The sequence below is a fragment of the Procambarus clarkii genome, unplaced genomic scaffold (genome assembly GCF_040958095.1).
Source record: "Procambarus clarkii isolate CNS0578487 unplaced genomic scaffold, FALCON_Pclarkii_2.0 HiC_scaffold_505, whole genome shotgun sequence".
Taxonomy (NCBI): Eukaryota; Metazoa; Arthropoda; class Malacostraca; order Decapoda; family Cambaridae; genus Procambarus; species Procambarus clarkii.
In genome coordinates, this window is record NW_027189538.1 from 73,039 (window position 1) to 145,127 (window position 72,089).

Below are 72,089 nucleotides of genomic sequence, written 5' to 3' on the forward strand. Positions count from 1 at the left end.
TGGCTCTCTGCACGTATTCGCAGTTTGAAATTACGACTTTTTATACCTAACATATGAGAAGTACCGAAAGCGGCATTTGGTCACATTTGTCCCAAACACCCCTGATGTTTTCAAAATATCCCAAACATCCCAATTTCGAGGCCTGAGCCATATTTTGGAGCCAAATTCAGGCCCTCTGAACGTATTCGCAGTTTGAAATTACTACTTTTTTATACCCAACATATGCAAAGTACTGAAAGTGGCGTTTGTCCCAAACCTCCCTGCAGTTTTCAAAATATCCCAAACATTCCAATATCGAGGCCTGAGCCATATTTTGGAGCCAAATTCAGGCTCTCTGCACGTATTCTCAGTTTGAAATTACGACTTTTTATACCCAACCAATGCCAAGTATTGAAAGCGGCAGTGAGTCACATTTTCCACAAACTCCCCTGCAGTTTTCAAAATATCCCAAATACCCATATTTCGAGGCCTGAGCCATATTTTGGAGCCAAATTCTGGCTCTCTGCACGCATTCGCAGTTTGATATTATGACTTTTTTTTACCCAACAAATGCCAAGTTCTGAAAGTGGAGTTTGGCCACATTTGTCCCAAACCTCCCTGCAGTCTTCAAAATATCCCAAACATCCCAATTTCGAGGCCTGAGCCATATTTTGGAGCCAAATTCTGGCCCTCTGAACGTATTCGCAGTTTGAAATTACGACTTTTTTATACCCAACATATGCCAAGTCCTGAAAGCGGCAGTGAGTCACATTTTGCATAAACTCCCCTGCAGTTGTCAAAATATCCCAAACATCCCAATTTCGAGGCCTGAGCCATATTTTGGAGCCAAATTCATGCTCTCTGCACGTATTCGCACTTTGAAATTATAATTTTTTATACCCAACATATGCGAAGTACTGAAAGCAGCGTTTGGTCACATTTGTCCCAAACCTCCCTGCAGTTTACAAAATATCCCAACCATCTTAATATCGAGGCCTGAAATATATTTTGGAGCCAAATTTTGGCTCTCTGCACGTTTTCGCAGTTTAATATTACGAATTTTTATACCCAACATATGCCAAGTACTGAAAGCGGCGTTTGGTCATATTTGTCCCAAACCCCTCTGCAGTTTTCAAAATATCCCAAACATCCCAATTTCGATGCCTGAGCCATATTTTGGAGCCGAATTCTGGCTCTCTGCACGTATTCGCTGTTTGAAATTGCGACTTTTTATACGGAACATATGCCAAGTACTGAAAGCGGCGTTTGGTCACATATGTCCCAATCCCCCCTGCAGTTTTCAAAATATCCCAAACATCCCAATTTCGAGGCCTGAGCCATATTTTGGAGCCAAATTCTGGCTCTATGCACGTATTCGCAGTTTCAAATTACGACCTTTATACCCAACATATGCCTAGTCCTGAGAGCGGCAATGAGTCATATTTCGTACAAACTCCCCTGCAGTTTTCGAAATATCCCAAATATCCCAATTTCGAGGCCTGAGCCATATTTTGGAGCCGAATTCTGGCTCTCTGCACGTATTCGCAGTTTGAAATTGCGACTTTTTTAAACACAACATATGCCAAATACTGAAAGCGGCGTTTGGTCACATTTGTCCCAAACCTCCCTGCAGTTTTCAAAATATCCCAAACATTCCAATATCGAGGCCTGAGCCATATTTTGGAGCCAAATTCAGGCTCTCTGCACGTATTCTCAGTTTGAAATTACGAATTTTATACCGAACATATGCCAAGTACTGAAAGCGGCAGTGAGTCACATTTTGCACAAACTCCCCTGCAGTTTTCAAAATATCCCAATTTCGAGGCCTGAGCCATATTTTGGAGCCAAATTCTGGCTCTCTGCACGTATTCACAGTTTGAAATTACAACTTTTTATCCCAAACATATGCCAAGTACTGAACGCGGCATTTGGTCACATATGTCCCAAACTTCCCTGCAGTTTTCAAAATATCCCAAACATCCCAATTTCGAGGCCTGAGCCACATTTTAGAGCCTAATTTAGCCTCTCTGCACGTATTCGCAGCTTGAAATAACGACTTTTTATACCCAACATATGCCAAGTCCTGAGAGCGGCAGTGAGTCACATTTTGCACAAACTCCCCTGCAGTTTTCGAAATATCCCAATTTCTAGGCCTGTGCCATATTTTGGAGTCAAATTCAGGCTCTCTGCATGTATTCGCAGTTTGAAATTATGACTTTTTATACCCAACATATGCGAAGTACCAAAAGCGGCATTTGGTCACATTTGTCCCAAACCCCCCTTTAGTTACCCAAATATCCCAAATATCCCAATTTCGAGGCCTGAGCCATATTTTGGAGCCAAATTCCGGCTCTCTGCACGTATCTGCAGTTTGAAATTACGACTTTTTATACCCAACAAATGCCAAGTACTGAAAGCGGCAGTGAGTAACATTTTGCACAAACTCCCCTGCAGTTTTCAAAATATCCCAAATATCCCAATTTCGAGGCCTGAGCCATATTTTGGAGTCAAATTCTGGCTCTCAGCACGTATTGGCAGTTTGAAATTGCGAATTTTTATACCCAACATATGCCGAGTACTGAAAGCTGCAGTGAGTCACATTTTGCACAAACTCCCCTGCAGGTTTCAAAATATCCCAAATACCCAAATTTCTAGGCCTGAGCCATATTTTGGAGCCAAATTCTGGCTCTCTGCACGTATTCGCAGTTTGATATTATGACTTTTCTATACCCAACAAATGCCAAGTTTTGAAAGCGGCGTTTGGCCACATTTGTCCCAAACCTCCCTGCAGTCTTCAAAATATCCCAAACATCCCAATTTCGAGGCCTGAGCCATATTTTGGAGCCAAATTCTGGCTCTCTGCACGTATTCGCAGTTTGAAATTACTACTTTTTTATACCCAACATATGCGAAGTACTGAAAGCGGCGTTTGGTCACATTTGTCCCAAACCTCCCTGCAGTGTTCAAAATATCCCAAACATCCCAATTTCGAGGCCTGAGCCATATTTTGGAGCCAAATTCTGGCTCTCTGCACGTATTCGCAGTTTGAAATTACTACTTTTTTATACCCAACATATGCGAAGTACTGAAAGCGGCGTTTGGTCACATTTGTCCCAAACCTCCCTGCAGTGTTCAAAATATCCCAAACATTCCAATATCGAGGCCTGAGCCATATTTTGGAGCCAAATTCAGGCTCTCTGCACGTATTCTCAGTTTGAAATTACGACTTTTTATACCCAACATATGCCAAGTTCTGAAAGCGGCAGTGAGTCACATTTTGCACAAACTCCCCTGCATGTTTCAAAATATCCCAAATACCCATATTTCGAGGCCTGAGCCATATTTTGGAGCCAAATTCTGGCTCTCTGCACGCATTCGCAGTTTGATATTATGACTTTTTTTTACCCAACAAATGCCAAGTTCTGAAAGCGGAGTTTGGCCCCATTTGTCCCAAACCTCCCTGCAGTCTTCAAAATATCCCAAACATCCCAATTTCGAGGCCTGAGCCATATTTTGGAGCCAAATTCTGGCCCTCTGAACGTATTCGCAGTTTGAAATTACGACTTTTTTATACCCAACATATGCCAAGTCCTGAAAGCGGCAGTGAGTAACATTTTGCATAAACTCCCCTGCAGTTGTCAAAATATCCCAAACATCCCAATTTCGAGGCCTGAGCCATATTTTGGAGCCAAATTCTGGCTCTCAGCACGTATTCGCAGTTTGAAATTACAATTTTTTATACCCAACATATGCGAAGTACTGAAAGCAGCGTTTGGTCACATTTGTCCCAAACCTCCCTGCAGTTTACAAAATATCCCAACCATCTTAATATCGAGGCCTGAAATATATTTTGGAGCCAAATTTTGGCTCTCTGCACGTTTTCGCAGTTTAATATTACGACTTTTTATACCCAACATATGCCAAGTACTGAAAGCGTACATTTCTTTTCACTGTTGGAGGTAAATCAAAAATCAATTCTCCAAAATTCATTTTTATTTCTGGTCTTACGCATCTCCGATTTTATATCTACATTTGAGTGAGGTGGATGGGGTGAGGTGGCATTAATAGGGTATTAATTTCATCAACACAAGACAGAACACGAAACAATGGGTATTGAATAGAAGTGTTTGTAGAAAGCCTATTGGTCCATATTTCTTGATGCTTCTATATTGGAGCGGAGTCTTGAGGTGGGTAGAATATAGTTGTGCATTAATTGGCTGTTGATTGCTGGTGTTGACTTCTTGATGTGTAGTGCCTCGCAAACGTCAAGCCGCCTGCTATCGCTGTATCTATCGATGATTTCTGTGTTGTTTACTAGGATTTCTCTGGCGATGGTTTGGTTGTGGGAAGAGATTATATGTTCCTTAATGGAGCCCTGTTGCTTATGCATCGTTAAACGCCTATAAAGAGAAGGCTCTCTATCTAGGCGTTTAACGAAGCATAAGCAACAGGGCTCCATTAAGGAACATATAATCTCTTCCCACAACCAAACCATCGCCAGAGAAATCCTAGTAAACAACACAGAAATCATCGATAGATACAGCGATAGCAGGCGGCTTGACGTTTGCGAGGCACTACACATCAAGAAGTCAACAGGCACTCAATCGTTCCTGGTACGAGAGTCTACTTTGCTTTGGAATGATTTTTGTCGCTTAGTGCTGTACTTTCTCCAGAGTAGCCATGTCCTTCTGAAGATGAGGTCTCCATGCTTGGATGCAATAATCCAAGTTGAGGGCACACCAGAGATTCATGCAGTTGAATCAACACCAACTGTTACTTGAAGTCCTAGGGATTGGTTAGGTCTTTTTGGTACTGCTGCTCCCACCTGTTGTGCAACTTAAAGTGAATTGTGGATATTGACTCCAGTGTATTTTTCTTTATCTATCTACTGCAAGGTAATGTTATTAATTTGGTAGTTGTGACGTAGGTTGTTATGCCCCACATGCAAAGTCTTGCATTTCTTGAGATTAAAAAAGCATGATGCCAAGCTGATAGGACAGTAGTTGTCAGCTGATTTTTTTTAATAGGGGTGACATTTGCATATTTCCAAGTTATGGTTACTATCCCTTGGTCCAGAGATTTTCTGATAAGCAGTTTCAGTGGTAGGCATAGTTCATCTGTTGGTTCCTTTATGATTTTGGATTGAATTCCATCCACACCTGGGGCTTTTGAGCCTTTTAATTTGTCAATGCTCTTGCAGATTATGTCACACATTGTGGGTATATTTCTTAATTCATTCTCTTCACCTCCTTCAAACATTTGTGTGGGTGTTGGGATGTCATCTAACCTTTCTAGTGTGCACACTGATGTAAAGTATTCATTCTATGAGTTTGCTGCCCCTTTATCGTCCATTATAACTTGGTTAGTCTCATCTTTTATCTGTTCTACCAAGTACTCTGTTTTGGTTTTACTTCTTATACAGTTCAGTATAGGCATAGAACGACTTGGGAAAATACTTTCTTATGGGAAAGTTTTCTTTCATTGTTTCTTTTGTTTGATCTGATTACCTGTGTTGCTGAGTTTAGGGCCCTTATATACATATATCATAATCAATGATGTTCATAGATTTTGACCTTCTCCAGAGGGTTTGCTTAGTTATCAATGCTCATTTTACTACATGTTTCGTCCATCTAGTTCCCTTTTTTATCTATTTCTCCTTTTTAGCCCATATATTTTAAACGAGTTCAGGAATGACCCATTATATATTTCCACTTAGGCTTATATCAAGGTCCGCTGGTGTTGGTAGAGGATTGTAAGTGTTTGCTGGGGGCATGTTGGATGACAAGTGTTCGCTGTCGTTGTGTTGGACAGAAAGTGTTCGCTGTCGTCGTGTTGGACAGTTAGTATTCGCTGTCGTCGTGTTGGACAGTAAGTGTTCGCTGTCGTCGTATTGGACAGTTAGTGTTCGCTGTCGTCGTGTTGGACAGTTAGTGTTCGCTGTCGTCGTGTTGGACAGTAAGTGTTCACTGTCGTCGTGTTGGGCAGTAACTGTTCGCTGTCGTTGTGTTGGACAGTAAGTGTTCGCTGTCGTCGTGTTGGACAGTAATTGTTCGCTGTCGTTGTGTTGGACAGTAAGTGTTCACTGTCGTCGTGTTGGACAGTAACTGTTCACTGTCGTAGTGTTGGACAGTAAGTGTTCGCTGTCGTCGTGTTGGACAGTAACTGTTCACTGTCGTCGTGTTGGACAGTAAGTGTTCACTGTCGTTGTGTTGGACAGTAAGTGTTCGCTGTCGTTGTGTTGGACAGCAAGTGTTCGGTGTCGTCGTGTTTGACAGTAAGTGTTCACTGTCGTTGTGTTGGACAGTAAGTGGTCGCTGTCGTTGTGTTGGACAGCAAGTGTTCGCTGTCGTTGTGTTGGACAGTAAGTGGTCGCTGTCGTTGTGTTGGACAGCAAGTGTTCGCTGTCGTTGTGTTGGACAGTAAGTGTTCGCTGTCGTTGTGTTGGACAGTAATTGTTCGCTGTCGTTGTGTTGGACAGTAAGTGTTCACTGTCGTCGTGTTGGACAGTAACTGTTCACTGTCGTCGTGTTGGACAGTAATTGTTCGCTGTCGTTGTGTTGGACAGTAAGTGTTCACTGTCGTCGTGTTGGACAGTAACTGTTCACTGTCGTCGTGTTGGAGAGTAAGTGTTCGCTGTCGTCGTGTTGGACAGTAATTGTTCACTGTCGTCGTGTTGGACAGTAAGTGTTCACTGGGATGTATCGTGCAAACAGAGAGGTCCCAGGACAGAGCCCCGAGGCACTCCACCCACAACACCCATTAGTGGTAGGACGGTGTTATGGCAGGTAAATTTAAACGGTCAATTTAAAGCGGTCTCTCCTAACCTGCCAGAGGACCCAAAACAGAAAACGGGACAGTAAGTCATCTTCGCCAGCCGCTTCCATTTTCTAGTACGACAATTTTTGGCCATATGTAACGCCTACGATCGAAATGCGACGTTCTTTGTAGGAGGACAGGTTGGCCTACTCAATAAATGTGTAAGTGTATTACACATTATCTGACGTAACCTACAACCTTTCTCAAGGTGGTGTATACAATGTTGTGATTATACAGTGTTGTAGTGTGTATACAGTACCTCAGGATGCCTCCCACAACAGTTAACTAACTCCCGGGTACCTACCTACCTCCACTCTTTCTTTACACCACTAAACACGACTACAGGAAGGATTGGGCTACAGGAAGGATTAGGGTACAGGAAGGATTGGGCTACAGGAAGGACTGGGCTACAGGAAGGATGAGGGTACAGGAAGGATTGGGCTTCAGGAAAGATTGGGCTACAGGAAGGATTGGGCTACAGGAAGGATTGGGCTACAGGAAGGATTGGGCTACATGAAGGATTGGGCTACAGGAAGGATTGGGCTACAGGAAGGATTGGGCTACAGGAAGGATTGGGCTACAGGAAGTATTGTGCTACAGGAAGGATTGGGCTACAGGAAGGATTGGGTCACAGGAAGGATTAGGGTACAGGAAGGATTGGGCTACAGGAAGGATTGGGCTACAGGAAAGATTGGGCTACAGGAAGGCTTGGGCTACAGGAAGGATTGGGCTACAGGAAGGATTGGGCTACAGGAAAGATTGGGCTACAGGAAGGATTGGGCTACAGGAAGGATTAGACTATAGGAAAGATTGGGCTACAGGCAGGATTGGGCTACAGGAAGGATTGGGCTACAGGCAGGATTGGGCTACATCTCCAAATGTATATTTGCCAGATAATTTGGCACTAAAAGCAAAACTCATATATTATTATTTAGACTTAATCCGCTACTCATAACTTTACTGAAGTTGTCGTATATACACTACAAAATCTGAGTGTAAATCACGACAATTAACACGTGATGAAAAATGTGAGTGTCAGACCACCAAGGAAGGAAGAATTGAAACAGGAATTTCCTTAAGTACTTTCGTATTTAATAATAGATCTTCAGAAGGGTGTTTCAATTCTTCCTTCGAGGTCTGACATTGTCACTACAGAACATGAATGTATTTCAAATCAAATCAAATCAAATGTTTATTTAGGTAAGGTACATACATACAAGAGATTTTACAAAGAGTGATGGATTTATAGATAGGGCTAATACATACAATGCCTAAAGCCACTATTACGCAAAGCGTTTCGGGCAGGAAACGATGCAACAATGAATAATGAGAACAATCATTATATGGATGGCGTAATAACAGGGGAGCATTAGCGCCTCTGGTGGTCAGATGCTTAACTGTATTAGAGGTTGACACTTTAGATATTATGGTGAAGTAAGGGTGAGTGGCGCGTCTGGGAGTCCCGCTTCTTAACGTGTGGCTCAGTTGTCGACCAGCGGCCGCCTGGCAAGGGTCACGTTGATTACCAGTGTGCAAAGAAATTTGTGTTGCAGATATCTTTATATAGAAAGGATTGTTCGGGGTATGTTTTATGTTGTTATTCCTTATTATTTTGTATATTTTATGTATTTAGACAAAATATAGAGGTGATTGTCAGGTGGCAGCCATAGGTGTACCCGCTAGTTAAGTCATTAGGGTGCTTGTGGTGGCCTTAATAGCCATGCCAGTAGCTAGCCATCAATCTTGAAGTTATCTTTAGATGATTTCGGGACTTAGCATCCCCGCGGCCCGGTCCTCGACCAGGCCTTCTTTTTGTTATACATCCCCGGGAAGCAGCCCGTAGCAGCTGTCTAACTCCCAGGTACTTATTTACTGATAGGTAAACAGGTTCATCAGGGTGAAAGAAAGTGGCCATTTATTTCAGCCTCCACCGGGGATCGAACCCGGAACCTTAGGATTACGAATCCGAAGCGCTGTCCACTCGGCTGTCAGGCCCCTTAAAACAACCCAAAGAGAAATCTTCGACATATTTTGATGAAAATCTGAATGAAACTAGAAATTTTGGCCACAGATTGTGTGAAGATGGTGGGGGTGGATTAGGGGGGTGCAGGTTAGTACGATGAGCATGATTCAGAATGATGGAAGGAGAAGGGCTCGTATGATGAATTGACCTAAGGGCCACCATCTACAGTGGCCTCGGGGACAGGACGGCGGCGCCTTGTCAAAGGTCAGCCTTCCTACTCCCCCCCCCCCCTTATTTTATTGAGGATTTGTCTTGTGTATATTGTGAACAAGAGGAATGACTCGGCATTTACGACTTGAGTGGTTGAGCGGGTTCATGGGTTAATGACCCTATGGGGGGAACAACACATCTGTTTTCAGTGTTACATTGTGGCTTGTTGAGCTTGAAGCAGTTGTCCAGCCTGTATGTGTCATATATGACATTTTAGAGAAGTGGTCTGTATGAATGACCTCCAACTTTGTCAGTATTACAAAGGCCTCGGCTGTTATTTATTTATTTATTTATATATCTACCATAAGTTACGTTGGGTTTCTGAGAGTACACAACATGATGTGTTTTCATTCTTGTAAAGCCACTAGTACGCATAGCGCTTCGGGCAGGGCCTTAATCTAACAGATAATATTAAGTAGGTAATTTCAAGGAAAATTTATAGGCTAATCTATCAAAATCTATAACAATTTAAACATTTATAGTGTTAGTCCTTCAAAGATTCGAGGTAGTGACAGTTGAACAAGTTCTGGCATGATTGTTGTTGCTGTCTTGAACTTTATACAATGCGGAAAATCATTGATAACTTTTTGAAGTGAGGTTTCCATATTAGGCCTACACAGTAGGCCAGATGGGACCACAACAGAGACTCGTACAGTTGAATATTCAATGTTGTTCGTTTAAGTCAAAGATTCGTTTAACTATTCTTAAGGATTGTTTTCATATTAACTGAGTCCCAGATGTTTAATGGATGGTACATCATAACTCCTAGGTAATATTGGCTTAAATTTACCAGAGAGCCACCATTTGTCCATAGTGCCTTCTACGGCAACAGGAAGCCGGCGGCTTGTCAAAGGTTCCCCTACGGTTCCTGAGGAGTTTGTCTATCTGTATTTTGAGCGCGCAAACTGCTGCATTATGACATTAAAGGTAGTTTGATAATATGCACACGGTGTCTTGTAGCTAAGCTAAAGGTGAAATGTAATGTTTAGCAACAGCCTAGATTGTTTAGTGTTAACGACTAGGGCGATGGAGTGGTCATATCAGGATAGCAATTGTGCAGATAAATGGGGAAGATTATTGCATACGAGGAGTCACAATAACGGGGGCTGAAATATGTTGACCAAACCACACACTAGAAAGTGAAGGGACGACTAGATAATTGTTTATCTAATAGATGGAAGATGTTAATTGTTTGCATCTTGTTTACTCTGCGATGTAAAATGAATTCACCTGTAAATGGTCATTTTTAACAATGTAACCACTAGGCTTCTAACGTTGGTTTAGTGCTCAGAGACCATATACTGTACTTAAGAGGTTTTAAACATATTATTTATATAATTTAGGCCAATAGACAGCTAAATAAATTTATAATACACAGTACTTTTAACTAAGGTTAGCTAAAGGTTTGTTTTAGTGGAAGACCGTAATAAGGTAATGTGTTTCTATGTAACTTTAAAAGAACATTGATGCTTTACCATAGCCTCATGAGTCCAAGACAAAACTGTACCCCGTTAGGCTATTGCAGTCTTATCAGTCTTGCCTACTCACTATTGTTGATACAATCTGTAATTAATCTCCATTGCAATTACACCTTTTCCAGTGATTGGTTCTATTGTTCTTGAAATTCAAAATTATATTTTCCTACTCGATTGTATTTGAAATAAACTGTTTATACTTACCCTGGTGCTACATAGCCTTGCTGGTTTGGTGCCTTCTTTTGATAATTACTTACTTATACTTGTTCTTAATATATGTAAAAAATATTTTTTTCAGGAGTGTGGCACGTGTGGACAAGTGTTGGATCAGAGGAGTCAAGGTAAAGTGCTTATTTAACAACTAGTTCTGGGGAGGAGCGGGTGGAACTAGATGGACGTAGAAAACTTCACATTCTTGTTACACTAACACTGGTTTGTGCCTCGGAGAGGCTGCAGGATCCAGTAAGTTCAGTAGAACTTCGGTTTCAACTCCTTTTGACCATGTCGTAGCTCAGTCGATTACGGCAGCGTCTGGGATGCTCTCGGATGCAGGTTTGAATCCTCGTTCCGGCCCTTGTGGATTTGTACACTCTTGTTAACAGGCTGAGAGCTTTTCTTTCCCATAGATTTATTTATAGAAGAGTTAGCAATAAGTCGGCTGGGTTTATTAACGTATTGTTTTTAGGCCTCATTTAGATTATGCAGTTCAGTTTTGATCGCCATGCTAAACAATGGACATAATTCACTAGAACACGTCAGTTAGGATGACAAAGTTAATCCCGCAAGTTATAAAGCTTCCGTATGAAGAGATGTTGGAAAAACCTTAACGTGACATGATTGAAGTGTACAAGTGGATGAATGGGCATAACAAGGGAGTTATTGAAAAGGCTTTAAATGAAGATAAGTTTAGATTTAGGAAATACCTGGGTAAATACTGGTTTGGTAACTGGGTTGTGGATTTGTGGAACAAATTACTGGATCATGTGCAGACGACGAGTCACAATAACGTGGCTGAAGTATGTTGACCAGACCACACACTAGAAGGTGAAAGGACGACGACGTTTCGGTCCGTCCTGGACCATTCTCCTGTCTATTGTGGATCATACTACTGAATCACTGGATCCATATTACTGGATCATAATAGGCATAGGAATCTTTGATTGGTTGAAGCTTAGGTTAGACGTATATGAATGAGTGTGGGTGGATATAAATAGGTGGTGATACGTGCAGGCCAATAGGCTATCTGCAGTTTCTTGACTTACGTTCTACTAGTTTACAATCAGAACGCGACTATCCAATCAACTTACATCTGTATCCTAAATTGCTGCTAGGTGATCAAGGGCGAACATTTAACCTTGAATGTTTAATACAAACCAAATGATGGGTAGCAAAGATGTGTGGTAAGGTAAAAGCTGGGTGGCGAGGCAAGTTTTGGAGTAGTGAAGACTTAGAATATTGTTCAATGTGGGTGACAAAGACTTGCTGTGAAGAGTAGGTAAAGAATAAATTGAGAGATAGGAGAATTATCTTAAGATTAGACTTGGACTGGCTGGCATATGCATTATATATCATTAATGCATATGCCATGGGGGGGGGGGAGTTTTTCCCCAAAGGCATAAACTGCTAGGTCAGGTCATCCACAAACCCATATCCAATGACTCCAAGGTCATGGGAAGCTTGACCTTCTTATGAAGTTAGAGGATTGTTGGTGGGTTTGTGGATTTGGAATGAGGGAAGAGGCGGGCTGGATGAGGCAGTTTATGTCTTGGGAAATATTTGTAATCATTTTATTTAGAGATGAGTGTGAGCAGAAATGACACGCTATAGTAGTAATTTATAGTGAAGATGATAATGTATTTTCCAAATGAGAAAAAATTATGCCTGGCGAAAACTTAAGTTGAGATAAAAGTATGTTGTCAACAGCTCTACAATAAAAGATTTCGTTGTGGAAGAGATTCCCGCCCGAAAGGTCGGCCATCTTGGCGCGCAGTTTGAACGCTCCTGGCTGGACTTTCTTTCCACACCTCGCCGGGAGCTCATCTTTGAATTCAGCTGGCTTTTTTGGGCCAGTGTGTGCTCACTGCAGCTACCCAGGGGCTCACAGCATCGGGGGAGGCCGGAGCCTCCCTAATGGACGCCATTATTTGGAGCCAAATTCTGGCTCTATGCACGCATTCGCAGTTTGATATTACGACTTTTTATACCCAAAATATGCCAAGTGCTGAAAGCGGCAATGAGTCACATTTTGAACAAACTCCCCTGCAGTTTTCAAAATATCCCAAACATCCCAATTTCGAGGCCTGAGCAATATTTTGGAGCCAAATTCTGGCTCTCTGCACATATTCGCAGTTTGAAATTACGACTTTTTATACCCAACATATGCCATGTCTTGAAAGCGGCGTTTGGTCACATTTGTCCCAATCCCCCTGCAGTTTTCAAAATATCCCAAACATCTCAATATCGAGGCCTGAGCCATATTTTGGAGCCAAATTCTGGCTCTCTGCACGTATTCGCAGTTCGAAATTCCGACTTTTTATACCCAACATATGCCAAGTATTGAAAGCGGCAATGAGTCACATTTTGAACAATCACCCCTGCAGTTTTCAAAATATCCCAAATATCCCAATTTAGAGGCCTGAGCTATATTTTTGAGCCAAATTCTGGTTCTCTGCACGTATTCGCAGTTGAAAATTGCGACTTTTTTTTACCCAACATATGCGAAGTACTGAAAGCGGCGTTTGGTCACATTTTGCACAAACTCCCTTGCTGTTTTCAAAATATCCCAAACATCCCAGTATTGAGGCATGAGCCATATTTTGGAGCCAAATTCTGGCTCTCTGCACGTATTTGCAGTTTGATATTCCGACTTTTTATACCCAACATAAGCCAAATACTGGACGCGGCAGTGAGTCACATTTTGGACAAACTCCCCTGCAGTTTACAAAATATCCCAAACATCCCAATTTCGAGGCCTAAGCCATATTGTCTAGCCAAATTTTGGCTCTATGCCCGTATTCACAGTTTGATATTACGACTTTTTATACCCAACATATGCCAAGTACTGAAAGTGGCAGTGAGACATTTTGAACAAACTCCCCTGCAGTTTTCAAAATATCCCAAAAATCCCAATTTCGAGGCCTGAGCAATATTTTGGAGCCAAATTCTGGCTCTCTGTACGTATTCGCAGTCTGAAATTACGAGTTTTTATACCCAGCATATGCCAAGTACTGAAAGCGGCGTTTGGTCACATTTGTCCCAAACCTCCCTCCAGTTTTCAAAATATCCCAAATATCTCAATTTCGAGGCCTGAGCCATATTTTGGAGCCAAATTCTGGCTCTCTGCAGATATTCGCAGTTTGATATTACGACTTTTTATACCCAACATATGCTAAGTACTGGACGCGGCAGTGAGTCACATTTTGCACAAACTCCCATGCAGTTTTCGACATATCCCAATTTCGAGGCCTGAGCCATATTTTGGAGCCAAATTCTGGCTATCTGCACGTATTCGCAGTTTGAAATTGCGACTTTTTTATACACAACATATGCCAAGTACTGAATGCGGCGTTTGGTCACATTTGTCCCAAACCTCCCTGCAGTTTTCAAAATATCCCTTATATCCCAATTTCGAGGCCTGAGCCATATTTTGGAGCCAAATTCTGGCTATCTGCACGTATCCGCAGTTTGATTCTACGACTTTTTATACCCAACACAGGCCAAGTAATGTATGCGGCAGTGAGTCACATTTTGCACAAACTCCCCTGCAGTTTTCGAAATATCCCAAATATCCCAATTTCGAGGCCTGAGCCATTTTTTGGAGCCAACATCTGGCTCTCTGCACGTATTCGCAGTTTGAAATTACGACTTTTTATACCCAACATATGCCAAGTACTGAAAGCGGCGTTTGGTCACATTTGTCCCAAACATCCCAATTTCGAGGCCTGAGCCATATTTTGGAGCCAAATTCTGGCTCTATGCACGTATTCGCAGTTTGATTCTACGACTTTTTATACCCAACATATGCATAGTCCTGAAAGCGGCAATGAGTCACATTTTGCACAAACTCCCCTGCAGTTTTCAAAATATCCCAAACACCCCAATTTCGAGGCCGGAGCCATATTTTGAAGTCAAATTCTGGTTCTCTGCACGTATTCGCAGTTTGATATTACGACTTTTTAGACCCAACATATGCCAAGTACTGAAAGCGGCGTTTGGTCACATTTGTCCCAAACCTTCCTGCAGTTTCCAAAATATCCCAAACATCCCAATATCGAAGCGTGAGCCATATTTTGGAGCCAAATTCTGGCTCTCTGCACGTTTTTGCAGTTTGAAATTACGACTTTTTATACCCAACATATGCCAAGTACTTAAAGCGGCAATGAGTCACATTTTGAACAAAACCCCCTGCAGTTTTCAAAATATCCCAAATATCCCAATTACGAGGCCTGAGCCATATTTTGGAGCCAAATTCTGGCTCTCTGCACGTATTCGCAGTTTGATATTACGCCTTTTTGTACCCAACATATGCCAAGTACTGGACGCGGCAGTGAGTCACATTTTGCACAAACTCCCCTGCAGTTTTCAAAATATCCCAAACATCCCAATTTCGAGGCCTGAGCCATATTTTGGAGCCAAATTCTGGCTCTATGCACGTATTCGCAGTTTGATATTACGACTTTTTATACCCAACATATGCCAAGTCCTGAAAGCGGCAGTGAGTCACATTTTGCACAAACTCCCCTGCAGTTTTCGAAATATCCCAATTTTATAAGCCTTAGGCATATTTTTTTTTAGCCAAATTCTGGCTCTCTGCACGTATTCGCAGTTTGAAATTCCGACTTTTTATACCCAATATATGCCAAGTACTTAAAGCAGCGTTTGGTCACATTTGTCCCAATCCCCCCTGCAGTTTTCAAAATATCCCAAACATCCCAGTTTCGAGGCTTGAGCCATATTTTGGAGCCAAATTCAGGCTCTCTGCACGTATTCGCAGTTCGAAATTCCGACTTTTTATACCCAACATATGCCAAGTACTGAAAGTGGCAGTGAGACATTTTGCACAAACTCCCCTCCAGTTTTCAAAATATCCCAAAAATCCCAATTTCGAGGCCTGAGCAATATTTTGGAGCCAAATTCTGGCTCTCTGCACGTATTCGCTGTCTGAAATTACGAGTTTTTATACCCAGCATATGCCAAGTACTGAAAGCGGCGTTTGGTCACATTTGTCCCAAACCTCCCTCCAGTTTTCAAAATATCCCAAATATCCCAATTTCGAGGCCTGAGCCATATTTTGGAGCCAAATTCTGGCTCTCTGCAGGTATTCGCAGTTTGATATTACGACTTTTTATACCCAACATATGCTAAGTACTGGACGCGGCAGTGAGTCACATTTTGCACAAACTCCCATGCAGTTTTCGAAATATCCCAATTTCGAGGCCTGAGCCATATTTTGGAGCCAAATTCTGGCTCTCTGCACGTATCCGCAGTTTGATATTACGAATTTTTATACCCAACACAGGCCAAGTAATGTATGCGGCAGTGAGTCACATTTTGCACAAACTCCCCTGCAGTTTTCGAAATATCCCAAATATCCCAATTTCGAGGCCTGAGCCATTTTTTGGAGCCAACATCTGGCTCTCTGCACGTATTCGCAGTTTGAAATTACGACTTTTTATACCCAACATATGCCAAGTACTGAAAGTGGCGTTTGGTCACATTTGTCCCAAAGCTCCCTCCAGTTTTCAAAATATCCCAAACATCCCAATTTCGAGGCCTGAGCCATATTTTGGAGCCAAATTCTGGCTCTATGCACGTATTCACAGTTTGATTCTACGACTTTTTATACCCAACATATGCATAGTCCTGAAAGCGGCAATGAGTCACATTTTGCACAAACTCCCCTGCAGTTTTCAAAATATCCCAAACACCCCAATTTCGAGGCCGGAGCCATATTTTGAAGTCAAATTCTGGTTCTCTGCACGTATTCGCAGTTTGATATTACGACTTTTTAGACCCAACATATGCCAAGTACTGAAAGTGGCGTTTGGTCACATTTGTCCCAAACCTTCCTACAGTTTCCAAAATATCCCAAACATCCCAATATCGAAGCGTGAGCCATATTTTGGAGCCAAATTCTGGCTCTCTGCACGTATTTGCAGTTTGAAATTACGACTTTTTATACCCAACATATGCCAAGTACTTAAAGCGGCAATGAGTCACATTTTGAACAAAACCCCCTGCAGTTTTCAAAATATCCCAAATATCCCAATTCCGAAGCCTGAGCCATATTTTGGAGCCAAATTCTGGCTCTCTGCACGTATTTGCAATTTTAGGTTACGACTTTTTATACCCAACATATGCCAAGTACTGAAAGAGGCGTTTGGTCACATTTGTCCCAAACCTCCCTTCAGTTTTAAAAATATCCCAAACATCTCAATTTCGAGACCTGAGCTATATTTTGGAGCCAAATTCTGGCTCTATGCACGTATTCGCAGTTTGATATTACGACTTTTTAAACCCAACATATGCCAAGTCCTGAAAGCGACAGTGAGTCACATTTTGCACAAACTCCCCTGCAGTTTTCGAAATATCCCCAATTTCCCAATTTTGAGGCTTGAGCCATATTTTGGAGCCAAATTCTGGCTTTCTGCACGTATTCGCAGTTTGAAATTGCGACTTTTTTATACCCAACATATGCCAACTACTGAAAGCGGTGTTTGGTCGCATTTGTCCCAAACCTCCCTGCAGTTTTCAAAATATCCCTAATATCCCAATTTCGAGGCTGGAGACATGTTTTGGAGCCAAATTCTGGCTCTGCACGTATTCGCAGTTTGATATTACGATTTTTTATACCCAACATATGCAAAGTACTGGACGCAGCAGTGAGTCACATTTTGCACAAACTCCCCTGCAGTTTTCAAAATATCCCGAACATCCAAATTTCAAGGCCTGAGCCATATTTTCGACCCAAATTCTGGCTCTCTGCACGTATTCGCAGTTTGAAATTACGACTTTTTACACCCAACATATGCCAATTCCTGAAAGCGGCAGTGAGTCATATTTTGCACAAACTCCCCTGCAGTTTTCGAAATATCCCAAATATACCAATTTCGAGACCTGAGCCATATTTTGGAGCCAAATTCTGGCTCTCTGCACGTATTCGCAGTTTGATATTTCAACTTTTTATACCCAACATATGTCAATTACTGAAAGCGGCTTTGGTCACATTTGTCCCAAACCTCCCTGCAGTTTTCAAAATATCCCAATTTTGAGGCCTGAGCCATATTTTGGAGACAAATTCTGGCTCTCTGCACGTATTCGCAGTTTGAAATTACGACTTTTTTTATACCCAACATATGCCAAGTACTGAAAGCGGCGTTTGGTCACATTTGTCCCAAACCTCCCTCCAGTTTTCAAAATATCCCAAACATCCCAATTTCGAGGCCTGAGCCATATTTTGGAGCCAAATTCTGGCTCTATGCACGTGTTCGCAGTTTGATATTACGACTTTTTATACCCAACATATGCCAAGTCCTGAAAGCGGCAGTGAGTCACATTTTGCACAAACTCCCCTGCAGTTTTCAAAATATCCCAAAAATCCCAATTTCGAGGCCTAAGCCATATTTTGGAGCCAAATTCTGGCTCTCTGCACGTATTCGCAGTTTGAAATTGCGAATTATTTATACCCAACATATTCCAAGTACTGAAAGCGGTGTTTGGTCACATTTGGCCCAAACCTTCCTGCAGTTTTCAAAATATCCCAAACATCCCAATTTCGAGGCCTGAGCCATATTTTGGAGCCAAATTCTGGCTCTATGCACGTGTTCGCAGTTTGATATTACAACTTTTTATACCCAACTTATGCCAAGTCCTGAAAGCGTCAGTGAGTCACATTTTGCACAAACTCCACTGCAGTTTTCGAAATATCCTAATTTCGAAGCCTGAGCCATATTTTGGAGCCAAATTCTGGCTCTCTGCACGTATTCGCAGTTTGAAATTATGACTGTTTATACCCAACATATGCCAAGTACTGAAAGCGGCGTTTGGTCACATTTGTCCCAAATCTCCCTCCAGTTTTCAAAATATCCCAAACATCCCAATATCGAGGCCTGAGCCATATTTTGGAGCCAAATTCTGGCTCTCTACATGTATTCGCAGTTTGATATTACGACTTTTTATACCCAACATATGCCTAGTCCTGAAAGCGGCAATTAGTCACATTTTGCACAAACTCCCCTGCAGTTTTCGAAATATCACCAATTTCCCAATTTCGAGGCTTGAGCCATATTTTGGAGCCAAATTCTGGCTTTCTGCACGTATTCGCAGTTTGAAATTGCGACTTTTTTATACCCAACATATGCCAACTACTGAAAGCGGTGTTTGGTCGCATTTGTCCCAAACCTCCCTGCAGTTTTCAAAATATCCCTAATATCCCAATTTCGAGGCTGGAGACATGTTTTGGAACCAAATTCTGGCTCTCTGCACGTATTCGCAGTTTGATATTACGACTTTTTATACCCAACATATGCTAAGTACTGGACGCGGCAGTGAGTCACATTTTGCACAAACTCCCATGCAGTTTTCGAAATATCCCAATTTCGAGGCCTGAGCCATATTTTGGAGCCAAATTCTGGCTCTCTGCACGTATCCGCAGTTTGATATTACGACTTTTTATACCCATCACAGGCCAAGTAATGTATGCGGCAGTGAGTCACATTTTGCACAAACTCCCCTGCAGTTTTCGAAATATCCCAAATATTCCAATTTCGAGGCCTGAGCCATTTTTTGGAGCCAACATCTGGCTCTCTGCACGTATTCGCAGTTTGAAATTACGACTTTTTATACCCAACATATGCCAAGTACTGAAAGTGGCGTTTGGTCACATTTGTCCCAAAGCTCCCTCCAGTTTTCAAAATATCCCAAACATCCCAATTTCGAGGCCTGAGCCATATTTTGGAGCCAAATTCTGGCTCTCTGCACGTATTTGCAGTTTGAGATTACGACTTTTTATACCCAACATATGCCAAGTACTTAAAGCGGCAATGAGTCACATTTTGAACAAAACCCCCTGCAGTTTTCAAAATATCCCAAATATCCCAATTCCGAAGCCTGAGCCATATTTTGGAGCCAAATTCTGGCTCTCTGCACGTATTTGCAGTTTTAGGTTACGACTTTTTATACCCAACATATGCCAAGTACTGAAAGCGGCGTTTGGTCACATTTGTCCCAAACCTCCCTTCAGTTTTAAAAATATCCCAAACATCTCAATTTCGAGACCTGAGCTATATTTTGGAGCCAAATTCTGGCTCTATGCACGTATTCGCAGTTTGATATTACGACTTTTTAAACCCAACATATGCCAAGTCCTGAAAGCGGCAGTGAGTCACATTTTGCACAAACTCCCCTGCAGTTTTCGAAATATCCCCAATTTCCCAATTTTGAGGCTTGAGCCATATTTTGGAGCCAAATTCTGGCTTTCTGCACGTATTCGCAGTTTGAAATTGCGACTTTTTTATACCCAACATATGCCAACTACTGAAAGCGGTGTTTGGTCGCATTTGTCCCAAACCTCCCTGCAGTTTTCAAAATATCCCTAATATCCCAATTTCGAGGCTGGAGACATGTTTTGGAGCCAAATTCTGGCTCTCTGCACGTATTCGCAGTTTGATATTACGACTTTTTATACCCAACATATGCAAAGTACTGGACGCAGCAGTGAGTCACATTTTGCACAAACTCCCCTGCAGTTTTCAAAATATCCCGAACATCCAAATTTCAAGGCCTGAGCCATATTTTCGACCCAAATTCTGGCTCTCTGCACGTATTCGCAGTTTGAAATTACGACTTTTCTTATACCCAACATATGTGTATTACTGAAAGCGGTGTTTGGTCACATTTGTCCCAAACCTTCCTGCAGTTTTCAAAATATCCAAAACATCCCAATATCGAGGCCTGAGCCATATTTTGGAGCCAAATTCTGGCTCTCTGCACGTATTCGCAGTTTGAAATTACGACTTTTTACACCCAACATATGCCAATTCCTGAAAGCGGCAGTGAGTCATATTTTGCACAAACTCCCCTGCAGTTTTCGAAATATCCCAAATATACCAATTTCGAGACCTGAGCCATATTTTGGAGACAAATTCTGGCTCTCTGCACGTATTCGCAGTTTGAAATTTCAACTTTTTATACCCAACATATGTCAATTACTGAAAGCGGCTTTGGTCACATTTGTCCCAAACCTCCCTGCAGTTTTCAAAATATCCCAATTTTGAGGCCTGAGCCATATTTTGGAGACAAATTCTGGCTCTCTGCACGTATTCGCAGTTTGAAATTACGACTTTTTTTATACCCAACATATGCCAAGTACTGAAAGCGGCGTTTGGTCACATTTGTCCCAAACCTCCCTCCAGTTTTCAAAATATCCCAAACATCCCAATTTCGAGGCCTGAGCCATATTTTGGAGCCAAATTCTGGCTCTATGCACGTGTTCGCAGTTTGATATTACGACTTTTTATACCCAACATATGCCAAGTCCTGAAAGCGGCAGTGAGTCACATTTTGCACAAACTCCCCTGCAGTTTTCAAAATATCCCAAAAATCCCAATTTCGAGGCCTAAGCCATATTTTGGAGCCAAATTCTGGCTCTCTGCACGTAATCGCAGTTTGAAATTGCGAATTATTTATACCCAACATATTCCAAGTACTGAAAGCGGCGTTTGGTCACATTTGTCCCAAACCTTCCTGCAGTTTTCAAAATATCCCAAACATCCCAATTTCGAGGCCTGAGCCATATTTTGGAGCCAAATTCTGGCTCTATGCACGTGTTCGCAGTTTGATATTACAACTTTTTATACCCAACTTATGCCAAGTCCTGAAAGCGTCAGTGAGTCACATTTTGCACAAACTCCACTGCAGTTTTCGAAATATCCTAATTTCGAAGCCTGAGCCATATTTTGGAGCCAAATTCTGGCTCTCTGCACGTATTCGCAGTTTGAAATTATGACTGTTTATACCCAACATATGCGAAGTACTGAAAGCGGCGTTTGGTCACATTTGTCCCAAACCTCCCTGAAGTTTTCAAAATATCCCAAATATCCCAATTTCAAGGCCTGAGCCTTATTTTGGAGCCAAATTCAGGCTCTCTGCACGTATTCGCAGTTTGAAATTACGACTTTTTATACCCAACATATGCCAAGTACTGAAAGCGGCGTTTGGTCACATTTGTCCCAAATCTCCCTCCAGTTTTCAAAATATCCCAAACATCCCAATATCGAGGCCTGAGCCATATTTTGGAGCCAAATTCTGGCTCTCTACATGTATTCGCCGTTTGATATTACGACTTTTTATACCCAACATATGCCAAGTCCTGAAAGCGGCAATTAGTCACATTTTGCACAAACTCCCCTGCAGTTTTCGAAATATCCTAAATATCCCAATTTCGTGGCCTGAGCCATATTTTGGAGCCAAATTCTGGCTCTCTGCACGTATTCGCAGTTTTAAGTTACGACTTTTTACACCCAACATATGCCAAGTACTGAAAGCGGCGTTTGGTCACATTTGTCCCAAACCTCCCTCCAGTTTTCAAAATATCCCAAACATCCCAATTTCGAGGCCTGAGCCATATTTTGGAGCCAAATTCTGGCTGTATGCACGTATTCGCAGTTTGATATTACGACTTTTTATACCCAACTTATGCCAAGTCCTGAAAGCGTCAGTGAGTCATATTTTGCACATACTCCCCTGCAGTTTTCGAAATATCCCAAATATCCTAATTTCGAGGCCTGAGCCATATTTTGGAGCCAAATTCAGGCTCTCTGCACGTATTCGCAGTTTGATATTACGACTTTTTATACCCAACATATGCCAAGTACTGGACGCTGCAGTGAGTCACATTTTGCACAAATTCCCCTGAAGTTTTCAAAATATCCCAAATATCCCAATTTCGAGGCCTGAGCCATATTTTGGAGCCAAATTCTGGCTCTTTACACGTATTCGCAGTTTGAAATTACGACTTTTTATACCCAACATGCCAAGTACTGAAAGCGGCAATGAGTCACATTTTGCACAAACTCCCCTTTAGTTTTCAAAATATCCCAAACATCCCAATTTCGAGGCCTGAGCCATATTTTGGAGCCATATAATATATACATATATATATATATATTAGTATATTTTGGTAGCAGTCTTTCTTGTAGACATATATTATTAAATATAATCGAAAAATTTAAAAATTAATTTTGGAGAATTGATTTTTGAATTACCACAAACAGTGAAAAGAAATGTACGAATGATTGAGAAAATTCGTGTTAGAATTATTAATCATACATTTTCGGTCATATTTAATAATATATATACAGTGGTACCTCGCATAACGAATTTAATCCGTTCCATGTTCGTCATGTAAAACGGACGTCATACAAAACAAGTGTCCCCCATGTAACCAGTGTGATGCACTGTGTTTATTGTGAAATTTTCCCAGTGTGCATGACATCAAATGTTCCCCCAAAATATAATTTTTCTTTGTAAAATGATAAATTACCATCCCTGAGCATGTCTATGTAAAAATAATTACCAAATTCCACTTTGGCTGTGAGGACGTGGACAAGGTGCGCTGTGACATCATCAGGGGCTGGTCGCCCGTGTGTGAAGCTCCCAGACACGGTCGCGCAGGCCATTCAAGCACCGCGTGTTACCACAAATATATTTTCAAATATTTTTTCTATGCATTTCCAATGCGGTATTATTTGTTTCTTTTATCGTATATGATGCATATTTGTGACCTTTACAATATGTATACAGTAGAATGTTCATAATTTTCCATGAAACTGTGATACATGTGTCAGTAATGTGTCCACAATAAATGTTTATTGTCACAATATTACGTGGTAAAAATTCACTAAAATTACAATATGTACAGTTTCACATACTATTTACACAGTAACACACTGTATTACACACTCAGTACTTTGGAGGTGCGTAATAGTCAACGAAGTAGTCCATGGTACACAGCGCGACTTTGCTCTCCTTGCACCAGCTACAGATAGATTTTCGTTTCCTGTTTCATCGTTCTGTGTGCTTGCAAATAACGCACTCGCGTGCACCCTTGGATTTAGTACTTGTAGGTGGTATGTAGCCAAGCGTGTAAAGCATAAAGTAGTATTGAAACGATTATAGGAAAAGCTCAGTTTGTAAGGTAGTCTTGAAAAGATCGCTTTGTAAGGTCCCACACAGGAAGAGATTCAGCTAGCCTCAAAGAGTGTCCATCAGTCAGGAAGAGATTCAGCTAGCCTCAAAGAGTGTCCATCAATCAGGAAGAGATTCAGGTATTCTTGAAAATATCAGTGAACACCACCACCATGGAAGCCGCTAACACTGTTCATCTATGCTACTTGTATCAGATGCATCATCACTGAACGCAGAAAACGATTCATCTATGTATCATCTATATACATTAGAGATGGCAAGGGTGGGGCTCAGAGCTACACCTGGATACGCTCGCTGTATCATCCTCATAGGTGCTGTATCACTAGCATCCGACCGTTGTGTTATTATTGCGCCTAGCTTCACCAATGTTATGACCCTTATGTTCTTCAAACAATAGGGTCTGAATTGCACCGACTGAGCACAGTCTTTCAACACCGTGTGGGACAGGTGTTTGAGAGCCAGAGGCACGTGTGCCACAAATGGTTGCTCACACACTATTAACCCAGCCAGCAGCCCTTGTCTTTCATATTCGTTATAGCAAAAGGTTCGTTCAGTGTTTGTTGGGTAGGCTGCTCCATTATGACAATCTTTCTTTGTTTCAAATGTGTTCCATTTGTTTTGTATTTGTCACTTACGTCTCAATAATGGAGCAGCCTACCCGACAAACACTGAACGAACCTTTATGACATTTGTCCATTTTTCAAATTGTTTCAACAGTTCTTTTATTTTTCGTTTTTTTTTTTTTTTTTTTTTTTAAGAAACATGGAGCAGCCGACCTGTAGACCACTGAACGAATCTTTTTGACATTTGTACTGGTTTTCAAAATTCTTAATTTTTTTTTTATTATTTACGTTTTTTGTATGTAAGAAACATGGAGCAGCCTACCTGCCGACCACCAAACGAATCTTTTGCTATAAGACAAATGAAAAATAAATATTGAACACATTTGAAGAAAGGAAAATGTCATAATGGTTTATTCAGTGTATGTAAGGTAGGCTTCTCCATTATTGAGACATAAATGACAAATAAAAAACAAATGGAACACATTTGAAACAAAGAAAGATTGTTATAATGGAGCAGCCTACCTGCCGAACATCGAACGAACCTTTTTGACATTTGTTGTATATCAGACATTTCATTTCTTTTTTCGTACAAAAACGTCAATGCTTTGCAACATCTCAGCAGTCACCCTTTTATATCCCAGCATCATTAGCATCTTTAAACAAGAACAACATAATTTATGTGCATCGTCGGAGGCGTCTAAGAATGTGCAAGAAGCAGCGCGACCCCACCATGTGGTGTTGACGTTACTCAAACCAGCGTTCGTCATACGGGACGATTTGACGCCGATCGGGCCATTCGTTACCCAAAATATTCGTCTTTTGGGGCAATCGTTATGCGAGGTACCACTGTATATATATATACATATATATATGTATATATGTATATATATATATATATATATATATATATATATATATATATATATATATATACATACACACTGTACATACACCTCTGGCTGGAAGAAGGGGGACCCATAGCCTTGGAGGAAACCACACATAACGCATTGGAGGGAATGTAGGTCCCCTCCAATACAATTTCTGTGTGCTTTTCTCCTACCACCCCCTTCCTTTTATATATATATATGTATATATATATATATATATATATATATATATATATATATATATATATATATATATATATATATATATATATATGCGAACAAGCCTGAATGGTCCCCAGGACAATATGCAACTGAAAACTCACACCCCAGAAGTGACTCGAACCCATACTCCCAGAAGCAACGCAACTGGTATGTACAAGACGCCTTAATCGACTTGACCATCACGACCGGACATAATGAAGTGATAGCCGAGGCTATTTGAACCACCCCACCGCCGGCACTCGGATAGTAATCTTGGGCATAGCATTTTACCAAATCACCTCATTCTTTGGGGCACACGTGAGGAACACAAATGCGAACAAGCCTGAATGGTCCCCAGGACAATATGCAACTGAAAACTCACACCCCAGAAGTGACTCGAACCCATACTCCCAGAAGCAACGCAACTGGTATGTACAAGACGCCTTAATCCACTTGACCATCACGACCAGACATAATGAGGTGATTGCCGAGGCTATCGTCCGAGGCTGGGGTGGTTCAAATAGCGACGTTTGCGAGGCACTACACATCAAGAAGTCAACACCAGCAATCAACAGCCAATTAATGCACAACTATATTCTACCCACCTCAAGACTCCGCTCCAATATAGAAGCATCAAGAAATATGGACCAATAGGCTTTCTACAAACACTTCTATTCAATACCCATTGTTTCGTGTTCTGTCTTGTGTTGATGAAATTAATACCCTATTAATGCCACCTCTTGTTCTGTCTTGTGTTGATGAAATTAATACCCTATTAATGCCACCTCACCCCATCCACCTCACTCAAATGTAGATATAAAATCGGAGATGCGTAAGACTAGAAATAAAAATGAATTTTGGAGAATTGATTTTTGATTTACCTCCAACAGTGAAAAGAAATGTACGAAAGATTGAGAAAATTCGTGTTAGAATTATTAATCTTACTTTTTCGGTCATATTTAATAATATATATATATATATATATATATATATATATATATATATATATATATATATATATATATATATATATATATACATATATATACATATACATATATATATATATATATATATATATATATATATATATATACATATACATATATATATATATATATATATATATATATAATATATATATATTTATTTATTGTGACGGTAACGCGTTGGTGTTCGGCTGTTCAAAAGCTAGGGGTATGGCCTCGTCACATATAGAAACAAAAAATAGAAAATCTGGAACTTCGTCTGTGGTAAGGTAATGGGAAGACACACAAAACACAAATAAATTTAACAATGAGATTTTAATTACGTTAGAAAAGCAAAACATGAATAAAATGGACATATAAATTGGAACATAAAATCAACCAATCAAAATAATAAGAATAATCAAATGACAAAATGAAAAGTTACGTTAGGACAAGTGAGTAATAACAAGTGTATAACAATCAATGTAAATATGGATGCCGGAATATTGTCTTTAAGCTATCACCTCTCTTAGTACACGTAAGCCACAGCTTAGTCTACCAACGAGACGTGTTAACCTGATGAAAGCACTGGATATTCTGAGGTCTGGCGGTCGTGTGGCCCCAGACATCAGGAAGTGTGGTGAGTGGAGGGCAGGTGCAATTGGACCCGCACCCAATCAGCGATGAGCTGGCGACAGACAGGTAGTTTGGTGATTCGAGGTGGAGCAGGTGTTCCTGGCTGCATACGTTTTGTGCTCTGGCAAACCTTGGTGGAGTAGTTGTTGGATATTTCTTCCATACTAGTTTTATATAGATGTATAGCGACGTATTTTGGAGGGAAGAGCAGGCTCAATCTCTTGAAGGAGATTATCGTCACAATATATATATATATATATATATATATATATATATATATATATATATATATATATATATATATATATATATATATATATATATATATATTATACTGTACATACATATATTTATTTTATTTATTTACTTATATACAAGATGATACAATGGATCATTAAAGTATATATGCTGGTGAGTGAGTGATACATTCTTGCACAACCACTAGTATACATAGCTGTGTACTTTACTGTATATGATACAGTCCTTGAATATTGGGAATTTCATTATTAAAAGTACATTGTCCAATAAAAGAATAGCTCATATATAAAATATTGATGACAATGCAAATACAAAATAAATTGTAATAAAACATTGAATTATTTTTAATGATCCTTCAGTGATAACCCATAAGAGTTAACACTAACTTTTGTAATTGTCTATGTCAATTGACAAATTGTAACAAAAAAATCAATTAATTAATTTTGTAATTGAAATATTGCTACTGCAAATATTTATCTACCCAAACTTGACTTAGGGCCACTAAAACTAGTGGCCTCAACGAGGACAGGAAGCCGGCGGATTGTCAAAGGTCCCCCCCATTTGCCTTGATGATCCTGTCTAGGTGAAATTTAAAACCTAACTAGTTTTGGCATTTACGACTTCGGTGTGTAGGTGGTTCCATAGGCTTATAACCCTGAGGGTGAAAAAGCATCTGAACTCAGACCTACATTAAGGTTTGTCAAGTTTACATTAAGGTTTGTCAAGTTTTAAAACGTTGCTCCTTGTTTGTGTTACATCAGACCTTTTGAAGAAATTGTCAGGATCAACATCATCCAACTTTTTAAGTACAATATTTTAAAAGTTTAAATGAAATCTGCTGTGTCATGCCAGGTTTGTAGTGTTGTTAGGCCTGTGGCCCTCAACCCTTCCTGATACGAGACATGACTTGGCTAAGGAATGACTTGTTGCCCAGTGTTCACTTTCTCCAGAGCAGCTATGACCTAATGAAGATGAGGTCTCCATGTCTGGATACAGTCGTCCAAATGTGGATGCACCAGAATATTTACAGTTGAATCAATTCCTTTTTTTCCTTAAAGTCAAAGATACGATTGATTACTCTAAGGGTTTGGTTTGCTTTTCTGACTACTGCTCCTACCTGTTGTGCAACTTTTAGTGAGTGATGGAGTAGCAACTTTTCGTCATCAATCTGCTGTAATGGAATGGTATTAATTTGGTATTTGTGGCTTGGGTTGTTATGCCCCACATGCAAGGTCTTGCATTTGTCGTTATTAAAGAGCATTTGCCAGTCTTCTGACCATTTGTGGAGTTCATGTAGAGCTCTCTGTAAGACTTCAATATCATTATGCTTTCCCACTTTACCACTGATTTGCGAGTCATCTGTAAATTTGATGATGAGGTTTGTAATATTTTCATCTTTGTCATTAATGTATATGACAAAAAGGGATGGTCCCACTTGTTATGCTTGTATCACTCACCTTGTATCACACAAGGGAGATGTGTTCAAAGTTTTGAAGTGCATGGATGAATGGAATTAATTGTTCCACACCATATTGAACTTGGACCCAACTGTCAATTAGGTTAACCCATGTATAGGATTCCAAAACTGTACAACCATGTTAGAACACTTGTTAGCATGATTTTTGGAAGAAAGTGCTCTTTTTAGGGGGACAGGCAGCCAGAGTGTATTTACCTGAATTTACTGGATTTTAGCTGTGAGCCACTAACACACTAATGGCCTCAACGAAGACAGGAAGCTGGCAGCTTGTCAAAGGTCCCGACATTTGCCATGATGATTTTTTTCAAGCTGGACTTTAAAATTTAATGGAGTTATGGCATGAACAGCTTCGGTGGGTAGTTGCTTCCAAGGGTTTATAACCCGGTAGGTGAAAAAAAACATGTGTTTTCAGTCCTACATTGTTGCTTGTTGAGTTTGACACCATTGATCCTTGTTTGTGTTACATCTGACCTTTTGAGAAAATTGTCTGGATCAACATCCTCCAAATTGTTAAGTATTTTAAATGTTTCGATGAGATCTGCCTCGCCTTGCCTGACTTGCAGTGTTAGCCCCGAGGCACTCAATCGTTCCTGGTACGAGAGTCTACTTAGCTTTGGAATGATTTTTGTCGCTTAGTGCTGTACTTTCTCCAGAGTAGCCATGTCCTTCTGAAGATGAGGTCTCCATGCTTGGATACAATAATCCAAGTTGAGGGCACACCAGAGATTCATGCAGTTGAATCAACACCAACTGTTACTTGAAGTCCTAGGGATTGGTTAGGTCTTTTTGGTACTGCTGCTCCCACCTGTTGTGCAACTTAAAGTGAATTGTGGATATTGACTCCAGTGTATTTTTCTTCATCTATCTACTGCAAGGTAATGTTATTAATTTGGTAGTTGTGACGTAGGTTGTTATGCCCCACATGCAAAGTCTTGCATTTCTTGAGATTAAAAAAGCATGATGCCAAGCTGATAGGACAGTAGTTGTCAGCTGATTTTTTTTAATAGGGGTGACATTTGCATATTTCCAAGTTATGGTTACTATCCCTTGGTCCAGAGATTTTCTGATAAGCAGTTTCAGTGGTAGGCATAGTTCATCTGCTGGTTCCTTTATGATTTTGGATTGAATTCCATCCGCACCTGGGGCTTTTGAGCCTTTTAATTTGTCAATGCTCTTGCAGATTATGTCACACATTGTGGGTATATTTCTTAATTCATTCTCTTCACCTCCTTCAAACATTTGTGTGGGTGTTGGGATATCATCTAACCTTTCTAGTGTGCACACTGATGTAAAGTATTCATTCTGTGAGTTTGCTGCCCCTTTATCGTCCATTATAACTTGGTTAGTCTCATCTTTTATCTGTTCTACCAAGTACTCTGTTTTGGTTTTACTTCTTATACAGTTAAGTATAGGCATAGAACGACTTGGGAAAATACTTTCTTATGGGAAAGTTTTCTTTCATTGTTTCTTTTGTTTGATCTGATTACCTGGGTGGCTGAGTTTAGGGCCCTTATATACATATATCATAATCAATGATGTTCATAGATTTATACCTTCTCCAGAGGGTCTGCTTAGTTATCAAAGCTCATTTTACTACATGTTTCGTCCATCTAGTTCCCTTTTTTATCTATTTCTCCTTTTTGGCCCATATATTTTGAACGAGTTCAGGAATGACCCATTATATATTTCCACTTAGGCTTATATCAAGGTCCGCTGGTGTTGGTAGAGGATTGTAAGTGTTTGCTGGGGGCATGTTGGATGGCAAGTGTTCGCTGTCGTTGTGTTGGACAGTAAGTGGTCGCTGTCGTTGTGTTGGACAGTAAGTGTTCGCTGTCGTTGTGTTGGGCAGCAAGTGTTCGCTGTCGTCGTGTTGGACAGTAAGTGTTCGCTGTCGTTGTGTTGGACAGCAAGTGTTCGCTGTCGTCGTGTTGGACAGTAAGTGTTCGCTGTCGTTGTGTTGGACAGTAAGTGGTCGCTGTCGTTGTGTTGGACAGCAAGTGTTCGCTGTCGTTGTGTTGGACAGTAAGTGTTCGCTGTCGTTGTGTTGGACAGTAAGTGTTCGCTGTCGTCGTGTTGGACAGTAATTGTTCGCTGTCGTTGTGTTGGACAGTAAGTGTTCACTGTCGTCGTGTTGGACAGTAACTGTTCACTGTCGTCGTGTTGGACAGTAAGTGTTCGCTGTCGTCGTGTTGGACAGTAAGTGTTCACTGGGATGTATCGTGCAAACAGAGAGGTCCCAGGACAGAGCCCCGAGGCACTCCACCCACAACACCCATTAGTGGTAGGACGGTGTTATGGCAGGTAAATTTAAACGGTCAATTTAAAGTGGTCTCTCCTAACCTGCCAGAGGACCCAAAACAGAAAACGGGACAGTAAGTCACCTTCGCCAGCCGCTTCCATTTTCTAGTACGACAATTTTTGGCCTTATATAACGCCTACGATCGAAATGCGACGTTCTTTGTAGGAGGACAGGTTGGCCTACCCAATAAATGTGTAGGTGTATTACACATTATCTGACGTAACCTACAACCTTTCTCAAGGTGGTGTATACAATGTTGTGATTATACAGTGTTGTAGTTTGTATACAGTACCTCAGGATGTCTCCCACAACAGTTAACTAACTCCCGGGTACCTACCTACCTCCACTCTTTCTTTACACCACTAAACACGACTACAGGAAGGATTGGACTACAGGAAGGATTAGGGTACAGGAAGGATTGGGCTACAGGAAGGATTGGGCTACAGGAAGGATGAGGGTACAGGAAGGATTGGGCTACAGGAAAGATTGGGCTACAGGAGGACTTGGGCTACAGGAAGGATTGGGCTACAGGAAGGATTGGGCTACAGGAAAGATTGGGCTACAGGAAGGACTGGGCTACAGGAAGGATTGGGCTATAGGAAGGATTGGGCTACAGGAAGGATTAGAATATAGGAAAGATTGGGCTACAGGAAGGATTGGGCTACAGGCAGGATTGGGCTACAGGAAAGATTGGGCTACAGGAAGGATTGAGCTACATCTCCAAATGTATATTTGCCAGATAATTTGGCACTAAAAACTAAACGCATATATTATTGTTTAGACTTAATCCGCTACTCATTACTTTCCTGAAGTTGTCGTATATACACTACAAAATCTGAGTGTAAATCACGACAATTAACACGTGATGAAAAATGTGAGTGTCAGACCACGAAGGAAGGAAGAATTGAAACAGGAATTTCCTTAAGTACTTTCGTATTTAATAATACATCTTCAGAAGGGTGTTTAAATTCTTCCTTCGAGGTCTGACATTGTCACTACAGAACATGAATGTATTTCAAATCAAATCAAATGTTTATTTAGGTAAGGTACATACATACAAGAGATTTTACAAAGAGTGATGGATTTATAGATAGGGCTAATACATACAATGCCTAAAGCCACTATTACGCAAAGCGTTTCGGGCAGGAAACGATGCAACAATGAATAATGAGAACAATCATTATATGGATGGCGTAATAACAGGGGAGCATTAGCGCCTCTGGTGGTCAGATGCTTAACTGTATTAGAGGTTGACACTTTAGATATTATGGTGAAGTAAGGGTGAGTGGCGCGTCTGGGAGTCCCGCTTCTTAACGTGTGGCTCAGTTGTCGACCAGCCGCCGCCTGGCAAGGGTCACGTTGATTACCAGTGAGCAAATAAATTTGTGTTGCAGATATCTTTATATAGAAAGGATTGTTCGGGGTATGTTTTATGTTGTTATTCCTTATTATTTTGTATATTTTATGTATTTAGACAAAATATAGAGGTGATTGTCAGGTGGCAGCCATAGGTGTACCCGCTAGTTAAGTCATTAGGGTGCTTGTGGTGGCCTTAATAGCCATGCCAGTAGTTAGCCATCAATCTTGAAGTTATCTTTAGATGATTTCGGGACTTAGCATCCCCGCGGCCCGGTCCTCGACCAGGCCTTCTTTTTGTTATACATCCCCGAGAAGCAGCCCGTAGCAGCTGTCTAACTCCCAGGTACTTATTTACTGATAGGTAAACAGGTTCATCAGAGTGAAAGAAAGTGGCCATTTATTTCAGCCTCCACCGGGGATCGAACCCGGAACCTCAAGATTACGAATCCGAAGCGCTGTCCACTCGGCTGTCAGGCCCCTTAAAACAACCCAAAGAGAAATCTTCGACATATTTTGATGAAAATCTGAATGAAACTAGAAATTTTGGCCACAGATTGTGTGAAGATGGTGGGGGGGGGGGGGGGTGGGGGGTGGATTAGGGGGGTGCAGGTTAGTACGATGAGCATGATTCAGAATGATGGAAGGAGAAGGGCTCGTATGATGAATTGACCTAAGGGCCACCATCTACAGTGGCCTCGGGGACAGGACGGCGGCGCCTTGTCAAAGGTCAGCCTTCCTACTCCCCCCCCCCTTATTTTATTGAGGATTTGTCTTGTGTATATTGTGAACAAGAGGAATGACTCGGCATTTACGACTTGAGTGGTTGAGCGGGTTCATGGGTTAATGACCCTATGGGGGGAACAACACATCTGTTTTCAGTGTTACATTGTGGCTTGTTGAGCTTGAAGCAGTTGTCCAGCCTGTATGTGTCATATATGACATTTTAGAGAAGTGGTCTGTATGAATGACCTCCAACTTTGTCAGTATTACAAAGGCCTCGGCTGTTATTTATTTATTTATATATCTACCATAAGTTACGTTGGGTTTCTGAGAGTACACAACATGATGTGTTTTCATTCTTGTAAAGCCACTAGTACGCATAGCGCTTCGGGCAGGGCCTTAATCTAACAGATAATATTAAGTAGGTAATTTCAAGGAAAATTTATAGGCTAATCTATCAAAATCTATAACAATTTAAACATTTATAGTGTTAGTCCTTCAAAGATTCGAGGTAGTGACAGTTGAACAAGTTCTGGCATGATTGTTGTTGCTGTCTTGAACTTTATACAATGCGGAAAATCATTGATATCTTTTTGAAGTGAGGTTTCCATATTAGGCCTTGTTACGACCCTGGGTTCTCCAGTGGAAACCAGAGGTCAAAATTGAGCTATTAAACTTTCTGGTAGTACAGTTGGGCATCTAGAATGTCAATTGTTTGTATCTTCCCTGCCAGACGTAAGACTATTATTGTTTCTCAAAGAGCATTTAAAGACTGAGCTGGGGTTGATTATTAAATAATAACATAGGCACCAACGTTGCTTACTAATACTTTCTAATCATTCATAAAGTAACAATACGTTGCATAGGGGAAGATCTTTAATGTGCTTAGCTGCACGATCAATTAGGCTCCTCCCGGCACCACGATGAGGGAGGCAGCTGGTGGCTAGCTCGCTCTTCTCTGTGGCTGGTGTCGTGCGGTTAAGACCTACTCGGTGGCTGTATCCCTACTCTCCTTCCTTCTCCTCTTACTTATTTCCCTTACCTGAAGTTCCTGTATCCTTAAGCTAAGTACGGGGCATTAGTGAGTGTGCCTACTCTGGTAGTAACTATTGGTGAGACCTGGGGTTAGTATTTGCCAGTGTTTTGTTTACCCTAAGTGTTGTGTTTTGTATTAGGGTACCACATGGTCTCACTACCCTAGCTGCATCCAGCTTCAGTGCTTATCCAGTAGTACTTTACCCTAGCTTGTTATTAGTGTAAACCTTGTATCCTGTCTAGGTGGACCAAGGCTTTTAACGTAAGATAGTGTGGTAAAGTTATTATTATTATTGTTATTGGTGTGAGTGTATATGGGGGGTTGTTAAGGGGTTAATAAATAAGTACATGAATTACAGAGTATCTCTTCTTCCAAGGTGGTAGCGCAGTGATCAACCCTTAGACTAACATATATGGTCTAGTAGCACGTTATTACTACTGTGGATAGTTTATTTTGGGGGCCGGGCCTTTTAGCTCTCCCATATTTGATACTCTTGTCTTCTAACTACCTTTACCCTTGAATAGTACCAGTACCCCATAGAAGCCCCACTCATATCAGTTGTAACAGGCCTACACAGTAGGCCAGATGGGACCACAACAGAGACTCGTACAGTTGAATATTCAATGTTGTTCGTTTAAGTCAAAGATTCGTTTAACTATTCTTAAGGATTGTTTTCATATTAACTGAGTCCCAGATGTTTAATGGCTGGTACATCATAACTCCTAGGTAATATTGGCTTAAATTTACCAGAGAGCCACCATTTGTCCATAGTGCCTTCTACGGCAACAGGAAGCCGGCGGCTTGTCAAAGGTTCCCCTACGGTTCCTGAGGAGTTTGTCTATCTGTATTTTGAGTGCATACACTGCTGCATTATGACATTAAAGGTAGTTTGATAATATGTACACGGTGTCTTGTAGCTAAGCTAAAGGTGACATGTAATGTTTAGCAACAAGTCAGCCTAGATTGTTTAGTGTTAACGACTAGGGCGATGGAGTGGTCATATCAGGATAGCAATTGTGCAGATAAATGGGGAAGATTATTGCATACGAGGAGTCACAATAACGGGGGCTGAAATATGTTGACCAAACCACACACTAGAAAGTGAAAGGACGACTAGATAATTGTTTATCTAATAGATGGAAGATGTTAATTGTTTGCATCTTGTTTACTCTGCGATGTAAAATGAATTCACCTGTAAATGGTCATTTTTAACAATGTAACCACTAGGCTTCTAACGTTGGTTTAGTGCTCAGAGACCATATACTGTACTTAAGAGGTTTTAAACATATTATTTATATAATTTAGGCCAATAGACAGCTAAATAAATTAATAATACACAGTACTTTTAACTAAGGTTAGCTAAAGGTTTGTTTTAGTGGAAGACCGTAATAAGGTAATGTGTTTCTATGTAACTTTAAAAGAACATTGATGCTTTACCATAGCCTCATGAGTCCAAGACAAAACTGTACCCCGTTAGGCTATTGCAGTCTTATCAGTCTTGCCTACTCGCTATTGTTGATACAATCTGTAATTAATCTCCATTGCAATTACACCTTTTCCAGTGATTGGTTCTATTGTTCTTGAAATTCATAATTATATTTTCCTACTCGATTGTATTTGAAATAAACTGTATATACTTACCCTGGTGCTACATAGCCTTGCTGGTTTGGTGCCTTCTTTTGATAATTACTTACTTATACTTGTTCTTAATATATGTAAAAAATATTTTTTCAGGAGTGTGGCACGTGTGGACAAGTGTTGGATCAGAGGAGTCAAGGTAAAGTGCTTATTTAACAACTAGTTCTGGGGAGGAGCGGGTGGAACTAGATGGACGTAGAAAACTTTACACTCTTGTTACACTAACACTGGTTTGTGCCTCGGAGAGGCTGCAGGATCCAGTAAGTTCAGTAGAACTTCGGTTTCAACTCCTTTTGACCATGTCGTAGCTCAGTCGATTACGGCAGCGTCTGGGATGCTCTCGGATGCAGGTTTGAATCCTCGTTCCGGCCCTTGTGGATTTGTACACTCTTGTTAACAGGCTGAGAGCTTTTCTTTCCCATAGATTTATTTATAGAAGAGTTAGCAATAAGTCGGCTGGGTTAAATTAACGTATTGTTTTTAGGCCTCATTTAGATTATGCAGTTCAGTTTTGATCGCCATGCTAAACAATGGACATAATTCACTAGAACACGTCAGTTAGGATGACAAAGTTAATCCCGCAAGTTATAAAGCTTCCGTATGAAGAGATGTTGGAAAAACCTTAACGTGACATGATTGAAGTGTACAAGTGGATGAATGGGCATAACAAGGGAGTTATTGATAAGGCTTTAAATGAAGATAAGTTTAGATTTAGGAAATACCTGGGTAAACACTGGTTTGGTAACTGGGTTGTGGATTTGTGGAACAAATTACCGGATCATGTGCAGACGACGAGTCACAATAACGTGGCTGAAGTATGTTGACCAGACCACACACTAGAAGGTGAAGGGACGACGACGTTTCGGTCCGTCCTGGACATTCTCCTGTCTATTGTGGATCATACTACTGGATCACTGGATCCATATTACTGGATCATAATAGGCATAGGAATCTTTGATTGGTTGAAGCTTAGGTTAGACGTATATGAATGAGTGTGGGTGGATATAAATAGGTGGTGATACGTGCAGGCCAATAGGCTATCTGCAGTTTCTTGACTTACGTTCTACTAGTTTACACTCAGAACGCGACTATCCAATCAACTTACATCTGTATCCTCAATTGCTGCTAGGTGATCAAGGGCGAACATTTAACCTTGAATGTTTAATACAAACCAAATGATGGGTAGCAAAGATGTGTGGTAAGGTAAAAGCTGGGTGGCGAGGCAAGTTTTGGAGTAGTGAAGACTTAGAATATTGTTCAATGTGGGTGACAAAGACTTGCTGTGAAGAGTAGGTAAAGAATAAATTGAGAGATAGGAGAATTATCTTAAGATTAGACTTGGACTGGCTGGCATATGCATTATATATCATTAATGCATATGCCATGGGGGGGGGGGGAGTTTTTCCCCAAAGGCATAAACTGCTAGGTCAGGTCATCCACAAACCCATATCCAATGACTCCAAGGTCATGGGAAGCTTGACCTTCTTATGAAGTTAGAGGATTGTTGGTGGGTTTGTGGATTTGGAATGAGGGAAGAGGCGGGCTGGATGAGGCAGTTTATGTCTTGGGAAATATTTGTAATCATTTTATTTAGAGATGAGTGTGAGCAGAAATGACACGCTATAGTAGTAATTTATAGTGAAGATGATAATGTATTTTCCAAATGAGAAAAAATTATGCGTGGCGAAAACTTAAGTTGAGATAAATGTATGTTGTCAACAGCTCTACAATAAAAGATTTCGTTGTAGAAGAGATTCCCGCCCGAAAGGTCGGCCATCTTGGTGCGCAGTTTGAACGCTCCTGGCTGGACTTTCTTTCCACACCTCGCCTGGAGCTCATCTTTGAATTCAGCTGGCTTTTTTGGGCCAGTGTGTGCTCACTGCAGCTATCCAAGGGCTCACAGCATCGGGGGAGGCCGGAGCCTCCCTAATGGACGCCATTTTTTGGAGCCAAATTCTGGCTCTATGCACGCATTCGCAGTTTGATATTACGACTTTTTATACCCAAAATATGCCAAGTGCTGAAAGCGGCAATGAGTCACATTTTGAACAAACTCCCCTGCAGTTTTTAAAATATCCCAAACATCCCAATTTCGAGGCCTGAGCAATATTTTGGAGCCAAATTCTGGCTCTCTGCACATATTCGCAGTTTGAAATTACGACTTTTTATACCCAACATATGCCATGTCTTGAAAGCGGCGTTTGGTCACATTTGTCCCAATCCCCCCTGCAGTTTTCAAAATATCCCAAACATCCCAGTTTCGAGGCCTGAGCCATATTTTGGAGCCAAATTCTGGCTCTCTGCACGTATTCGCAGTTGAAAATTGCGACTTTTTTTTACCCAACATATGCGAAGTACTGAAAGCGGCGTTTGGTCACATTTTGCACAAACTCCCTTGCAGTTTTCAAAATATCCCAAACATCCCAGTATTGAGGCCTGAGCCATATTTTGGAGCCAAATTCTGGCTCTCTGCACGTATTCGCAGTTTGATATAACGACTTTTTATACCCATCATATGCCAAGTACTGGACGTGGCAGTGAGTCACATTTTGCACAAACTCCCCTGCAGTTTTCAAAATATCCCAAACATCCCAATTTCGAGGCCTAAGCCATATCGTGGAGCCAAATTCTGGCTCTATGCACGTATTCGCAGTTTGAAATTCCTACTTTTTATACCCAATATATGCCAAGTACTGCAAGCGCCGTTTGGTCACATTTGTCCCAATCCCCCCTGCATTTTTCAAAATATCCCAAACATCCCAGTTTCGAGGCCTGAGCCATATTTTGGAGCCAAATTCAGGCTCTCTGCACGTATTCGCAGTTCGAAATTCCGACTTTTTATACCCAACATATGCCAAGTTCTGAAAGCGGCAGTGAGACATTTTGCATAAACTCCCCTCCAGTTTTCAAAATATCCCAAAAATCCCAATTTCGAGGCCTGAGCAATATTTTGGAGCCAAATTCTGGCTCTCTGCACGTATTCGCAGTTTGAAATTACGACTTTTTATACCCAGCATATGCCAAGTACTGAAAGCGGTGTTTGGTCACATTTGTCCCAAACCTCCCTGCAGTTTTCAAAATATCCCAAAGATCTAAATTTCGAGGCCTGAGCCATATTTTGGAGCCAAATTCTGGCTCTATGCATGTATTCGCAGTTTGATATTACGACTTTTTATACCCAACATATGCCAAGTACTGGACGCGGCAGTGAGTCTCATTTTGCACAAACTCCCCTGCAGTTTTCAAAATATCCCAAACTTACAAATTTCGAGGCCTGAGCCATATTTTGGAGCCAAATTTTGGCTCTCTGCACGTATTCGCAGTTTGAAATTTCAACTTTTTATACCCAACATATGCCATGTCCTGAATGCGGCGTTTGGTCACATATGTCCCAATCACCCCTGCAGTTCTCAAAATATCCCAAACATCCCAATTTTGAGGCCTGAGCCATATTTTGGAGACAAATTCTGGCTCTCTGCACGTATTTGCAGTTGAAAATTACGACTTTTTTTTACCCAACATATGCGAAGTACTGAAAGCGGCAATGAGTCACATTTTGCACAAACTCCCCTGCAGTTTTCGAAATATCCCAAATATCCCAATTTCGAGGCCTGAGCCATATTTTGGAGCCAAATTCTGGCTCTCTGCACGTATTCGCAGTTTGAAATTACGACTTTTTATACCCAACATATGCCAAGTCCTGAAAGCGACAGTGAGTCACATTTTGCACAAACTCCCCTGCAGTTTTCAAAATATCCCAAACACCCTAATTTCGAGGCCGGAGCCATATTTTGAAGTCAAATTCAGGCTCTCTGCACGTATTCGCAGTTTGATATTACGACTTTTTATACCCAACATATGCCAAGTACTGAAAGCGGCGTTTGGTCACATTTGTCCCAAACCTTCATGCAGTTTTCAAAATATCCCAAACATCCCAGTATTGAGGCCTGAGCCATATTTTGGAGCCAAATTCTGGATCTCTGCACGTATTCACAGTTTGAAATTACGACTTTTTATACCCAACATATGCCAAGTACTGAAAGCGGCAGTGAGTCATATTTTGCATAAACTCCCCTGCAGTTTTCAAAATATCCCAAACATCCCAATTTTTTAGGCCTGAGCCATATTTTTGAGCCAAATTCTGGCTCTATGCACGTATTCGCAGTTGAAAATTACGACTTTTTTTTACCCAACATATGCGAAGTACTGAAAGCGGTGTTTGGTCACATTTTGCACAAACTCCCTTGCAGTTTTCAAAATATCCCAAACATCCCAGTATTGAGGCATGAGCCATATTTTGGAGCCAAATTCTGGCTCTCTGCACGTATTCGCAGTTTGATATTCCGAATTTTATACCCAACATATGCCAAATACTGGACGCGGCAGTGAGTCACATTTTGGACAAACTCCCCTGCAGTTTACAAAATATCCCAAACATCCCAATTTCGAGGCCTAAGCCTTATTGTCTAGCCAAATTCTGGCTCTATGCCCGTATTCACAGTTTGATATTACGACTTTTTATACCCAACATATGCCAAGTCCTGAAAGCGGCAGCGAGTCACATTTTGCACAAACTCCCCTGCAGTTTTCGAAATATCCCAAATATCCGAATTTCGAGGCCTGAGCCATATTTTGGAGCAAAATTCTGGCTCTCTGCACGTATTCGCAGTTTGAAATTCCGACTTTTTATACCCAATATATGCCAAGTACTTAAAGCGGCGTTTGGTCACATTTGTCCCAATCCCCTCTGCAGTTTTCAAAATATCCCAAACATCCCAGTTTCGAGGCTTGAGCCATATTTTGGAGCCAAATTCAGGCTCTCTGCACGTATTCGCAGTTCGAAATTCCGACTTTTTACACCCAACATATGCCAAGTCCTGAAAGCGGCAGTGAGTCACATTTTGCACAAACTCCCCTCCAGTTTTCAAAATATCCCAAAAATCCCAATTTCGAGGCCTGAGCAATATTTTGGTGCAAAATTCTGGCTCTCTGCACGTATTCGCAGTGTGAAATTAAAAGTTTTTATACCCAGCATATGCCAAGTACTGAGAGCGGCGTTTGGTCACATTTGTCCCAAACCTCCCTCCAGTTTTCAAAATATCCCAAATATCCCAATTTCGAGGCCTGAGCCATATTTTGGAGCCAAATTCTGGCTCTCTGCACGTATTCGCAGTTTGATATTACGACTTTTTATACCCAACATATGCCAAGTACTGGACGCGGCAGTGAGTCACATTTTGCACAAACTCCCATGCAGTTTTCGAAATATCCCAATTTCGAGTCCTGAGCCATATTTTGGAGCCAAATTCTGGCTCTCTGCACATATTCGCAGTTTGAAATTACGACTTTTTATACCCAACATATGCCATGTCTTGAAAGCGGCGTTTGGTCACATTTGTCCCAATCCCCCCTGCAGTTTTCAAAATATCCCAACATCTCAAGTATCGAGGCCTGAGCCATATTTTGGAGCCAAATTCTGGCTCTCTGCACGTATTCGCAGTTGAAAATTGCGACTTTTTTTTACCCAACATATGCGAAGTACTGAAAGCGGCGTTTGGTCACATTTTGCACAAACTCCCTTGCAGTTTTCAAAATATCGCAAACATCCCAGTATTGAGGCCTGAGCCATATTTTGGAGCCAAATTCTGGCTCTCTGCACGTATTCGCAGTTTGATATAACGACTTTTTATACCCATCATATGCCAAGTACTGGACGTGGCAGTGAGTCACATTTTGCACAAACTCCCCTGCAGTTTTCAAAATATCCCAAACATCCCAATTTCGAGGCCTAAGCCATATCGTGGAGCCAAATTCTGGCTCTATGCACGTATTCGCAGTTTGAAATTCCTACTTTTTATACCCAATATATGCCAAGTACTGCAAGCGCCGTTTGGTCACATTTGTCCCAATCCCCCCAGCATTTTTCAAAATATCCCAAACATCCCAGTTTCGAGGCCTGAGCCATATTTTGGAGCCAAATTCAGGCTCTCTGCACGTATTCGCAGTTCGAAATTCCGACTTTTTATACCCAACATATGCCAAGTTCTGAAAGCGGCAGTGAGACATTTTGCATAAACTCCCCTCCAGTTTTCAAAATATCCCAAAAATCCCAATTTCGAGGCCTGAGCAATATTTTGGAGCCAAATTCTGGCTCTCTGCACGTATTCGCAGTTTGAAATTACGACTTTTTATACCCAGCATATGCCAAGTACTGAAAGCGGTGTTTGGTCACATTTGTCCCAAACCTCCCTGCAGTTTTCAAAATATCCCAAAGATCTCAATTTCGAGGCCTGAGCCATATTTTGGAGCAAAATTCTGGCTCTATGCATGTATTCGCAGTTTGATATTACGACTTTTTATACCCAACATATGCCAAGTACTGGACGCGGCAGTGAGTCTCATTTTGCACAAACTCCCCTGCAGTTTTCAAAATATCCCAAACTTACAAATTTCGAGGCCTGAGCCATATTTTGGAGCCAAATTTTGGCTCTCTGCACGTATTCGCAGTTTGAAATTTCAACTTTTTATACCCAACATATGCCATGTCCTGAAAGCGGCGTTTGGTCACATATGTCCCAATCACCCCTGCAGTTCTCAAAATATCCCAAACATCCCAATTTTGAGGCCTGAGCCATATTTTGGAGACAAATTCTGGCTCTCTGCACGTATTCGCAGTTGAAAATTACGACTTTTTTTTACCCAACATATGCGAAGTACTGAAAGCGGCAATGAGTCACATTTTGCACAAACTCCCCTGCAGTTTTCGAAATATCCCAAATATCCCAATTTCGAGGCCTGAGCCATAATTTGGAGCCAAATTCTGGCTCTCTGCACGTATTCGCAGTTTGAAATTACGACTTTTTATACCCAACATATGCCAAGTCCTGAAAGCGACAGTGAGTCACATTTTGCACAAACTCCCCTGCAGTTTTCAAAATATCCCAAACACCCTAATTTCGAGGCCGGAGCCATATTTTGAAGTCAAATTCAGGCTCTCTGCACGTATTCGCAGTTTGATATTACGACTTTTTATACCCAACATATGCCAAGTACTGAAAGCGGCGTTTGGTCACATTTGTCCCAAACCTTCATGCAGTTTTCAAAATATCCCAAACATCCCAGTATTGAGGCCTGAGCCATATTTTGGAGTCAAATTCTGGATCTCTGCACGTATTCGCAGTTTGAAATTACGACTTTTTATACCCAACATATGCCAAGTACTGAAAGCGGCAGTGAGTCACATTTTGCATAAACTCCCCTGCAGTTTTCAAAATATCCCAAACATCCCAATTTTGAGGCCTGAGCCATATTTTTGAGCCAAATTCTGGCTCTATGCACGTATTCGCAGTTGAAAATTACGACTTTTTTTTACCCAACATATGCGAAGTACTGAAAGCGGTGTTTGGTCACATTTTGCACAAACTCCCTTGCAGTTTTCAAAATATCCCAAACATCCCAGTATTGAGGCATGAGCCATATTTTGGAGCCAAATTCTGGCTCTCTGCACGTATTCGCAGTTTGATATTCCGACTTTTTATACCCAACATATGCCAAATACTGGACGCGGCAGTGAGTCACATTTTGGACAAACTCCCCTGCAGTTTACAAAATATCCCAAACATCCCAATTTCGAGGCCTAAGCCATATTGTCTAGCCAAATTCTGGCTCTATGCCCGTATTCACAGTTTGATATTACGACTTTTTATACCCAACATATGCCAAGTCCTGAAAGCGGCAGTGAGTCACATTTTGCACAAACTACCCTGCAGTTTTCGAAATATCCCAAATATCCGAATTTCGAGGCCTGAGCCATATTTTGGAGCAAAATTCTGGCTCTCTGCACGTATTCGCAGTTTGAAATTCCGACTTTTTATACCCAATATATGCCAAGTACTTAAAGCGGCGTTTGGTCACATTTGTCCCAATCCCCTCTGCAGTTTTCAAAATATCCCAAACATCCCAGTTTCGAGGCTTGAGCCATATTTTGGAGCCAAATTCAGGCTCTCTGCACGTATTCGCAGTTCGAAATTCCGACTTTTTACACCCAACATATGCCAAGTACTGAAAATGGCAGTGAGACATTTTGCACAAACTCCCCTCCAGTTTTCAAAATATCCCAAAAATCCCAATTTCGAGGCCTGAGCAATATTTTGGAGCCAAATTCTGGCTCTCTGCACGTATTCGCAGTGTGAAATTACAAGTTTTTATACCCAGCATATGCCAAGTACTGAGAGCGGCGTTTGGTCACATTTGTCCCAAACCTCCCTCCAGTTTTCAAAATATCCCAAATATCCCAATTTCGAGGCCTGAGCCATATTTTGGAGCCAAATTCTGGCTCTCTGCACGTATTCGCAGTTTGATATTACGACTTTTTATACCCAACATATGCCAAGTACTGGACGCGGCAGTGAGTCACATTTTGCACAAACTCCCATGCAGTTTTCGAAATATCCCAATTTCGAGTCCTGAGCCATATTTTGGAGCCAAATTCTGGCTCTCTGCACGTATTCGCAGTTTGAAATTGCGACTTTTTTATACACAACATATGCCAAGTACTGAATGCGGCGTTTGGTCACATTTGTCCCAAACCTCCCTGAAGTTTTCAAAATATCCCTTATATCCCAATTTCGAGGCCTGAGCCATATTTTGGAGCTAATTTCTGGCTATCTGCACGTATCCGCAGTTTGATATTACGACTTTTTATACCCAACACAGGCCAAGTACTGAAAGCGGCGTTTGGTCACATTTGTCCCAAACCTCTCTCCAGTTTTCAAAATATCCCAAACATCCCAATTTCGAGGCCTGAGCCATATTTTGGAGCCAAATTCTGGCTCTCTGCACGTATTCGCAGTTTGAAATTACGACTTTTTATACCCAACATATGCCAAGTACTGAAAGCGGCGTTTGGTCACATTTGTCCCAAACCTCTCTCCAGTTTTCAAAATATCCCAAACATCCCAATTTCGAGGCCTGAGCCATATTTTGGAGCCAAATTCTGGATCTATGCACGTATTTGCAGTTTGATTCTACGACTTTTTATACCCAACATATGCATAGTCCTGAAAGCGGCAATGAGTCACATTTTGCACAAACTCCCCTGCAGTTTTCAAAATATCCCAAACACCCCAATTTCGAGGCCGGAGCCATATTTTGAAGTCAAATTCTGGTTTTCTGCACGTATTCGCAGTTTGATATTACGACTTTTTATACCCAACATATGCCAAGTACTGAAAGCGGCAATGAGTCACATTTGTCCCAAACCTTCTTGCAGTTTTCAAAATATCCCAAACATCCCAATATCGAAGCGTGAGCCATATTTTGGAGATAAATTCTGGCTCTCTGCACGTATTTGCAGTTTGAAATTACGACTTTTTATACCCAACATATGCCAAGTACTGGACGCGGCAGTGAGTCACATTTTGCACAAACTCCCCTGCAGTTTTCAAAATATCCCAAACATCCCTATTTCGAGGCCTGAGCCATATTTTGGAGCCAAATTCTGGCTCTATGCACGTATTCGCAGTTTGATATTACGACTTTTTATACCCAACATATGCCAAGTCCTGAAAGCGGCAGTGAGTAACATTTTGCACAAACTCCCCTGCAGTTTTCGAAATATCCCATTTTTATAGGCCTTAGGCATATTTTTTTTAGCCAAATTCTGGCTCTCTGCACGTATTCGCAGTTTTAAATTACGACTTTTTATACTCAACATATGCCAAGTACTGGACTCGGCAGTGAGTCACATTTTGAACAAACTCCCCTGCAGTTTTCAAAATATGCCAAACATCCCAATTTCGAGGCCTGAGCCATATTTTGGAGCCAAATTCTGGCTCTATGCATGCATTCGCAGTTTGATATTACGAATTTTTATACCCAACATATGCCAAGTACTGAAAGCGGCACTGAGTCACATTTTGCATAAACTCCCCTGCAGTTTCCAAAATATCCCAAACATCCCAATTTTGAGGCCTGAGCCATATTTTTGAGCCAAATTCTGGCTCTATGCACGTATTCGCAGTTGAAAATTACGACTTTTTTTTACCCAACATATGCGAAGTACTGAAAGCGGTGTTTGGTCACATTTTGCACAAACTCCCTTGCAGTTTTTAAAATATCCCAAACATCCCAGTATTGAGGCATGAGCCATATTTTGGAGCCAAATTCTGGCTCTCTGCACGTATTCGCAGTTTGATATTCCGACATTTTATACCCAACATATGCCAAATACTGGATGAGGCAGTGAGTCACATTTTGGACAAACTCCCCTGCAGTTTACAAAATATCCCAAACATCCCAATTTCGAGGCCTAAGCTATATTGTCTAGCCAAATTCTGGCTCTATGCACGTATTCACAGTTTGATATTACGACTTTTTATACCCAACATATGCCAAGTCCTGAAAGCGGCAGTGAGTCACATTTTGCACAAACTCCCCTGCAGTTTTCGAAATATCCCAAATATCCGAATTTCGAGGCCTGAGCCATATTTTGGAGCAAAATTCTGGCTCTCTGCACGTATTCGCAGTTTGAAATTCCGACTTTTTAAACCCAATATATGCCAAGTACTGAAAGCGGCGTTTGGTCACATTTGTCCCAATCCCCCCTGCAGTTTTCAAAATTTCCCAAACATCCCATTTTCGAGGCTTGAGCCATATTTTGGAGCCAAATTCAGGCTCTCTACACGTATTCGCAGTTCGAAATTCCGACTTTTTATACCCAACATATGCCAAGTACTGAAAGTGGCAGTGAGACATTTTGCACAAACTCCCCTCCAGTTTTCAAAATATCCAAAAAATCCCAATTTCGAGGCCTGAGCAATATTTTGGAGCCAAATTCTGGCTCTCTGCACGTATTCGCAGTGTGAAATTACGAGTTTTTATACCCAGCATATGCCAAGTACTGAAAGCGGCGTTTGGTCACAATTGTCCCAAACCTCCCTGCAGTTTTAATAATATCCCAAACATCCCAATTTTGAGGCCTGAGCCATATTTTGGAGACAAATTCTGGCTCTCTGCACGTATTCGCAGTTTGATATTACGACTTTTTATACCCAACACAGGCCAAATAATGTATGCGGCAGTGAGTCACATTTTGCACAAACTCTCCTGCAGTTTTCGAAATATCCCAAATATCCCAATTTCGAGTCCTGAGCCATATTTTGGAGCCAAATTCTGGCTCTCTGCACGTATTCGCAGTTTGAAATTGCGACTTTTTTATACACAACATATGCCAAGTACTGAATGCGGCGTTTGGTCACATTTGTCCCAAACCTCCCTGAAGTTTTCAAAATATCCCTTATATCCCAATTTCGAGGCCTGAGCCATATTTTGGAGCTAATTTCTGGCTATCTGCATGTATCCGCAGTTTGATATTACGACTTTTTATACCCAACACAGGCCAAGTACTGAAAGCGGCGTTTGGTCACATTTGTCCCAAACCTCTCTCCAGTTTTCAAAATATCCCAAACATCCCAATTTCGAGGCCTGAGCCATATTTTGGAGCCAAATTCTGGCTCTCTGCACGTATTCGCAGTTTGAAATTACGACTTTTTATACCCAACATATGCCAAGTACTGAAAGCGGCGTTTGGTCGCATTTGTCCCAAACCTCTCTCCAGTTTTCAAAATATCCCAAACATCCCAATTTCGAGGCCTGAGCCATATTTTGGAGCCAAATTCTGGATCTATGCACGTATTTGCAGTTTGATTCTACGACTTTTTATACCCAACATATGCATAGTCCTGAAAGCGGCAATGAGTCACATTTTGCACAAACTCCCCTGCAGTTTTCAAAATATCCCAAACACCCCAATTTCGAGGCCGGAGCCATATTTTGAAGTCAAATTCTGGTTTTCTGCACGTATTCGCAGTTTGATATTACGACTTTTTATACCCAACATATGCCAAGTACTGAAAGCGGCAATGAGTCACATTTGTCCCAAACCTTCTTGCAGTTTTCAAAATATCCCAAACATCCCAATATCGAAGCGTGAGCCATATTTTGGAGATAAATTCTGGCTCTCTGCACGTATTTGCAGTTTGAAATTACGACTTTTTATACCCAACATATGCCAAGTACTGGACGCGGCAGTGAGTCACATTTTGCACAAACTCCCCTGCAGTTTTCAAAATATCCCAAACATCCCTATTTCGAGGCCTGAGCCATATTTTGGAGCCAAATTCTGGCTCTATGCACGTATTCGCAGTTTGATATTACGACTTTTTATACCCAACATATGCCAAGTCCTGAAAGCGGCAGTGAGTAACATTTTGCACAAACTCCCCTGCAGTTTTCGAAATATCCCATTTTTATAGGCCTTAGGCATATTTTTTTTAGCCAAATTCTGGCTCTCTGCACGTATTCGCAGTTTTAAATTACGACTTTTTATACTCAACATATGCCAAGTACTGGACTCGGCAGTGAGTCACATTTTGAACAAACTCCCCTGCAGTTTTCAAAATATGCCAAACATCCCAATTTCGAGGCCTGAGCCATATTTTGGAGCCAAATTCTGGCTCTATGCATGCATTCGCAGTTTGATATTACGAATTTTTATACCCAACATATGCCAAGTACTGAAAGCGGCACTGAGTCACATTTTGCATAAACTCCCCTGCAGTTTTCAAAATATCCCAAACATCCCAATTTTGAGGCCTGAGCCATATTTTTGAGCCAAATTCTGGCTCTATGCACGTATTCGCAGTTGAAAATTACGACTTTTTTTTACCCAACATATGCGAAGTACTGAAAGCGGTGTTTGGTCACATTTTGCACAAACTCCCTTGCAGTTTTTAAAATATCCCAAACATCCCAGTATTGAGGCATGAGCCATATTTTGGAGCCAAATTCTGGCTCTCTGCACGTATTCGCAGTTTGATATTCCGACATTTTATACCCAACATATGCCAAATACTGGATGAGGCAGTGAGTCACATTTTGGACAAACTCCCCTGAAGTTTACAAAATATCCCAAACATCCCAATTTCGAGGCCTAAGCTATATTGTCTAGCCAAATTCTGGCTCTATGCACGTATTCACAGTTTGATATTACGACTTTTTATACCCAACATATGCCAAGTCCTGAAAGCGGCAGTGAGTCACATTTTGCACAAACTCCCCTGCAGTTTTCGAAATATCCCAAATATCCGAATTTCGAGGCCTGAGCCATATTTTGGAGCAAAATTCTGGCTCTCTGCACGTATTCGCAGTTTGAAATTCCGACTTTTTAAACCCAATATATGCCAAGTACTGAAAGCGGCGTTTGGTCACATTTGTCCCAATCCCCCCTGCAGTTTTCAAAATTTCCCAAACATCACATTTTCGAGGCTTGAGCCATATTTTGGAGCCAAATTCAGGCTCTCTGCACGTATTCGCAGTTCGAAATTCCGACTTTTTATACCCAACATATGCCAAGTACTGAAAGTGGCAGTGAGACATTTTGCACAAACTCCCCTCCAGTTTTCAAAATATCCAAAAAATCCCAATTTCGAGGCCTGAGCAATATTTTGGAGCCAAATTCTGGCTCTCTGCACGTATTCGCAGTGTGAAATTACGAGTTTTTATACCCAGCATATGCCAAGTACTGAAAGCGGCGTTTGGTCACAATTGTCCCAAACCTCCCTGCAGTTTTAATAATATCCCAAACATCCCAATTTTGAGGCCTGAGCCATATTTTGGAGACAAATTCTGGCTCTCTGCACGTATTCGCAGTTTGATATTACGACTTTTTATACCCAACACAGGCCAAATAATGTATGCGGCAGTGAGTCACATTTTGCACAAACTCTCCTGCAGTTTTCGAAATATCCCAAATATCCCAATTTCGAGGCCTGAGCCATATTTTGGAGCCAAATTCTGGCTCTATGCACGTATTTGCAGTTTGATTCTACGACTTTTTATACCCAACATATGCCAAGTACTGAAAGCGGCGTTTGGTCACATTTGTCCCAAACCTCTCTCCAGTTTTCAAAATATCCCAAACATCCCAATTTCGAGGCATGAGCCATATTTTGGAGCCAAATTCTGGCTCTATGCACGTATTTGCAGTTTGATTCTATGACTTTTTATACCCAACATATGCATAGTCCTGAAAGCGGCAATGAGTCACATTTTGAAAAACTCCCCTGCAGTTTTCAAAATATCCCAAACACCCCAATTTCGAGGCGGAGCCATATTTTGAAGTCAAATTCTGGTTTTCTGCACGTATTCGCAGTTTGATATTACGACTTTTTATACCCAACATATGCCAAGTACTGAAAGCGGCGTTTGGTCACATTTGTCCCAAACCTTCCTGCAGTTTTCAAAATATCCCAAACATCCCAATATCGAAGCGTGAGCCATATTTTGGAGATAAATTCTGGCTCTCTGCACGTATTTGCAGTTTGAAATTACGACTTTTTATACCCAACATATGCAAAGTACTGAAAGCGGCAATGAGTCACATTTTGCACAAACTCCCCTGCAGTTTTCAAAATATCCCAAACATCCCAATTTCGTGGCCAGAGCCATATTTTGAAGCCAAATTCAGGCTCTCTGCACGTATTCGCAGTTTGATATTACGACTTTTTATACCCAACATATGCCAAGTACTGAAAGCGGCGTTTGGTCACATTTGTCTCAAACCTCCCTGCAGTTTTAATAATATCCCAAACATCCCAATTTTGAGGCCTGAACCATATTTTGGAGACAAATTCTGGCTCTCTGCACGTATTCGCAGTTTGAAATTGCGACTTTTTTATACACAACATAGGCCAAGTACTGAATGCGGCGTTTGGTCACATTTGTCCCAAACCTCCCTGCAGTTTTCAAAATATCCCTTATATCCCAATTTCGAGGCCTGAGCCATATTTTGGAGCCAAATTCTGGCTATCTGCACGTGTTCGCAGTTTGAAATTACGAATTTTATACCCAACATATGCCAAGTCCTGAAAGCGGCAGTGAGTCACATTTTGCACAAACTCCCCTGCAGTTTTCGAAATATCCCAAATATCCCAATTTCGAGGCATGAGTCATATTTTGGAGCCGAATTCTAGCTCTCTGCACGTGTTCGCAGTTTGATAGTACGAATTTTTATACCCAACATATGCCAAGTCCTGAAAGCGGCAGTGAGTCACATTTTGCACAAACTCCCCTGCAGTTTTCAAAATATCAAAAATATCCCAAATTCGAGGCCTGAGCCATATATTGGAGCCAAATTCTGGATCTCTGCACGTATTCGCAGTTTGAAATTGCGAATTTTTTTACCCAACATATGCCAAGTACTGAAAGCGGCAGTGAGTCACATTTTGCCCAAACTCCCCTCCAATTTTCAAAATAACGCAAATATCCCAATTTCGAGGCCTGAGCCATATTTTGGAGCCAAGTTCTGGCTCTCTGCACGTATTCGCAGTTAGAAATTGCATCTTTTTATACCCAACATATGCCAAGTACTGAAAGCGGCGTTTGGTCACATTTGTCCCAAACATCCCTGCAGTTTTCAAAATATCCCAAATATCCCAATTTCGAGGCCTGAGCCATATTTTGGAGCAAATTTCTGGCTCTCTGCACGTATTCGCAGTTCGAAATTACGTCTTTTTATACCCAACATATGCCAAGTACTGAAAGCGGCGTTTCGTCACATTTGTCCCAAACCTGCACGCAGTTTTCAAAATATCCCAAATATCCCAATTTCGAGGCCTGAGCCATATTTTGGAGTCAAATTCTGGCTCTCTGCACGTATTCGCAGTTTAAAATTGCGACTTTTTTATACCCAACATATGCCAAGTACTGAAAGTGGAGTTTGGTCATATTTGTCTCAAACCTCCCTGCAGTTTTTAAAATATACCAAATATCCCAATTTCGAGGCCTGAGCCATATTTTGGAGCCAAATTCTGGCTCTCTGCACGTATTCGCAGTTTGAAATTGCGACTTTTTTATACCCAATATATGCCAAGTGCTGAAAGCGGCGTTTGGTCACATTTGTCCCAAACCTCCCTCCAGTTTTCAAAATATCCCAAACATCCAAATTTCGAGGCCTGAGCCATATTTTAGAGCCAAATTCTGGCTCTATGCACGTATTCGCAGTTTGATATTACGACTTTTTAAACCCAACATATGCCAAGTCCTGAAAGCGGCGTTTGGTCATATTTGTCCCAAAGTCCCCTGCAGTTTTCAAAATATCCCAAACATCCCAATTTCGAGGCCTGAGCCATATTTTGCAGTAAAATTATGGCTCTCTGCACGTATTCGCAGTTTGAAATTACCACCTTTTATACCCAACATATGCCAAGTCCTGAAATCGGCAGCGAGTCACATTTTGCACAAACTCCCCTGCAGTTTTCGAAATATCCTAAATATCCCCATTTCGAGGCATGATCCATATTTTGGAGCCAAATTCTAGCTCTCTGCACGTATTCGCAGTTTGAAATTATGACTTTTTATACCCAACATATACGAAGTACTTAAAGCGGCGTTTGGTCACATTTGTCTCAAACCTCCCTGCAGTTTTCAAAATATCCCAAATATCCCAATTTCAAGGCCTGAGCCATATTTTGTAGCCAAATTATGGCTCTCTGCACGTATTCGCAGTTTGAAATTACCACCTTTTATACCCAACATATGCCAAGTCCTGAAATCGGCAGCAAGTCACATTTTGCACAAACTCCCCTGCAGTTTTCGAAATATCCTAAATATCCCCATTTCGAGGCATGAGCCATATTTTGGAGCCAAATTCTAGCTCTCTGCACGTATTCGCAGTTTGATATTACGACTTTTTATACCCAACATATTCCAAGTTCTGAAAGCGGCAGTGAGTCACATTTTGCACAAACTCCCCTGCAGTTTTCAAAATATCCCAATTTCGAGGCCTGAGCCATATTTTGGAGCCAAATTCTGGCTCTCTACATGTATTCGCAGTTTGATATTACAAGTTTTTATACCCAACATATGCCAAGTACTGAAAGCGGTATTGAGTCACATTTTGCACAAACTCCCCTGCAGTTTTCAAAACATCCCAATTTCGAGGCCTGAGCTATATTTTGGAGCCAAATTCTGGCTCTCTGCACGTATTCGCAGTTTGAAATTACAACTTTTTATACCCAACATATACCAAGTACTGAAAGCGGCGTTTGGTCATATTTGTCCCAAAGTCCCCTGCATTTTTCAAAATATCCCAAACATCCCAATTTCGAGGCCTGAGCCATATTTTGGAGCGAAATTCTGGCTCTCTGCACGTATTCGCAGTTTGAAATTACCACCTTTTATACCGAACATATGCCAAGTCCAGAAAGCGTCAGTGAGTCACATTTTGCACAAACTCCCCTGCAGTTTTCGAAATATCCTAAATACCCGAATTTCGAGGCATGAGCCATATTTTGGAGCCAAATTCTAGCTCTCTGCACGTATTCGCAGTTTGAAATTACGACTTTTTATACCCAACATATGCGAAGTACTGAAAGCGGCGTTTGGTCACATTTGTCTCAAACCTCCCTGCAGTTTTCAAAATATCCCAAATATCCCAATTTCGAGGCCTGACCCATATTTTGGAGCCAAATTCAGGCTCTCTGCACGTATTCGCAGTTTGAAATTACGACTCTTTATACCTAACATATGCCAAGTACTGAAAGCGGCGTTTGGTCATATATGTCCCAAAGTCCCCTGCAGTTTTCAAAATATCCCAAACATCCCAATTTCGAGGCCTGAGACATATTTTGGAGCCAAATTCTGGCTCTCTGCACGTATTCGCAGTTTGAAATTACCACTTTTTATACCCAACATATGCCAAGTCCTGAAAGCGGCAGTGAGTCACATTTTGCACAAACTCCCCTGCAGTTTTCAAAATATCCCAAATATCCCAATTTCGAGGCCTGAGCCATATTTTGGAGCCAAATTCTGGCTCTCTACATGTATTCGCAGTTTTATATTACAAGTTTTTATACCCAACATATGCCAAGTACTGAAAGCGGTAGTGAGTCACATTTTGCACAAACTCCCCTGCAGTTTTCAAAATATCCCAAACATCCCAATTTCGAGGATTGTGCAATATTTTGGAGATAAATTCTGGCTCTTTGCACGTATTCGCAGTTTTATATTACGACTTTTTATTCCCAACATATGCCAAGTCCTGTAAGCGGCAATTAGTCACATTTTGCACAAACTCCCCTGCAGTGTTCAAAATATCCCAAACAACCCAATTTCGAGGCCTGAGCCATATTTTGGAGCCAAATTCTGGCTCTCTGCACGTATTCGCAGTTTTAAGTTACGACTTTTTATACCCAACATATGCCAAGTACTGAAATTGGCGTTTGGTCACATTTGTCACAAACCTCCCTCCAGTTTTCAAAATATCCCAAACATCCCAATATCGAGGCCTGAGCCATATTTTGGAGCCAAATTCTGGCTCTATGCACGTAATCGCAGTTTGATATTACGACTTTTTATACCCAACATATTCAAAGTCCTGAAAGCGGCAGTGAGTCACATTTTGCACAAACTCCCCTGCAGTTCTCGAAATATCCCAAATATCCGAATTTCGAGGCCTGAGCTATATTTTGGAGGCAAATTCTGGCTCCCTGCACGTATTCGCAGTTTTAAGTTACGACTTTTTATACCCAACATATGCCAAGTACTGAAAGCGGCGTTTGGTCCCATTTGTCCCAAACCTCCCTCCAGTTTTCAAAATATCCCAAACATCCCAATTTCTAGGCCTGAGCCAAATTTTGGAGCCAAATTCTGGCTCTATGCACGTATTCGCAGTTTGATATTACGACTTTTTATACCCAACATATGCGAAGTACTGAAAGCGGCGTTTGGTCACATTTGTCTCAAACCTCCCTGCAGTTTTCAAAATATCCCAAACATCCCAATTTCTAGGCCTGAGCCATATTTTGGAGCCAAATTCTGGCTCTATGCACGTATTCGCAGTTTGATATTACGACTTTTTATACCCAACATATGCCAAGTCCTGAAAGAGGCAGCGAGTCACATTTTGCACAAACTCCCCTGCAGTTTTTGAAATATCCCAAATATCCCAATTTCGAGGCCTGAGCCATTTTTTGGAGCCAAATTCTGGCACTCTTCACGTATTCACAGTTTGATAATGCGACTTTTTATACCCAACATATGCAAAGTACTGGACGCAGCAGTTAGACACATTTTGCACAAACTTCCCTGCAGTTTTCAAAATATCCCAAACATTCCAATTTCGAGACCTGAGCCATATTTTGGACCCAAATTCTGGCTCTCTGCACGTATTCGCAGTTTGAAATTACGACTTTTTTATACCCAACATATGCCAAGTAATGAAAGAGGCGTTTGGTCATATTTGTCCCAAACTCCCCTGCAGTTTTCAAAATATCCCAAACATCCCAATTTCGAGGCCTGAGCCATATTTTGGAGCCAAATTCAGGCTCTCTGCACGTATTCGCAGTTTGAAATTACGACTTTTTATACCCAACATATGCCAAGTACTGAAAGCGGCGTTTGGCCACTTTTGTCCCAAACCTTCCTGCAGTTATCAAAGTATCCCAAACAACCCATTATCGAGGCCTGAGCCATATTTTGGAGCCAAATTCTGGCTCTCTGCACGTATTCGCAGTTTGAAATTACGACTTTTTATACCCATCATATGCCAAGTACTGAAAGAGGCGTTTGGTCATATTTGTCCCAAACTCCCCTGCAGTTTTCAAAATATCCCAAACATCCCAATTTCGAGGCCTGAGCCATATTTTGGAGCCAAATTCAGGCTCTCTGCACGTATTCGCAGTTTGAAATTACGACTTTTTATACCCAACATATGCCAAGTACTGAAAGCGGCGTTTGGTCATATTTGTCCCAAAGTCCCCTGCAGTTTTCAAAATATCCCAAACATACCAATTTCGAGGCCTGAGCCATATTTTGGAGCCAAATTCTGGCTCTCTGCACGTATTCGCAGTTTGAAATTACCACCTTTTATACCCAACATATGCGAAGTCCTGAAAGCGGCAGTGAGTCACATTTTTCACAAACTCCCCTGCAGTTTTCGAAATATCCTATATATCCCAAAATTTCGAGGCATGAGCCATATTTTGGAGCCAAATTCTGGCTCTATGCATGTATTCGCAGTTTGAAATTACATCATTTTATACCCAACATATGCGAAGTACTGAAAGCGGCGTTTGGTCACATTTGTCCCAAACCTCTCTCCAGTTTTCAAAATATCCCAAACATCCCATTTTCTAGGCCTGAGCCATATTTTGGAGCCAAATTCTGGCACTCTTCACGTATTCGCAGTTTGATATTACGACTTTTTATACCCAACATATGCAAAGTACTGGATGCAGCAGTGAGTCACATTTTGCACAAACTTTCCTGCAGTTTTCAAAAGATCCCAAACATCCCAATTTCGAGACCTGAGCCATATTTTGGACCCAAATTCTAGCTCTCTGCACGTATTCGCAGTTTGAAATTACATCATTTTATACCCAACATATGCGAAGTACTGAAAGCGGCGTTTGGTCACATTTGTCCCAAACCTCTCTCCAGTTTTCAAAATATCCCAAACATCCCAATTTCGAGGCCTGAGCCATATTTTGGAGCCAAATTCTGGCTCTATGCACGTATTCGCAGTTTGATATTACGACTTTTTATACCCAACATATGCCAAGTCCTGAAAGAGGCAATGAGTCACATTTTGCACAAACTCCCCTGCAGTTTTTTAAATATCCCAAATATCCCAATTTCGAGGCCTGAGCCATATTTTGGAGCCAAATTCTGGCACTCTTCACGTATTCACAGTTTGATAATACGACTTTTTATACCCAACATATGCAAAGTACTGGTCGCAGCAGTGAGACACATTTTCCACAAACTTCCCTGCAGTTTTCAAAATATCCCAAACATCCCAATTTCGAGACCTGAGCCATATTTTGGACCCAAATTCTGGCTCTCTGCACGTATTCGCAGTTTGAAATTACGACTTTTTTATACCCAACATATGCGAAGTACTGAAAGCGGCGTTTGGCCACATTTGTCCCAAACATTCCTGCAGTTATCAAAATATCCCAAACAACCCATTATCGAGGCCTGAGCCATATTTTGGAGCCAAATTCTGGCTCTCTGCACGTATTCGCAGTTTGAAATTACGACTTTTTATACCCATCATGTGCCAAGTACTGAAAACGGCGTTTGGTCATATTTGTCCCAAAGTCCCCTGCAGTTTTCAAAATATCCCAAACATCCCAATTTCGAGGTCTGAGCCATATTTTGGAGCCAAATTCTGGCTCTCTGCACGTATTCGCAGTTTGAAATTACCACCTTTTATACCCAACATATGCCAAGTCCTGAAAGCGGCAGTGAGTCACATTTTTCACAAACTCCCCTGCAGTTTTCGAAATATCCTAAATATTCCAAAATTTCGAGGCATGAGCCATATTTTGGAGCCAAATTCTAGCTCTCTGCAAGTATTCGCAGTTTGAAATTACAACTTTTTATACCCAACATATTCAAAGTACTGAAAGCGGCGTTTGGTCACATTTGTCCCAAACCTCCCTCCAGTTTTCAAAATATCCCAAACATCACAATTTCTAGGCCTGAGCCATATTTTGGAGCCAAATTCTGGCACTCTGCACGTATTCGCAGTTTGATATTACGACTTTTTATACCCAACATATGCCAAGTCCTGAAAGAGGCAGCGAGTCACATTTTGCACAAACTCCCCTGCAGTTTTTGAAATATCCCAAATATCCCAATTTCGAGGCCTGAGCCATATTTTGGAGCCAAATTCTGGCTCTCTGCATGTATTCGCAGTTTGAAATTACATCTTTTTATACCCAACATATGCGAAGTACTGAAAGCGGCGTTTGGTCACATTTGTCCCAAACCTCTCTCCAGTTTTCAAAATATCCCAAACATCCCAATTTCTAGGCCTGAGCCATATTTTGGAGCCAAATTCTTGCACTCTGCACGTATTCGCAGTTTGATATTACGACTTTTTATACCCAACATATGCAAAGTACTGGATGCAGCAGTGAGTCACATTTTGCACAAACTTTACTGCAGTTTTTAGAAGATCCCAAACATCCCAATTTCGAGACCTGAGCCATATTTTGGACCCAAATTCTGGCTCTCTGCACGTATTCGCAGTTTGAAATTACGACTTTTTTATACCCAACATATGCGAAGTACTGAAAGCGGCGTTTGGCCACATTTGTCCCAAACCTTCCTGCAGTTATCAAAGTATCCCAAACAACCCAATATCGAGGCCTGAGCCATATTTTGGAGCCAAATTCTGGCTCTCTGCACGTATTCGCAGTTTGAAATTACGATTTTTATACCCAACATACACCAAGTACTGAAAGCGGCATTTGGTCATATTTGTCCCAAACCTCTCTCCAGTTTTCAAAATATCCCAAACATCCCAATTTCTAGGCCTGAGCCATATTTTGGAGCCAAATTCTGGCACTCTGCACGTATTCACAGTTTGATATTACGACTTTTTATACCCAACATATGCAAAGTACTGGATGCAGCAGTGAGTTACATTTTGCACAAACTTCCCTGCAGTTTTCAAAATATCCCAAATATCCCAATTTCGAGGCCTGACCCATATTTTGGAGCCAAATTCAGGCTGTCTGCACGTATTCGCAGTTTGAAATTACGACTTTTTATACCTAACATATGCGAAGTACTGAAAGCGGCGTTTGGTCATATATGTCCCAAAGTCCCCTGCAGTTTTCAAAATATCCCAAACATCCCAATTTCGAGGCCTGAGACATATTTTGGAGCCAAATTCTGGCTCTCTGCACGTATTCGCAGTTTGAAATTACCACCTTTAATACCCAACATATGCCAAGTCCTGAAAGCGGCAGAGAGTAACATTTTGCACAAACTCCCCTGCAGTTTTCAAAATATCCCAAACATCCCAATGTCGAGGCCTGAGCCATATTTTGGAGCCAAATTCAGGCTCTCTGCACGTATTCGCAGTTTGAAATTACGATTTTTATACCCAACATATGCCAAGTACTGAAAGCGGCGTTTGATCATATTTGTCTCAAAGTCCCCTGCAGTTTTCAAAATATCCAAAATATCCCAATTTCGAGGCCTGGCCCATATTTTGGAGCCAAATTCAGGCTCTCTGCACGTATTCGCAGTTTGAAATTACGACTCTTTATACCTAACATATGCCAAGTACTGAAAGCGGCGTTTGGTCATAAATGTCCCAAAGTCCCCTGCAGTTTTCAAAATATCCCAAACATCCCAATTTCGAGGCCTGAGACATATTTTGGAGCCAAATTCTGGCTCTCTGCACGTATTCGCAGTTTGAAATTACCACATTTTATACCCAACATATGCCAAGTCCTAAAAGCGGCAGTGAGTCACATTTTGCAGAAACTCCCCTGCAGTTTTCAAAATATCCCAAATATCCCAATTTCGAGGCCTGAGCCATATTTTGGAGCCAAATTCTGGCTCTCTACATGTATTCGCAGTTTTATATTACAAGTTTTTATACCCAACATATGCCAAGTACTGAAAGCGGTAGTGAGTCACATTTTGCACAAACTCCCCTGCAGTTTTCAAAATATCCCAAACATCCCAATTTCGAAGCCTGAGCCATATTTTGGAGCCAAATTCAGGCTCTCTGCACGTATTCGCAGTTTGAAATTACGACTTTTTATACCCAACATATGCCAAGTACTGAAAGCGGCGTTTGGTCATATATGTCCCAAAGTCCCCTGCAGTTTCAAAATATCCAAAATATCCCAATTTCGAGGCCTGAGCCTTATTTTGGAGCCAAATTCTGGCTCTCTACACGTATTCGCAGTTTGAAATTACGACTTTTTATACCCAACATATACCAAGTACTGAAAGCGGCGTTTGGTCATATTTGTCCCAAAGTCCCCTGCATTTTTCAAAATATCCCAAACATCCCAATTTCGAGGCCTGAGCCATATTTTGGAGCCAAATTCTGGCTCTCTGCACGTATTCGTAGTTTGAAATTACCACCTTTTATACCGATGATATGCCAAGTCCTGAAAGCGGCAGTGAGTCACATTTTGCACAAACTCCCCTGCAGTTTTCGAAATATCCTAAATACCCCCATTTCGAGGCATGAGATATATTTTGGAGCCAAATTCTAGCTCTCTGCACGTATTCGCAGTTTGAAATTATGACTTTTTATACCCAACATATGCGAAGTACTGAAAGCGGAGTTTGGTCACATTTGTCTCAAACCTCCCTGCAGTTTTCAAAATATCCCAAATATCCCAATTTCAAGGCCTGACTCATAGTTTGGAGCCAAATTCAGGCTCTCTGCACGTATTCGCAGTTTGAAATTACGACTTTTTATACCTAACATATGCCAAGTACCGAAAGCGGCGTTTGGTCATATATGTCCCAAAGTCCCCTGCATTTTTCAAAATATCCCAAACATCCCAATTTCGAGGCCTGAACCATATTTTGGAGCCAAATTCTGGCTCTCTACATGTATTCGCAGTTTGATATTACAAGTTTTTATACCCAACATATGCCAAGTACTGAAAGCGGTATTGAGTAACATTTTGCACAAACTCCCCTGCAGTTTTCAAAATATCCCAAACATCCCAATTTCGAGGATTGTGCAATATTTTGGAGCCAAATTCTGGCTCTTTGCACGTATTCGCAGTTTTATATTACGACTTTTTATTCCCAACATATGCCAAGTCCTGTAAGCGGCAATTAGTCATATTTTGCACAAACTCCCCTGCAGTGTTCAAAATATCCCAAACAACCCAATTTCGAGGCCTGAGCCTTATTTTGGAGCCAAATTCTGGCTCTCTGCACGTATTCACAGTTTTAAGTAACGACTTTTCATACCCAACATATGCCAAGTACTGAAATCGGCGTTTGGTCACATTTGTCCCAAACCTCCCTCCAGTTTTCAAAATATCCCTAACATCCCAATATCGAGGCCTGAGCCATATTTTGGAGCCAAATTCTGGCTCTATGCACGTAATCGCAGTTTGATATTACGACTTTTTATACCCAACATATTCCAAGTTCTGAAAGCGGCAGTGAGTCACATTTTGCACAAACTCCCCTGCAGTTCTCGAAATATCCCAAATATCCCAATTTCGAGGCCTGAGCCATATTTTGGAGCCAAATTCTGGCTCCCTGCACGTATTCGCAGTTTTAAGTTACGACTTTTTATACCCAACATATGCCAAGTACTGCAAGCGGCGTTTGGTCACATTTGTCCCAAACCTCCCTCCAGTTTTCAAAATATCCCAAATATCACAATTTCGAGGCCTGAGCCATATTTTGGAGCCAAATTCTGGCTCTCTGCACGTAATCGCAGTTTTAAATTACGACTTTTTTATACCCAATATATGCGAAGTACTGAAAGCGGCGTTTGGCCACATTTGTCCCAAACCTTCCTGCAGTTATCAAAGTATCCCAAACAACCCAATATCGAGGCCTGAGCCATATTTTGGAGCCAAATTCTGGCTCTCTGCACGTATTCGCAGTTTGAAATTACGACTTTTTATACCCATCATATGCCAAGTACTGAAAGCGGCGTTTGGTCATATTTGTCCCAAACTCCCCTGCAGTTTTTAAAATATCCCAAACATCCCAATGTCGAGGCCTGAGCCATATTTTGGAGCCAAATTCAGGCTCTCTGCACGTATTCGCAGTTTGAAATTACGACTTTTTATACCCAACATATGCCAAGTACTGAAAGCGGCGTTTGGTCATATTTGTCCCAAAGTCCCCTGCAGTTTTCAAAATATCCAAAATATCCCAATTTCGAGGCCTGAGCCATATTTTGGAGCCAAATTCTGGCTCTCTGCACGTATTCGCAGTTTGAAATTACGACTTTTTATACCCAACATATACCAAGTACTGAAAGCGGCGTTTGGTCATATTTGTCCCAAAGTCCCCTGCATTTTTCAAAATATCCCAAACATCCCAATTTCGAGGCCTGAGCCATATTTTGGAGCCAAATTCTGGCTCTCTGCACGTATTCGCAGTTTGAAATTTCCACCTTTTATACCGAACATATGCGAAGTCCTGAAAGCGGCAGTGAGACACATTTTTCACAAACTCCCCTGCAGTTTTCGAAATATCCTAAATATCCCAAAATTTCGAGGCATGAGCCATATTTTGGAGCCAAATTCTGGCTCTCTGCATGTATTCGCAGTTTGAAATTACATCATTTTATACCCAACATATGCGAAGTACTGAAAGCGGCGTTTGGTCACATTTGTCCCAAACCTCTCTCCAGTTTTCAAAATATCCCAAACATCCCAATTTCTAGGCCTGAGCCATATTTTGGAGCCAAATTCTGGCACTCTTCACGTATTCGCAGTTTGATATTACGACTATTTATACCCAACATATGCAAAGTACTGGATGCAGCAGTGAGTCACATTTTGCACAAACATCCCTGCAGTTTTCAAAAGATCCCAAACATCCCAATTTCGAGACCTGAGCCATATTTTGGACCCAAATTCTAGCTCTCTGCACGTATTCGCAGTTTGAAATTACGACCTTTTATACCCAACATATGCGAAGTACTGAAAGCGGCGTTTGGTCACATTTTTCTCAAACCTCCCTGCAGTTTTCAAAATATCCCAAACATCCCAATTTCTAGGCCTGAGCCATATTTTGGAGCCAAATTCTGGCTCTATGCACGTATTCGCAGTTTGATATTACGACTTTTTATACCCAACATATGCCAAGTCCTGAAAGAGGCAGCGAGTCACATTTTGCACAAACTCCCCTGCAGTTTTTGAAATATCCCAAATATCCCAATTTCGAGGCTTGAGCCATATTTTGGAGCCAAATTCTGGCACTCTTCACGTATTCACAGTTTGATAATACGACTTTTTATACCCAACATATGCAAAGTACTGGTCGCAGCAGTGAGACACATTTTGCACAAACTTCCCTGCAGTTTTCAAAATATCCCAAACAAACCAATTTCGAGACCTGAGCCATATTTTGGACCTAAATTCTGGCTCTCTGCACGTATTCGCAGTTTGAAATTACGACTTTTTTATACCCAACATATGCGAAGTACTAAAAGCGGCGTTTGGCCACATTTGTCCCAAACCTTCCTGCAGTTATCAAAATATCCCAAACAACCCATTATCGAGGCCTGAGCTATATTTTGGAGCCAAATTCTGGCTCTCTGCACGTATTCGCAGTTTGAAATTACGACTTTTTATACCCATCATATGCCAAGTACTGAAAGCGGCGTTTGGTCATATTTGTCCCAAAGTCCCCAGCAGTTTTCAAAATATCCCAAACATCCCAATTTCGAGGCCTGAGCCATATTTTGGAGCCAAATTCTGGCTCTCTGCACGTATTCGCAGTTTGAAATTACCACCTTTTATACCCAACATATGCCAAGTCCTGAAAGCGGCAGTGAGTCACATTTTTCACAAACTCCCCTGCAGTTTTCGAAATATCCTAAATATTCCAAAATTTCGAGGCATGAGCCATATTTTGGAGCCAAATTCTAGCTCTCTGCACGTATTCGCAGTTTGATATTACGACTTTTTATACCCAACATATGCAAAGTACTGGATGCAGCAGTGAGTCACATTTTGCACAAACTTCACTGCAGTTTTTAAAAGATCCCAAACATCCCAATTTCGAGACCTGAGCCATATTTTGGACCCAAATTCTGGCTCTCTGCACGTATTCGCAGTTTGAAATTACGACTTTTTTATACCCAGCATATGCGAAGTACTGAAAGCGGCGTTTGGCCACATTTGTCCCAAACCTTCCTGCAGTTATCAAAATATCCCAAACAACCCAATATCGAGGCCTGAGCCATATTTTGGAGCCAAATTCTGGCTCTCTGCACGTATTCGCAGTTTGAAATTACGATTTTTATACCCAACATACACCAAGTACTGAAAGCGGCATTTGGTCATATTTGTCCCAAACCTCTCTCCAGTTTTCAAAATATCCCAAACATCCCAATTTCTAGGCCTGAGCCATATTTTGGAGCCAAATTCTGGCACTCTGCACGTATTCGCAGTTTGATATTACGACTTTTTATACCCAACATATGCAAAGTACTGGATGCAGCAGTGAGTTACATTTTGCACAAACTTCCCGGCAGTTTTCAAAATATCCCAAATATCCCAATTTCGAGGCCTGACCATGTTTTGGAGCCAAATTCAGGCTGTCTGCACGTATTCGCAGTTTGAAATTACGACTTTTTATACCTAACATATGCCAAGTATTGAAAGCGGCGTTTGGTCATATATGTCCCAAAGTCCCCTGCAGTTTTCAAAATATCCCAAACATCCCAATTTCGAGGCCTGAGACATATTTTGGAGCCAAATTCTGGCTCTCTGCACGTATTCGCAGTTTGAAATTACCACCTTTAATACCCAACATATGCCAAGTCCTGAAAGCGGCAGAGAGTCACATTTTGCACAAACTCCCCTGCAGTTTCAAAATATCCCAAACATCCCAATGTCGAGGCCTGAGCCATATTTTAGAGCCAAATTCAGGCTCTCTGCACGTATTCGCAGTTTGAAAATTACGACTTTTTATACCCAACATATGCGAAGTACTGAAAGCGGCGTTTGGTCACATTTGTCTCAAACCTCCCTGCAGTTTTCAAAATATCCCAAATATCCCAATTTCGAGGCCTGACCCATATTTTGGAGCCAAATTCAGGCTCTCTGCGCGTATTCGCAGTTTGAAATTACGACTCTTTATACCTAACATATGCCAAGTACTGAAAGCGGCGTTTGGTCATATATGTCCCAAAGTCCCCTGCAGTTTTCAAAATATCCCAAACATCCCAATTTCGAGGCCTGAGACATATTTTGGAGCCAAATTCTGGCTCTCTGCACGTATTCGCAGTTTGAAATTACCACCTTTTATACTCAACATATGCCAAGTCCTGAAAGCGGCAGTGAGTCACATTTTGCACAAACTCCCCTTCAGTTTCAAAATATCCCAAATATCCCAATTTCGAGGCCTGAGTCATATTTTGGAGCCAAATTCTGGCTCTCTACATGTATTCGCAGTTTTATATTACAAGTTTTTATACCCAACATATGCCAAGTACTGAAAGCGGTAGTGAGTCACATTTTGCACAAACTCCCCTGCAGTTTTCAAAATATCCCAAACATCCTAATTTCGAGGATTGTGCAATATTTTGGAGCCAAATTCTGGCTCTTTGCACGTATTCGCAGTTTTATATTACGAGTTTTTATTCCCAACATATGCCAAGTCATGTAAGCGGCAATTAGTCACATTTTGCACAAACTCCCCTGCAGTGTTCAAAATATCCCAAATATCCCAATTTCGAGACCTGAGCCATATTTTGGACCCAAATTCTGGCTCTCTGCACGTATTCGCAGTTTGAAATTACGACTTTTTTATACCCAACATATGCGAAGTACTGAAACCGGCGTTTGGCCACATTTGTCCCAAACATTCCTGCAGTTATCAAAATATCCCAAACAACCCATTATCGAGGGCTGAACCATATTTGGAGCCAAATTCTGGCTCTCTGCACGTATTCGCAGTTTGAAATTACGACTTTTTATACCCATCATATGCCAAGTACTGAAAGCGGCGTTTGGTCATATTTGTCCCAAACTCCCCTGCAGTTTTCAAAATATCCCAAACATCCCAATTTCGAGGCCTGAGCCATATTTTGGAGCCAAATTCTGGCACTCTGCACGTATTCGCAGTTTGATATTACGACTTTTTATACCCAACATATGCAAAGTACTGGATGCAGCAGTTAGTCACATTTTGCACAAACTTCCCTGCAGTTTTCAAAATATCCCAAATATCCCAATTTCGAGGCCTGACCCATATTTTGGAGCCAAATTCAGGCTGTCTTCACGTATTCGCAGTTTGAAATTACGACTTTTTATACCTAACATATGCCAAGTACTGAAAGCGGCGTTTGGTCATATTTGTCCCAAAGTCCCCTGCAGTTTTCAAAATATCCAAAATATCCCAATTTCGAGGCCTGAGCCATATTTTGGAGCCAAATTCTGGCTCTCTGCACGTATTCGCAGTTTGAAATTACGACTTTTTATACCCAACATATACCAAGTACTGAAAGCGGCGTTTGGTCATATTTGTCCAAAGTCCCCTGCATTTTTCGAAATATCCCAAACATCCCAATTTCAAGGCCTGACCCATATTTTGGAGCCAAATTCAGGCTGTCTGCACGTATTCGCAGTTTGAATTTACGACTTTTTATACCTAACATATGCCAAGTACTGAAAGCGGCGTTTGGTCATATACGTCCCAAAGTCCCCTGCAGTTTTCAAAATATCCCAAACATCCCAATTTCGAGGCCTGAGACATATTTTGGAGCCAAATTCTGGCTCTCTGCTGCACGTATTCGCAGTTTGAAATTACCACCTTTAATACCCAACAGAATGCCAAGTCCTGAAAACGGCAGAGAGTCACATTTTGCACAAACTCCCCTGCAGTTTTCAAAATATCCCAAACATCCCAATGTCGAGGCCTGAGCCATATTTTGGAGCCAAATTCAGGCTCTCTGCACGTATTCGCAGTTTGAAATTACGATTTTTATACCCAACATATGCCAAGTACTGAAAGCGGCGTTTAATCATATTTGTCCCAAAGTCCCCTGCAGTTTTCAAAATATCCAAAATATCCCAATTTCGAGGCCTGAGCCATATTTTGGAGCCAAATTCTGGCTCTCTGCACGTATTCGCAGTTTGAAATTACGACTTTTTATACCCAACATATACCAAGTACTGAAAGCGGCGTTTGGTCATATTTGTCCCAAATTCCCTGCATTTTTCAAAATATCCCAAACATCCCAATTTCGAGGCCTGAGCCATGTTTTGGAGCCAAATTCTGGCTCTCTGCACGTATTCGCAGTTTGAAATTACCACCTTTTATACCGAACATATGCCAAGTCCTGAAAGCGGCAGTGAGTCACATTTTGCACAAACTCCCCTGCAGTTTTCGAAATATCCTAAATACCCCAATTTCGAGGCATGAGCCATATTTTGGAGCCAAATTCTAGCTCTCTGCACGTATTCGCAGTTTGAAATTACGACTTTTTATACCCAACATATGCGAAGTACTGAAAGCGGCGTTTGGTCACATTTGTCCAAACCTCCCTGCAGTTTTCAAAATATCCCAAACATCCAATTTCGAGGCCTGAGACATATTTTGGAGCCAAATTCTGGCTCTCTGCACGTATTCGCAGTTTGAAATTACCACCTTTTATACCCAACATATGCCAAGTCCTGAAAGCGGCAGTGAGTCACATTTTGCACAAACTCCCCTGCAGTTTTCAAAATATCCCAAATATCCCAATTTCGAGGCCTGAGCCATATTTTGGAGCCAAATTCTGGCTCTCTACATGTATTCGCAGTTTTATATTACAAGTTTTTATACCCAACATATGCCAAGTACTGAAAGCGGTAGTGAGTCACATTTTGCACAAACTCCCCTGCAGTTTTCAAAATATCCCAAACATCCCAATTTCGAGGATCGTGCAATATTTTGGAGCTAAATTCTGGCTCTTTGCACGTATTCGCAGTTTTATATTACGACTTTTTATTCCCAACATATGCCAAGTCCTGTAAGCGGCAATTAGTCACATTTTGCACAAACTCCCCTGCAGTGTTCAAAATATCCCAAACAACCCAATTTCGAGGCCTGAGCCATATTTTGGACCCAAATTCTGGCCCTCTGCACGTATTCGCAGTTTGAAATTACGACTTTTTATACCCAACATATGCCAAGTACTGAAAGCGGCGTTTGGTCACATTTGTCCCAGACCTCCCTCCAGTTTTCAAAATATCCCAAACATCCCAATTTCTAGGCCTGAGCCAAATTTTGGAGCCAAATTCTGGCTCTATGCACGTATTCGCAGTTTGATATTACGACTTTTTATACCCAACATATGCCAAGTCCTGAAAGAGGCAGCGAGTCACATTTGCACAAACTCCCCTGCAGTTTTTGAAATATCCCAAATATCCCAATTTCGAGGCTTGAGCCATATTTTGGAGCAAAATTCTGGAACTCTTCACGTATTCACAGTTTGATAATACGACTTTTTACACCCAACATATGCAAAGTACTGGACGCAGCAGTGAGACACATTTTGCACAAACTTCCCTGCAGTTTTCAAAATATCCCAAACATCCCAATTTCGAGACCTGAGCCATATTTTGGACCCAAATTATGGCTCTCTGCACGTATTCGCAGTTTGAAATTACGACTTTTTTATACCCAACATATGCGAAGTACTGAAAGCGGCGTTTGGCCACATTTGTCCCAAACCTTCCTGCAGTTATCAAAATATCCCAAACAACCCATTATCGAGACCTGAGCCATATTTGGAGCCAAATTCTGGCTCTCTGCACGTATTCGCAGTTGAAATTACGACTTTTTATACCCAACATATGCCAAGTACTGAAAGTGGCGTTTGGTCATATTTATGCCAAAGTCCCCTGCAGTTTTCAAAATATCCCAAACATCCCAATTTCGAGGCCTGAGCCATATTTTGGAGCCAATTTCTGGCTCTGCACGTATTCGTAGTTTGAAATTACCACCTTTTATACCCAACATATGCCAAGTCCTGAAAGCGGCAGTGAGTCACATTTTTCACAAACTCCCCTGCAGTTTTCGAAATATCCTAAATATCCCAAAATTTCGAGGCATGAGCCATATTTTGGAGCCAAATTCTAGCTCTCTGCAAGTTTTCGCAGTTTGAAATTACGACTTTTTATACCCAACATATGCGAAGTACTGAAAGCGGCGTTTGGTCACATTTGTCCCAAACCTCCCTCCAGTTTCAAAATATCCCAAATATCCCAAATTCGAGGCCTGAGCCATATTTTGGAGCCAAATTCTGGCTCTCTGCATGTATTCGCAGTTTGAAATTACATCTTTTTATACCCAACATATGCCAAGTACTGAAAGCGGCATTTGGTCACATTTGTACCAAACCACCCTGCAGTTTTCAAAATATCCCAAATATCCCAATTTCGAGGCCTGAGCCATATTTTGGAGCCAAATTCTGGCTCTCTGCATGTATTCGCAGTTTGATATTACAAATTTTTATACCCAACATATGCCAAGTACTGAAAGCGACAGTGAGGCACATTTTGCACAAACTCCCCTGCAGTTTTCAAAATATCCTAAACATCCCAATTTCGAGGCCTGAGCAATATTTTGGAGCCAAATTCTGGCTCTCTACATGTATTCGCAGTTTGAAATTACGACTTTTTTATACCCAACATATGCCAAGTGCTGAAAGCGGCGTTTGGTCACATTTGTCCCAAACCTCCCTCCAGTTTTGAAAATATCCCAAATATCCCAATTTCGAGGCCTGAGCCATATTTTGGAGCCAAATTCTGGCTCTATGCACGTAATCCCAGTTTGATATTTTGACTTTTTATACCCAACATATGCCAAGTCCTGTAAGCGGCAGTGAGTCACATTTTGCACAAACTTCCCTGCAGTTTTCAAAAGATCCCAAACATCCCAATTTCGAGACCTGAGCCATATTTTGGACCCAAATTCTGGCTCTCTGCATGTATTCGCAGTTTGAATTTACGACTTTTTATACCCAACATATGTGAAGTACTGAAAGCGGCTTTTGGCCACATTTGTCCCAAACCTTCCTGCAGTTATCAAAATATCCCAAACAACCCAATATCGAGGCATGAGCCATATTTTGGAGCCAAATTCGGGCTCTCTGCACGTATTCGCAGTTTGAAATTGCGACTTTTTATACCCATCATATGCCAAGTACTGAAAGCGGGTTTTGGTCATATTTGTCCCAAACTCCCCTGCAGTTTTCAAAATATCCCAAACATCCCAATGTCGAGGCCTGAGCCATATTTTGGAGCCAAATTCAGGCTCTCTGCACGTATTCGCAGTTTGAAATTACGACTTTTTATACCCAACATATGCCAAGTACTGAAAGCGGCGTTTGGTCATATTTGTCCCAAAGTGCCCTGCAGTTTTCAAAATATCCAAAATATCCCAATTTCGAGGCCTGAGCCATATTTTGGAGCCAAATTCTGCCTCTCTGCACCTATTCGCAGTTTGAAATTACGACTTTTTATACCCAACATATACCAAGTACTGAAAGCGGCATTTGGTCATATTTGTCCCAAAGTCCCCTGCATTTTTCAAAATATCCCAAACATCCCAATTTCGAGGCCTGAGCCATATTTTGGAGCCAAATTCTGGCTCTCTGCACGTATTCGCAGTTTGAAATTACCACCTTTTATAACGAACACATGCCAAGTCCTGAAAGCGGCAATGAGTCACATTTTGCACAAACTCCCCTGCAGTTTTCGAAATATCCTAAATATCCCAATTTCGAGGCATGAGCCATATTTTGGAGCCAAATTCTAGCTCTCTGCACGTATTCGCAGTTTGAAATTACGACTTTTTATACCCAACATATGCGAAGTACTGAAAGCGGCGTTTGGTCACATTTGTCCCAAACCTCCCTGCAGTTTTCAAAATATCCCAAATATCCCAATTTCGAGGCCTGACCCATATTTTGGAGCCAAATTCAGGCTCTCTGCACGTATTCGCAGTTTGAAATTACGACTTTTTATACCTAACATATGCCAAGTACTGAAAGCGGCGTTTGGTCATATATGTCCCAAAGTCCCCTGCAGTTTTCAAAATATCCCAAACATCCCAATTTCGAGGCCTGAGACATATTTTGGAGCCAAATTCTGGCTCTCTGCACGTTTTCGCAGTTTGAAATTATCACCTTTTATACCCAACATATGCCAAGTCCTGAAAGCGGCAGTGAGTCACATTTTGCACAAACTCCCCTGCAGTTTTCAAAATATCCCAAATATCCCAATTTCGAGGCCTGAGCCATATTTTGGAGACAAATTCTGGCTCTCTACATGTATTCGCAGTTTGATATTACAAATTTTTATACCCAACATATACCAAGTACTGAAAGCGGCGTTTGGTCATATTTGTCCCAAAGTCCCCTGCAGTTTTCAAAATATCCCAAACATCCCAATTTCTAGGCCTGAGCCATATTTTGGAGCCAAATTCTGGCTCTCTGCACGTATTCGCAGTTTGAAATTACCACCTTTTATACCCAACATATGCCAAGTCCTGAAAGCGGCAGTGAGTCACATTTTTCACAAACTCCCCTGCAGTTTTCGAAATATCCTAAATATCCCAAAATTTCGAGGCATGAGCCATATTTTGGAGCCAAATTCTAGCTCTCTGCAAGTATTCGCAGTTTGAAATTACGACTTTTTATACCAAACTTATGCGAAGTACTGAAAGCGGCGTTTGGTCACATTTGTCCCAAACCTCCCTCCAGTTTTCAAAATATCCCAAATATGCCAATTTCGAGGCCTGAGCCATATTTTGGAGCCAAATTCTGGCTCTATGCACGTATTCGCAGTTTGATATTTCGACTTTTTATTCCCAAAATATGCCAAGTCCTGTAAGTGGCAGTGAGTCACATTTTGCACAAACTCCCCTGCAGTTCTCGAAATATCCCAAATATCCCAATTTCGAGGCCTGAACCATATTTTGGAGCCAAATTCTGGCTCTCTGCACGTATTCGCAGTTTTAAGTTACGACTTTTTATACCCAACATATGCTAAGTACTGAAAGCGGCGTTTGGTCACATTTGTCCCAAACCTCTCTCCAGTTTTCAAAATATCCCAAACATCCCAATTTCTAGGCCTAAGCCATATTTTGGAGCCAAATTCTGGCACTCTGCACGTATTCGCAGTTTGATATTACGACTTTTTATACCCAACATATGCAAAGTACTGGATGCAGCAGTGAGTCACATTTTGCACAAACTTCCCTGCAGTTTTCAAAAGATCCCAAACATCCCAATTTCGAGACCTGAGCCATATTTTGGACCCAAATTCTGGCTCTCTGCATGTATTCGCAGTTTGAAATTACGACTTTTTATACCCAACATATGCGAAGTACTGAAAGCGGCGTTTGGCCACATTTGTCCCAAACCTTCCTGCAGTTATCAAAATATCCCAAACAACCCAATATCGAGGCCTGAGCCATTTTTTGGAGCCAAATTCAGGCTCTCTGCACGTATTCGAAGTTTGAAATTACGACTTTTTATACCCAACATATGCCAAGTACTGAAATCGGCGTTTGGTCACATTTGTCACAAACCTCCCTCCAGTTTTCAAAATATCCCAAACATCCCAATATCGAGGCCTGAGCCATATTTTGGAGCCAAATTCTGGCTCTATGCACGTAATCGCAGTTTGATATTACGACTTTTTATACCCAACATATTCCAAGTTCTGAAAGCGGCAGTGAGTCACATTTTGCACAAACTCCCCTGCAGTTCTCGAAATATCCCAAATATCCCAATTTCGAGGCCTGAGCCA

At 41.3% G+C, this 72,089-nt stretch overlaps 1 long non-coding RNA gene across 1 annotated transcript; it reads left to right on the top strand.

Moving 5' to 3' along the window:
* Positions 1 to 8,293: 8,293 nt before the first annotated feature.
* LOC138361605 (uncharacterized) lies at positions 8,294 to 35,891 on the top strand. The gene is made up of 3 exons (XR_011227065.1): positions 8,294 to 8,377; positions 10,802 to 10,844; positions 35,848 to 35,891. It is a non-coding gene; the product is annotated as an uncharacterized lncRNA (long non-coding RNA).
* The last annotated feature ends 36,198 nt before the right edge of the window (positions 35,892 to 72,089 follow it).